General features: G+C 42.7%; 3 protein-coding genes and 1 pseudogene across 4 annotated transcripts; all 4 read left to right on the forward strand.

Annotated features, from left to right (window-relative positions):
* Positions 1–5,852: 5,852 nt before the first annotated feature.
* On the forward strand, positions 5,853–22,281 carry LOC308300294 (uncharacterized protein; the record flags this gene model as incomplete). Its single annotated transcript, XM_080744113.1, has 2 exons — positions 5,853–7,250; positions 20,860–22,281. The coding sequence occupies 2 exons, from the start codon at positions 5,853–5,855 to the stop codon at positions 22,279–22,281; spliced, it is 2,820 nt and encodes a 939-aa protein (XP_080600239.1).
* Positions 22,282–26,160: 3,879 nt separating this feature from the next.
* On the forward strand, positions 26,161–28,556 carry LOC308300295 (nuclear factor 7, ovary-like; annotated as a pseudogene). The gene is made up of 2 exons: positions 26,161–26,179; positions 27,156–28,556. The product of its transcript is annotated as a nuclear factor 7, ovary-like (transcript).
* A 6,697-nt stretch (positions 28,557–35,253) lies between these two features.
* Positions 35,254–36,663, forward strand: LOC308300296 (nuclear factor 7, ovary-like; the record flags this gene model as incomplete). Its single annotated transcript, XM_080744114.1, has 1 exon — positions 35,254–36,663. The coding sequence occupies one exon, from the start codon at positions 35,254–35,256 to the stop codon at positions 36,661–36,663; it is 1,410 nt and encodes a 469-aa protein (XP_080600240.1).
* A 3,030-nt stretch (positions 36,664–39,693) lies between these two features.
* faxca (failed axon connections homolog, metaxin like GST domain containing a) lies at positions 39,694–56,724 on the forward strand (the record flags this gene model as incomplete). The annotated part of the gene is made up of 6 exons (XM_080745357.1): positions 39,694–39,998; positions 46,593–46,728; positions 48,942–49,138; positions 50,377–50,594; positions 55,730–55,846; positions 56,375–56,724. 6 exons carry the CDS (start codon positions 39,694–39,696, stop codon positions 56,722–56,724), a joined length of 1,323 nt encoding a protein of 440 aa, XP_080601483.1.
* Between the last annotated feature and the right edge of the window lie 15,365 nt (positions 56,725–72,089).

Consider the following 72,089-nt stretch of genomic DNA (forward strand, 5'->3'; position numbering starts at 1 on the left):
AGAAGGATAGAGTCCGCAACACTGGTAATACTCAGCTCTGTTTTATTGTTTCAGCGTTTTGATCCGTTTGGATCTTCTTCAGGAATAATTCAGGATTATTGCTGAAGAAGTTCCAAACCAGGGACGTGCTGGGCCCCTGATTCAGCCCGGGAAAAAGAGTTGTAGAGGCCCTCAATGCGCACTATAGAGAGAGATCTCTCTCTATAGCGCTGCTGCTGCTACTCAAAGATTTGCCATTTCAGATCATGACAAGTGACAAGCCAGTGGGCCAATTACATGAGTTATATTTGGTCGTTGTCGGCCGTTTGTTTTGTATTTGTATCATTTTAAAAATGATTTAAACTAGTGAAAACAGCCGATCTACAAGCACACAACGCCTCGCACCGCGAGGCGTTGTGTGCTTGTAGATCTGCAGTTTTCACTACTTTTGTGTGACGGCCTTGTATGATGAAGCAGGGCTTTGCTTTGCAAAAAAATGTACAAATTTGAAACGTGGAGATACGAGGTTTCTGCCCGACAGTGACGATTTACTTTTTTGGACACCCAGCCCCCAAAATGGAACAAAGGCAGACATTTTGTTATATTTTTTTTCCGGGAATGAACCGGCCGTTCGGGAGTTGGCCCGCTTTTTCCAAAGGCCAGCACGTCCCTGATCCAAACGGATCGAAACGTTGAAGCAATAAAACAGAGCTGAGTATTACCAGTGTTGCGGACTCTATCCTTCTCTCTCAACAATAAGAAGGGTGACATGACGTCCAACAAACACATCTGTCTGAATAAAGAAACGTTTTCATTCACACCAATACACGTTACATGTTGTTAAAATAAATGGTTTCGTTTTTATCTACATGTTGCTTGAACTTAGACTGACGGAACTATTGCTGTATTGACTTTGACCCCTAAGGACCTTCCAGGGAGAGTGCTCATGTGCGTCTTGCGGTGACACGCTCCCTAGTTTCTTCTTCTCTGAGCTGCTCTTTTGTTTTTTTTCGCACTGATTTTTGACTTTGCACTATTAGGTTGTGTTGGTAGTTTCTGAGTATTCTGCTTTGTTTAACAATGTCAGTGAGATACTTGTTGCACTAACTAGCATTGACTGTTCGGTCTCTTTTTGTATGACACTTTATGTATATATACTTATATATTATTCGCCCCCTCTATTGATGCACCTTCTCTTTATTGGTACTGTACTGCTCTTTTTTCCCCCTCTCATCTATCTTTTTTCTTACTTCTCTGTAACTTTGTAAATAGCTGTATACTGCTATGCTACAACTGGACAACTGAATTTCCCCCTTGGGATAATAAAGGTATCTATCTATCTATCTATCTATGAATACAACTTTAGTTTTTATTCACATACCAATACACGTTTCAAGTTCATAAATTAAACAATTTAGTTTCTATTCAAATCACTACATGTTGCATGTTGTTTCAATAACAACTTTCGTTTTTATTCACATGTTGTGTAGCCTCGGAAACCCAGACTTTTATTTTGGCGATACATGTTGTGTGATGATGGCCCGTCAATCAAGCTGTTTTTCGCTGGGTCTTCTCCTGGCCTTTCACATTGAAATGGACCAATGAGTGTTTTCTAAACTGGAGGAGAGGTGTGGGGAGGTGGGAGGAGGTGTTTCACCTCTCCAAGGACAAATAGAGCTGCTGCTCAGAGTCAGAGCACCACAGACAGGAGTCAGGACACAACACACACCATGGAGTGACCACCACCAAGCAACTACCATTTCACTTCAACTATCAGAGCGCTTTTTCACAGTGACCTTCTGTTAAGTTGTGAGGAAACATTCAAGACAAAGTTACAGGTAAGGATGTATGCCTTCTGCTTTCTTACACAATCCTAATTTCTGATAGTTGTTCATTCTACCTGTACTTTAACGTGACTTTCATTGATTGAATACTTTATTAGTCAGAAATTGTAAAACAGAATGTGATTCAGTAAGACCTTAAAGCTTAAAGGACAACTTAGTTTTTTTACAACAAGGGTTCGTATTTTATTGTAATTAGAGAAAAGAAAAGATGAGTGTTTAAATGTTTTCATTTACTTCTTTCTATAGTTTTAGCCTTTATTTCAGTGGTTGGGGGCATGTGGCTAAATATGTCTTTTTAGACACAATAAGCCGTCGATTTCTTTACAGTAACACTTCTAGCCCCCATAAGTTACATCTGACCATAAAAGATTGTGGTGCATCTTGGGAATGGGTTATTGTGTCTTAGAATACATATTTAGCCACTTGCACGCATGACCCAACCATTAAAATAAAATAAATTAAAATCGCTAAAACGATAGAAAGCAGTAAATGAAAACATTTTAACACTCATCTTGAAACCTTGTTGTCAAAAAAACAAAGTTGTCCTTTAAGGATATCACAATAAAAGTTCTGGGAACTTTTCCATTGTGGATTTGTATCTCATCTATCCACCAGTTTCAAGTGTTCCACAAGGCCTTGGGTGAATTCTGCAAGGATGTAATCTGTACTTGATTACATCTACAAATTACATCTTATATGCATTGATGTGTTTAACAGTCTGTGGAACAATGTACAACACAGTTAGTTGAACAAAACGCAAATTTCATTAGATTTCTTTTGAGTTAGAATTCATAGTGGGGTCTCAAGAAGACCAAATGTTTGGTTGCATCAATTATTTCATCCATCCTGAGTGCTATTATGTGTTTTACATGCAGGTACTCAGAAGATGACTCACTACAAGTTGTGTTCAAATAACTTTTAGACAATGTAGAACACAATAACCCAGACTCTAATCTTACTTTTTAAACTTCTGGTAAATTTGAATCATGAAAAAGACCAGAATTGGGTCTGTGGAAACAGATTTGAAGAAGAGAAGCATCATCAGGAAGTTTTAAACATTGTAACATTTTGTCACATTTTCCCAGTGACCCATTCAAATTGAACTTTATATTCTTTAAATGTAGATCGATGACCAGTGGTGCAGTGGTGATTCAATGTTTGGGGGGTCGCGGACGTCGCTCGACACCTAATACAGGTCTATTGATATGCAAATAGGCTAGTTTCTTGGTTAAACAGTTGTCGCGGTGTGAACTTCGGGGGGTGTGAGACCCTGGCTCAGAAAAGGTTTGGGTCGTCGGGGGCACGTGACCCAAGACCACTGCAACACTGTCGATGACTCATACGGCCTTTAGATGATTTAGAGGCCAGTGTCGACTTTCACCTCAATAATATTCTTCTTTTCATATATATATGTAAATGCAGTATCTTAATCCTCTGTATGTCTGTGTGCTTTGCAACAGGTCTGTGGTGGTGTGTCATAGCTATAGACTCATCTGAGATGGTAAGATTGACCTTCTGATCAAACACAACTTCCAGTGAGGAGTGAGGACAGACTCTCTTTCCACAGCTACAGGAGGGAATACTGACCCAGACCACTGGAACCTGCTGCTGAATGGACTGTAACAACAACCACCATTCACACTGAGAGTTAACTTCAGGGAACATTCTAGAGGAGGAAGTGTTACCACCACTGATAGGGTGGGGGGATAATCATCAAGTTCAAAATTTGAACTCACCCATTTGGGACATGATTAACACTATCAATACAAGACTTTTGACACCAAAAGTAACTCTGTATCTTGAAAATAACCCCCCACCCCTTGAAAATCAAAGAATTACCCAAAAAGGGGCATTTTGTGCCAATTCCGCCTGGTATGCATAAGCTATTCTTAATGTTTGCCTATATACTGTTGAATAAATACTTTAAAACTCATTTGGGAATTAATAAACACAATAAATAGAAGAACTGTTACACCTCAAAGTAACACTGTACCTTGAAAATAATCCCTCATCCTGCTTTAAAATGAAAGATAACACAAAATAATTTAGTTTTCTGGCTTTTCCACGCATACGCAGTCCACGTATGCCGAACACGTCAACACGTACATCGCACTGGGCACGCCCACCTTCCCCACTGGGTCTGAGTCTCGCCGTTTTACCCGTGCTCTGTTGGACTTCCTCACATGGACGTCCCTGCAGTAGCTTCCTTGGCCTCCTGTGAGGACAGCCAAGCCTGCAAGAACCCCCAATTACTGGGGCACCCGGCGATTCTCAAGAGACCGCAGCCGACATCTTGAGTCCTTGAGGGCTACTGAGAGTACTGGGTTAGACTCTGGTGTCTATGGATGCCCCACCATACCACACAACGGCGGGCATCCTCAGATGGTCGGCCATGGCGCGCTGGACAGGGTTCTCCTCCCGCCCTTGGTGCGACTGTCGAACTCCTCCTACCCCCATGCAGTGCGTCCTGACCACGTTGCGCTGCCCGGGCAGGGACTGGCCCTCGTACAGCGGGCGTGAGGGGTTGGCGAAATTTTTGGCTACCCACCAGACCACCAGACCACGGACCAAGGAGTCTAACTCGTGTGTGAGTCGTAGTGCTCACTCGAAAGTCGAAAGCCCGTGGCGCAATTAAAGTGAAGGATGGCCCAGGCTGCCCCAGGTGGGATTGTGCGTGCTCCACACGATGGGACCTGAAAGATGGTGAACTATGGCTGGCTGGGCAAAGCCAGAGGAAACTTTGGTGGAGTCCTGACGTGCAACTCGGTCGTCCGACCTGAGTATAGGGGCAAAATATGAATCAAACTCTTTACTAATCGCTCATCAGACCCCATTAAAGGTGTTGGTTGATATAAACAGCAGGACCGTGCAGGACCGTGGCCATGGAAGTTGGAATCCGCTAAGGAGTGTGTGCCGAATCAACTAGCCCTGAAAATGGATGGCGCTGGAGCGATGGACCCATACCCAGCCGCCGTTGGCCACGAAATGACACTATGATGAGTACGCGATGAGTAGGAGGGCAGCCCTGGTGACAGAGAAGCCGCGGGTGCAGATCTTGGTAGTAGCAAATGTTCACAGGGTTCCATGTGAACCTGAGGCTCCCACTCGCCATACCGATGCACAACCTGTTGTGCCAATAGGGCTGAGTCAGATTGGCAGTGCTGGGTCTTGGCTGTACTAACTATGGGGGTTACAATCACCCCTCCCGGCCCCCCCCAAATTGTGAAGCGCATCCTCACGCTGCAGACCGCTGCATACAATGTCCCTCCATGTCCCTCGTGTCCCTCATGCAAGGATATCACTGACATGCAACCTGTCGTGCCAACAGGCACATGCAGATTGTGTGGGGGGGTTGCTTGGGCACTTTTGCCTCAAAGTGCACTTTAGGATGGTAAAAACTTTGTACTTTGAACTTCTAAGTTCTATAGGCCTATATGTGCTGGCTACTGTACATTTCTGGTGTGAAATGGCACGGGGGACCCCACAAAAAGACCACCCCCAAAATCGACACGTGCTGCGCACCCACAGAAGGACCCATCTGTGTGGTTCGAACACCTGAACACTCAGTGCCCACTGCACAGCCCTGCATGCCACTGCCTATATGGCTGAGCCAATTGGCAGGGCTGTTTGTGCGCTGGATCTCGACTTTACTATGGGGGCTACACTTGCAGTCAACCAGGAGCCATAATGCATTATGTAAATGTATTTTATTACATTATAACTTTGCAACATCTACCAGGTGAACCAAAGTCCTCTCTTAAGATTTATTTTATTTTTTTAATGAAAATTGGGGTGAAAAGTGGGAAAAAAACATGTCCGATTTAGTTTTTTGGGTGGGGTGGGGGGTTTATTTCATCCTAGGTACCAACTCCCAATACAAAATATCTCCCAAATGACCCAATGCACCATCACTGAAATGGGCGAAATCATTTTCCAAAGTTTTTCATTTTAGGCCATTTATCCCCCCACCCTACCACTGACTGACTTCCTGTATTGAGCAGAGTGTTTGTAGCTTCACTCAGAGTCCAAATGGCTTCCACGTCGTCTCTTCCAGAAGAGGATTATTCCTGTCCTGTGTGTCATGACATCTTTAAAGATCCTGTTCTCCTGTCATGCAGCCACAGCTTCTGTAATGCTTGTCTGCAGCAATGGTGGAGACAGAAGGGAATCAAGCAATGTCCAGTTTGTAAAGAAATACATTCAACAGATAATCTACCCTGTAACCTGGCTCTGAAGAACGTGTGTGAGGCCTTCATACAGGAGAGACAGAGAGCTGCAAAACGTAAGAGAACTTCATCAGGGTCTGAGGATCTCTGCAGTCTGCATGCTGAGAAACTCAAACTGTTCTGTCTGGAATGTCAACAGCCAGTGTGTGTTGTGTGTCGAGATTCTAAAAAACACACCAACCACAGTTTCAGACCCATCGATGAAGCTGCTCTGGAGTACAAGGAGGAAGTCCAGAAATTACTGAAGCCTTTACAGGAGAAACTGAAGGTATTTAATGAAGTTAAAAAGAACAGTGGCCGCACAGTGAACCACGTTAATGACCAGATCCGGCACACAGTGACACAGATTAAGGAGCAGTTTAAGAAGATGCGTCAGTTTCTACGAGAGGAAGAGGAGGCCAGCATCACTGCACTGAGGGAGGAAAGGAGGCAGAAGAGTCAGATGATAAAGGAGAAGTTTGAGAGTCTGAACAGAGACATATTAACCCTTTCAAACAACATCAGAGCCATAGAGGAGGAGCTGAGAGCTGAACACATCTCATTCCTGCAGAACTACAAGACCACAATGGAAAGAGTCCAGTTCACACTGCAGGACCCACAGCCGGTCTCAGGACCACTGATAGACGTGGCCAAACACCTGGGAAACCTGACCTTCAGAGTCTGGAACAAGATGAAGGACATTGACTCCTACATTCCTGTCATTCTGGACCCCAACACTGCCCATCCAGAATACACCCTGTCTGATGATCTGACCACTGTGAGACGTGGAGAATGGCAGAAGCTTCCTGACAACCCAGAGAGGTTTGACCATTATGGCTTTGTCCTGGGTTCTGAGGGCTTTAACTCAGGGACTCACAGCTGGGATGTTGAGGTTGGAGACAGTGTATACTGGGGAGTGGGTGTTTTAGCAGAGTCTCACCAGAGGAAGGGAAACAGAGAGGGTCAATTCTGGAAAATGTTGTTATCTAAAGGTAAATACAGAGCAGGCTCCAGACCAGGGTCAGTCACTGAGCTCTCACTGAAGCAGAAACCTCAGAGGATCAGAGTCCAGCTGGACTGGGATGAAGGAAGGCTGTCATTCTCTGATCCTGATACTAACACACACATACACACCTTCACACACACTTTCACTGAAACACTCTTTCCATACAGTCACACTGGTCATGGTTACACTCTGAAGATATTACCAGGAAAGATCAGTGTAACTATGGAATGATGAGATCTTGTTGTCTAAGACAATCAAATATACATAATACATTGCTATAATTGTATCTAATGTCTATCATCAATCATTTCTGATTATTATATAATGTTAGTGATGGTTTAGTGATGATTACATTTGGTAAAAAGGTGAAGTTTTTTCACTGGTTCAACGTTCAACAGTTAATAACACTACTTTGAATTGACTATAAAAGATTTAAAACAAATTGATATTTGAAAATAGCAGATCTACAAGCCCACCATGGTTTTTATTGTGTCCGTGATCTTGTCGATCGTCTTTTTCACATTTTTTTTGAGTTACGCTATCGTGTGACAAAGTATAAAATAGGGCCAAACAATTTAGCCAATAGAAAAGGAAAAAAGCTACATATTTTCACTGTGATTTATGGGAGTGAAAAGATTGATCCAAATGTGCTTCTCGTCGACTATGTGATAAATCAGAAACATAATGGATAGAAGGATCACTAAGAAGATGGGCCGTAGTTTCAGTCCTAATCCTCAGTGTTAGTTTAACTCAGAGTTACAGACCCACAAGGGTCCATTTGGACCCTGGTGGTCCCCAGACCTGAGGTTGAGAAACGGTGGTCTCCATTGAACACTTAGTGATGTTGGTCATTCATGTTGAAATCTAAGTTGTATTCTTTCCTCTGTTACCAGTTCAAGTATGAGGTCACATTTACATTTTGTTAGACCAGTGTATTGACTCCACAGGCATTTCACATACTTCATGCCACATGTTTGACCCTTCTCACTTTTTTTTGTGTTTGCAGCACCTGTTTGTGTACTCCATTGAGTCAAATTGTTACTACTTATCTTTTTCTACACATCTTTCTCATAAAATATAGAATTACTTCATAGTTTTGGACTAATCTCAAAGTCACTAAACCATCTGATTCTTCATGATGCCTTGTTTGAACTTGCATATCAGCTATAATAAAATGGAACTGGGTGAAAACATTTTTGAATACTTTTTGAAACACAAATCTTGTATGGGGGACCTTGTCACACGTTCAGACACTAAGAGTTATGGACAGGACAGGAGGATAATAATAAAAAATTGGGCTCCCTCTTATTAGTGAGCCTGCCTTGGAAGCCAGAGGCCCTGATTGTCCCAGGTTGGAGTCCAGGCCAGGCCAGCAATGTGTCGATGTGTCCCTGAGCAAGACTCTTCACCCCTAACTGCTCCCTGAGAGCTGTAGAATGGTTTCACTGCTCCTAGTTGTTATAGGATGGGTAAATGATATCACTGCTCCTAGTTGTTATAGGATGGGTAAATTACATCACTGCTCCTAGTTGTTATAGGATGGTTAAATTACATCACTGCTCCTAGTTGTTATAAGATGGGCAAATTACAGCACAGCTCCTAGTTGTTAAAGGATGTGTTAATGCAGAGGATACATTTCACATATGTGCAAATATATAGTGGCAAAAAAAAAACATGAACACGCTTTTTCCTATTCTAGTACAGTACCAGCACCCATCCTTGTTTCTTATACCAACCAACTTGGACCATTTCAAACCAGCTCATTAGCCTTGTAGTGGCACAAATGGAGTGTTGAATAATCATGAATAAATCTTGTTTTAAGGGTCCTATGCTCTGTTTCACATACTGTACATTCTTAAGGTACAAAACGGTCACTTATTTGAAACCACAAATAAATAAGATTGAACAGTGTTTATGTGTTATTCACTCATACATGTACAAGTAGCTAAATGTTGGTGTGGCATGATGTTCCCCTTTATATATAATTAACTACGGTTCCACAAGGCTGAGAACATCAAATACAAAATATTAATTACTCTACTCTGCTTGTAATAAATAATCATTGCTTTATAGAATATGTGTTCAATGTGACGGTCTCTACAGCTCTTTCAGGTTGGATGCCAATTCCATTCAAAGGAGATTCCCCATTTATCTCCTTCTATGTCATATAGTTTTACAGCTCCACATTTGCGAGCTCATTTCTTTGTGTTAACATTTGATTTTACCGATGTTAATCAAGGAAACAGAAATAGGAACTCTTCAGAAATGTTGCAAAGCTTTACTGAGTCAACAATTTAAAACCAAGCTTACATGTTTCTGCAAATTCATAGAACTTATTCAGGGCAAACAGGAAAAAAAAAAAAGAAACCTGGATCAATACACATTAACTTTGCTTGTAGGATTTGTATACACATCACACTGTGCAATAACATTGTATGATTAGAACTAGTGTTTCCAATATTAAATAGTAACATCAAACATAACAACAACAATGGAAATGTTACAAGCTAATTATTCAGGTAATCTGTGAAAGAAGCTCAAATAGGCCTACTTTGAAGTCAATAGGCTTAACATGATTTAGGCCGGGGGCCAATTCTGAAATTGGCACAAATTGGTACCACCCAAGGTGACCGTACGTTTTTTACATTTTCGTCTTCGTACATGTCTCTAGTTTACATTTTGGTATGATAACTTTTCCAATCGCCCAGCTTATTGACAGTTATCACTCCCTAAACAAACCAATATCCATATGAAACAGTGATGAGTATATACTGTATAGTGTGGTACGATGTGTACTTCCGTAGGATTTTTGTCCTAATATTTTTTTTTTTTTGCAGATCCTGGTTCTAGAGAGTCCAAACTATGAGAAAATGATGGGTGCCAACTTTTCCGGACCCCCACCCCCTATCTGGGGGTCATCTAGTTTGGGGCCTCCCAGAACAGTACGCCAGCCAGTTAATATCCAATTTTCTTAATATTAGGGTTGTTTTCTAGGTTTTAAAACATTCTGAGTTCATTTATTACAATTTTGAAGCAGCCAGAATAACCTTTCTGACATTTGGTTGGGGTCTTTCCTCACCTGGGACCCCCCAGACACCGGACCCCTGTGCCTATCTCAGTACTCGCTCTGCTCCTGCTCCAGAACAATGTCATATTAGATCATAATTGAATAAATGTTTTTGTTGCTGGACTCTGAAAACGAAAATGAGTAGTAGCAAATACCAGGGGTCTTCCACAGGGGCTTCGGGACCCCTAGGGGGTCCTCAGAGTTACTACATAGTGTACTTCTAATGATTTTTTTGCGTAACTTTATTTTTTTACTGCTTTGGCTTTTATAGGGACCAAAGTGTCAGAAAATGATGGGTGTCAGATTTTCCCAACCCCTGCCCCTTTTCTGGGGGTCATCTATTTTAGGACACTGTAGAACAGTATGCCAGCCAGTTAATGTCCAATTTTCATAATATTAGAGTTGTTTTGAAGGTTTTAAAACATTCATATATTGCACTTTTGAAGCAGCCAGAATAAGCTTTCTGACTTTTGGTGGGGGTCTTTCCTCACCTGGGACCCCCGGAATGACTCCTGAGCCTATCTCAGTACTCATTACAGTCCTTGCTCTGCTCCTGCTCCAGAACAGTGTCAAATTAGATCATAACTGAAGCATAAAAGCTTTTGTAGCTGGGCTCTGACAACAAAAATGAGTAGCTAATACCAGGGGTCTTCCACAGGGGGTCTGGGACCCCCAGGTGTCCTCAGAGTTACTACAGGGGGCCAGCCAAATGGCTATTCCAGTTTTGGCCCTATTCTTGCAACCAGTTCTGCAATTTGCTAACTATTTTTGAATAATATTAGAAACTTTTTTCAGTTTTATGCATCCTGGGTTTATGTAGTGTACTTGATGGTTTATTAGTATTCTCAGTATTATTTACTAGTAAGATGCCTCAGGGTGCCAATTCTTTGCCCTCTGACCAGTGATGTATATCGGTGTACAGATGTACAGATCCATGTACTGTATATTGAGATGTGCTGTGAGAGCCCAAACCTGCTTACTCAGTTATTTGTTATGACAACTGACATCAATGCCCTTCATGGAGATCCCTGTCTATAGAACCAGTCACACAGATATAGGCTGTCTTGGCCATCTGTCTTGGCCATATATGGATTCTGTTAGTGTGGCATGTGGCCGATGTGGCCTCCATATATGGGCATTCCCATATGAAGTCCTGTTAAATATGGGCTTAATATTGAAGACATCAAGGAACTCCATATATGGTTATAAAAGGGATTCTGTTAGTGTGCCATCACAGTGAAGCCAGAGTGTGATGTCAGAGCGGGCATGCAAAACAACGTGTCCATTTACCACACACAGACACAGACACAGACACACACAGACACACACACACACACACACACACACACACACACCTACACACACACACACACACACACACACACACACACACACACACACACACACACACACACACACACACACACACACACACACACACACACACACACAGTCATCTTGTCATACACCTTGAATGTATGACCTCAGCATCAAAGGCTGGATTAGTATGTCCCTGTGACAAACTATTATTATGTCCACTGTCCAGGGGTACTTGTACATCAAGCTACCTCACTGAAACAGGACATAGACTCCTGCCCTATGAGCCTCAGGGCTGGGCAAGGCTTACTTATTTCCATCAACATTTGAGTAATTGGTGCACTTTGGTCCAACAACCCCGCATCTGTGATAATGCAGGGTAATGGGATGGGATTTCAGTCAGGGTAATGGGATGGGATTTCAGTCAAAGAACTTGGAGCTGCACTGCTACCACATATCCTCCATGCCAGCTACATCACAATGCAATATAAATGATACTTGACAAATTGCCCTGAGCTTCCACCAATTGAAGAAAATGGATGGAATTCAGAGAGTGGAGGGTATTTTCCAGTCAGATGTCTTGGCTGACTGGGAGGTTGGGGTGACCAGAGATTTGGCTGGCCCCCTGTAGTAACTCTGAGGACACCTGGGGGTCCCATACCCCCTGTGGAAGACCCCTGGTATTAGCTACTCATTTTTGTTGTCAGAGCCCAGCTACAAAAGGTTTTATGCTTCAGTTATGATCTAATTTGACACTGTTCTGGAGCAGGAGCAGAGCAAGGACTGTAATGAGTACTGAGATAGGCTCAGGAGTCATTCCGGGGGTCCCAGGTGAGGAAAGACCCCCACCAAAAGTCAGAAAGCTTATTCTGGCTGCTTCAAAAGTGCAATATATGAATGTTTTAAAACCTTCAAAACAACTCTAATATTATGAAAATTGGACATTAACCGGATGGCATACTGTTCTGCAATGTCCTAAAATAGATGACCCCCCAGAAAAGGAGCAGGGGTTGGGAAAATCTGCACCCATCATTTTCTGACAGTTTGGTCCCTATAAAAGCCAAAGCAGTAAACAAATAAAGTTACGCAAAAATCATTAGAAGTACACTATGTATGTAGTAACTCTGAGGACCCTCTAGGGGTCCCGAAGCCCCTGTTGAAGACCCCTGGTATTTGCTACTACTCATTTTTGTTTTCAGAGTCCAGCAACAAAAACATTTATTAATTATGATCTAATATGACATTGTTCTGGAGCAGGAGCAGAGCGAGTACTGAGATATAGGCACAGCGGTCCGGCGTCTGGGGGGTCCCAGGTGAGGAAAGACCCCAACCAAATGTCAGAAAGGTTATTCTGGCTGCTTCAAAATTGTAATAAATGAACTCAGAATGTTTTAAAACCTAGAAAACAACCCTAATATTAAGAAAATTGGACATTAACTGGCTGGCGTACTGTTCTGGGAGGCCCCAAACTAGATGACCCCCAGATAGGGGGTGGGGGTCCGGAAAAGTTGGCACCCATCATTTTCTCATAGTTTGGACTCTCTAGAACCAGGATCTGCAAAAAAAATAAAAAATTAGCACAAAAATCCTACGGAAGTACACATCGTACCACACTATACAGTATATACTCATCACTGTTTCATATGGATATTGGTTTGTTTAGGGAGTGATAACTGTCAATAAGCTGGGCGATTGGAAGAGTTATCATACCAAAATGTAAACTAGAGACATGTACGAAGACGAAAATGTAAAAAACGTACGGTCACCTTGGGTGGTACCAATTTGTGCCAATTTCAGAATTGGCCCCCGGCCTAATTGACATTATGCATTATGGTTCTGCCTGACCTTGTGCTACAGTGACACCTTGAGGCGGTGCATACATGTTGCATGTGTTCTAAACTACAAGCTTGTTAACCATTAACAATAATAACAATTGTTTGTTAACATACAATAAAGGATACAGTATACAAACATGCATTACTAATTAACTGATAATTAGCTAAATTTACAACATACCAAGTTTCTTATTCACAAACAAATTTGTTCTAACTTCTAACACTGCCTAGATCTCTAACCAGCATGAAACTTATTGGACAACTCAAAGTAACACTTGATTAACTGCCATCATCATTATTATTATTAAATTAGTTTGAATGGTTAGGCTTCTTGATATGTTTCTTGGAAAGTGTTTTTTGTTTCGTTCCCACTGTGTGGGAGGAGTACGTTGTTAGTAATGTTTCTGAATCATCCCGGAACTAATATAGTGTGGTGTCAGTGCAGCCAGGGGGACACTGTTAGTGGTTGCACCACAACAGAGGAGGCGGCGGGAGTCAGAGGTTTGTTTGTGTGTCTAAAGTTCATATGTTTGAAAGAGAATATGGTGTTATTTGTTAATATGGACATTTGATTCACTAAGTAATTTCTTTACAGTCTGTACGCGGCGGTCTTTGTACATGGACACGGTAGGATAGATGGATTTAATGATTAAATCCATCTATCCTACCGTGTCCATGTCAGACACGATTAAATTTTAATCGTGTCTGACTTACTTTAGTTTCTATGATAGTCTTGGTCAGATAAGTGAGTCCGACTGCAGTACACAGCCTTGGAGCAGTTGGAGGAGGCGGGCATTGGAGGAGGAGAGCCTTGTAGGGAGCCTTGGAGGGGGCGGGCCTTGGAACTGTCCATTTCTTAAAGGTATATGACGCTCTGAATGAAACTGAATGAAACTGAGACAGGTTTGAACAAACTTACTGCACAGTCAAACTAATAAATGACAAGCATTTAACTTACTCCTTTTTCTGAATTATTATATTATTATAAAATAATTGACAAGCATTAATAATCATAATCATTTTATAATATAATCATTGAGAAAAAGGTGTAAGTTATAACTTACTTAGAAAAAGGAGTAAGTTAGTCTAAAACTCCTTTTTCTCAATGATTATATTATAAAATGATTATGATTATTAATGCTTGTCATTCTAATATTTGTTTTAAATAACCATTATTTAAAACAAATATTAGAATGACACGCATTTAACTTACTCCTTTTTCTCATTGATTATAAATTATTATGATTATTAATAATCCCTCGACCACGGAGTGACGGCAGCGGAGGTCCGTGAGAGGTGCCGTGGGACCCCCACATGGTGGCCGTGAGTCGGCCGTCCTGCGGGGGTCCCTCGCCGCCCGCTGCGGTCGCCCCGTTGTCGGCGGCGAGAGACACCCCGGTGGAGGGTTGACGTGAGTCGGCGACCGCGGAGGTCTGTGCGGAGGGGGGATCCCTCGCCGCACAGACCTCCGCGGTCGCCCCGTTGTCGGCGGCGAGAGACACCCCGGTGGAGGGTTGACATGAGTCGGCCACCCTGCGGGAGTGCGGGGGTCTCACGCCGCTGACCACGGGGTGACCGCAGCGGAGGTCCGTGAGTAGTGGTCTCCCGGTGGTAGCCGTGAGTCAGCCGCAGCGGAGCCGCAGCGGAGCCGCAGTGGAGGTCCGTGAGATGTGCGGGGGTCTCGCTGCTGATCCCCGCACGGTAGCCGTGAGTCAGCCGCAGCGGAGCCGCAGCGGAGGTCCGTGAGAGGTGCGGGGGTCTCGCTGCTGACAGCTGACCCCCGCACCTCTCACGGACCTCCGCTGCGGCTGACTCACGGCTACCGTGCGGGGATCTGTCGACCCTCCACCGGGAGACTACTACTCACGGATCTCCCGGCCACGATCTTCCGACCACAGTCACCCCGTGGTCGGTGGCGAGAGAACCCCGCAGGGCGGCTGACGCACGGCTACCGTGCGGGGATCCGTCGACCCTCCACCGGGAGACCCGATGGTCACCTCGCCTCGCCGATGACCGTCGCCTCGCCGGTGACGGTCAACGGCTCAACGGCTCTGCCGGGGCTATAGCGGCGGGGGCCTCGCTGCTGACCACCGGGGTGTCTCTCACCGCTGATTTATTATTAAAAGAAACTTACTATATTATTAATATAGAAACTATTTACTGTATTATTATTATTACTATATTAAAATAAACTATTTACTATATTATTAATATAGTAAATAGTTTCTTTTAATAATATTCTTAAAGAAACGTGTTATTTTCCTGTGTTCAATAAGAATTAATAATCCATGTCGTTGTAGTATTCTAAAAACGACTGGGCACCGGTGGCTGTGTTGGGTGGCGAAAACAGCCGATCTACAAGCCCACAAAGCGTTGCGCTTGCTTGCGTTGTGAGCTTGTAGGTCTGCTGTTTTCAGCACCTCCACGGCCCGCCTCCTCCATGATTCTATTGGATACTATGAACCTTTCTAATCCGCCTCCAGCTCCTCCAATGCCCGCCTCCTTCAATGGCCGCCTCCTACTGAGTACTGCAATCGGATCCAATTGAGATAAGTCGCCCTGTTTCAAAGTCGCCCCTACTCGTGGCCCAACGGGTCTGTGGCCTTAAGCTAGATGCATAATTCACCGTATTCCTGGCCATTCTATGGAGGCTGCCATTTTCCTTTTACAGAGGGCGCTGGAGCATTTTTCTTTGTGTGCTGCTTCATAAACATCTTTTCACTTCCTCCCAAGTAAGGAAGTGACATAGAATTGTCTGTTGCCAGATTTTGCCAAAGAAATAAGCCCAACAGAAGCAACTACAGTAGGCTATACTACTTTACATTCACATTTGAAAATAGCAGATCAGCAAGCTCACAATGTGTCACATTGCGACACATTGTGAGCTTGTATATTTGCTATTTAAAAAATATTTAATATTGAAAACATTTTTCTTTTGTGAATATTTTTGAAACATTTTAACAACATAAATCTGTGTGGAGGTCCCTGGCACCACATATTTTCAGATGGAGGTCTGCGACTGTGGACAAATATGTAATCTGGGGTCCTTGATATGAAAAGATTTGGGAACCACTGGTTTAAAAAATATTAGACAGTAAGCCCAATAAGCAACATTTTTTTTAGAGACACAAATTGCTTATTATAAGTAGACATGGCAACCCGGGTACATTCAGAGCCCAGAGCGCCTCTACTGACACTTTAATGCAAGGACAACAGGAAACCAAATGATGTTTTTCAGGACAGCTTTTTCAGCCTCCGCCTCTTTCAGGATATGAACAGGAAGCCGGGGGCGGGGCCAGGAATAACGTGAATAGACTAAAATCAAATACCTCGATAGTCACTGGACATACTTGCGGGAAAGCCCTTACTTCTCCGTTCTCCGTACATGTACAAATAAACCATATAAAGTGCTGAGCCTGTAGCTGTGGATGTTAACTCTACATTAGGAACATGTGCGCACTGTATTAGCCCGTGTTTTTCAATAGATGTGTTTTAATCCCGTTCTGTGTGGGATTCTGTAGGAAGTTTCCTGTATTCCTCAATGGGCGGTAGTGTTGGGGCGCATCAGGTGAAAGCCGGTATTGAACTCACTGTAAACAGGGGAAACAATGGCGTTCAGGAACAAACGGGATTAAAACAAAAACATACGGACTAATAAACTGAACAAAGATCGCGAATGCAGAGTTAACATCCTGTGCTACCGAGTAAGCACCTTTATATTTAGCAGTTCTATATATTCGGCGGATTTCCAGTGGCAGTCCGGTGAAACCCAAGACTACTGCTGTTTTGAGAGTGAACAAATTCCTATCAACGATGTTGAAATGGCATAAAGTTATTGCATTTTGAACCCTGATCATTCTATGATACTGCTATGCAAAAGTTTCCATTTACCAACTCTCCATCATTTAGCAGGGGACCCCCTGGAACATCCTCAAGGACCACTGGTTGAAAACCACTTCTCTAACTGTTTAGTTTCAAGGCCCACTATGACTCTTGAGAGTGTAAAAGGGTCCATTTGGTTCCATTTGTACTCTCTCAGAGTTGCAGACCTTAAAGGGTCCATTTGGAACTCCCTCGAGTAACCCAGAGGTGTGCAATACTGTATGTGTAACGGAGGTGATCCGAACCTCACCACCCGGCTTCGAACCCTGGGGCTGCAACTCTCTCCGCCACATATGATTGTATTTGTTTATGCATTTCTTTAATGAAGGCTGTTTTATTGTTTTATTCAAATATAGGAGGCGTTAAGGAATCAGAGCGTTGAGAGGAAACAGTTAAAATCCTCCAGGATCACAACCCTACCTGAGACAACACAGTAAACACACAGGTTGGTATTTACACTTGACAAATACACCAGGGCGGGGTTGCACCACCTCACACTAAGTTCAAACGTAGCCTAGTTGTAACGTAAATGGCTTCTAAAGGCATGTTTTCACTACAGTTCCGGAATTTTTCCTGCAAAATAATTAGCATAATAATTTTCAACTTGCCGGGAGTTTTGTTTTTTGGGTGTTTTCACATGAGCAAAAATGCAGGCATAGCCATAAAATACATCGTTTTCACTAAAACCATTGTCACGGTATAAGTCTGTGTTGCCAGACTTTGCGAGAGAAATAAGCAACCAGGTGTACGAAAATAAGCCCAAAAAGTGATATTATCTAGGCCACAAGAGCACTTTAAAACTAAACGCATCGCCGCATCAGCTACTTGAAAAGTGATCTAGAAGCTTACAACAAATAAAACGCAACCAGAAACTATCAAATTATATATAAGCAACTTTACGGAAATCAAGCCCATAGTCGCTTATAAGTAGCAGGCATGGCAACACGCCATACAGTCTCACTGCTTGTTGAGCAGCCGTAACGGGTGCTTCGAGTCTTCGCTTCTGTCTTTCTTTTTCTCTCTCACCCGGCCTGAACGGTTCCTGAACCCTTCAAATGGATTTAACAAGTTACAAGACATATTCTTCATGCAAAAACACATAAGGTTCAGAAAGGATCGCTGCATGATGCAACGTGTTGCACTTGTGGGCTTGTAGATTATTAGCTGTGTTTTTTTTTTCTTCACGCGGCACCATAAACGATGGATGACCAGAGAAAGAAAGAGACTTCTGCTGTGTTTGTCAATGCGATTCTAGCCTAAATAATTAATCCCCTATACAAGGTGAAGCTGTAGACCTACTTTATTTCTATATATTCCTTTACATTCAGGTCGTTTTCAATCCCAGATACAATGTTTTAAACTGTTAACTGGCTCCTTTCATGCACCTGGTTGTAAAAAAAACGGCAAATTCGCGGCATGCGTTTTCACTGGAGGGAAATGTGTATTGTCACGGTACTTTCAACGAAAATTACTAGGTATTTTCCCGTCACGTTTGGGACACCAAAACTTCCGGCACACAAAATAGGTGGCCGTTTTCACATGGCGTGAATTTCAAAATTGCCGTAATTTTTGAAAAAACCTCCAGAAGTTTTGCTCTATGAAAACGGGGCTTGCGTCAAGACTTACGCATTACTAAAATTTCAGCTGTTGCACCACTCTTAACGTATCTGTAAGTAACTACTAAATATTTACACCAGCCTTTGGGCAGCACTAAGTCCTTACTAAGTAACCTATCTCTATGGGAGTAGAGCAACTTCACTACTAACGTGGCAGACCGCATTATATCGTCTATTTAATTAATTCAACAATGAAACGACCCAAACATACATTAAGCCCTATATACATTTCGGCCATTTGAAAATAGCCGATCTACAAGCTCACGATGTGTCTGCTATTAATAGAGTATTTCTATATTGCAGGATTGATACTTTTTTAATTAATTTGAGTACTTTTCAACCACTGCATATACAGCACAACAGCGAATTGAATGGTGCGCTCTCTTCCCCTGTGTCTCCAAATATGCGTTGCCCTGCGTTACTTCACAACGGGGGAAAATGTATGAGGCCAATATAATTTGTGATACAATCCGTTTGCAGGGCAGTGCGCTGCGCAGGGATGCGCTCGCCCTGTGCACGCATATCAGTGACTTGTGTACATGCCAGTGGAGAGACGGAGGTCTCTGTTGACCTCTGCTTTATTTCCTTACTAGAAACAGTTCGTTTTCATTGGATTCGGGAGCTATGACGTCATTTTATGCGACTATACTTTACTTTAGGAACAGTCTACGCATTACTAGTTACGTTATGTCTTAAGAAGTCGTGGTGCAACACCTGTTAGTAACTCACTTAGTTACAAACTAACTAGTAGTTACTAAGCCTCTAGTAAGGACTTTACTCCCTAACTTAGGGCAGAACTTATGTTCTGGTGGTGCAACCTGCCCCAGATGTACAAGCTGACAACATCTTACCATGAAAATTAAATGTTGTCCACTTAGAGTGACACCATCTGTTGCCATTCCTGATGCAGGACAGTAAATAGTTAGCGTGGTTAATGCAAGGGACATTTTCCCCTTGTTGATCAATAAAACTAATGCATATATCAGATGGTGGCTTTCTACTGTCCTCATTCACTTCATATCAAACCAAACTCCTTTTTCCCTCAGAAATGGTGTTCTGTAGAACAATACAGTATAATAACCAGTAAGACGCCTAAGGGCGACAAGCGACCTTACCCTTCGCCCTAAAGGGTGAGGTGCCATGTCTTGGCCATCTGGCCAGTCATGTATATCGGACCAGTTACCCATATATGGAGGCCCTAGGTACCCATATATGGAGATCCATGTACTGTATATGGAGATATGCTGTGAGACTCCAAACAAGCTTACTCAGTTATTTGTTATGTGAAAGTCCTATGACATCTGACATCATACATGCAGTCCCTTTTATGCCCATATATGGAGATCCCTGTCTGTAGAACCAGCCACACAGATATGGGCTGCCTTGGCCATCTATCTGTCTTGGTCATATGGATTCTGTTAGTGTGGTTTGTTGCCTATGTGGCATCCATATATGGGCATTCCCATATTAAGTCCTGTTAGATATGGGCGTAATATTGATGACACCAGGGATCTCCATATATGGGCATAAAAGGGATTCTGTTAGTGTGGTTCGACTGACATCACAGTGATGTCAGAGTGTCAAACCCATAGACCGTAAAAAAAAACTGACAAGTCCGGAGACAAGATGTGCCGTTTCTCATGCTAAACTGCGACCTACGGTCGCAATTATGTCTACAGGCAAAACACATGGAGTGAAGCTTTTCACTTATTACACTGACAAAATGTTCAGGTTTCAATACTCTGGGTTTATGCATGGGTTAAGTAGCCTCTGCCTCCATGCTCTATTGTTTCCTGTCTATACTAATTATATAGGAAATAAAAGACTGCCCTGACTTAAATACTTTTCATTAAACTAATTCAATATATTTGGGGCAGACTTGTGTATTAGATTAATGACATAGATCTTGTGTGTGTACTTTGCAACAGCCTCATCTGAGACGATAAGATTGACCTTCAGATCAAACACAACTTCCAGTGAGGAGGACAGACTGTCTTTCCACAGCTACAGGAGGGAATACTGACCCAGACCACTGGAACCTGCTGCTGAATGGACTGTAACAACTTCCTGTATTGAGCAGAGTGTTTGTAGCTTCACTCAGAGTCTAAATGGCTTCCACGTCGTCTCTTCCAGTAGAGGATTATTCCTGTCCTGTGTGTCGTGACATCTTCAAAGATCCTGTTTTCCTGTCATGTAGCCACAGCTTCTGTAATGCTTGTCTGCAGCAATGGTGGAAACGGAAGGGAATAAAGCAATGTCCAGTTTGTAAAGAAATACATTCAACAGATCATCTACCCCGTAACCTGGCTCTGAAGAACGTGTGTGAGGCCTTCATACAGGAGAGACGGAGAGCTTCAAAACGTAAGAGAACTTCATCAGGGTCTGAGGATCTCTGCAGTCTGCATGCTGAGAAACTCAAACTGTTCTGTCTGGAATGTCAACAGCCAGTGTGTCTTGTGTGTCGAGATTCTAAAAAACACACCAACCACAGTTTCAGACCCATCGATGAAGCTGCTCTGGATCACAAGGAGGAGGTCGAGAAATTACTGAAGCCTTTACTGAAGAAACTGATGGTCTTTAATAAAGCTAAAAAGACAAGTGACCGCACAGTGAAACACGTTGAGGTCCAGGCCCAGCACACAGAGACACAGATTAAGGAGCAGTTTGAGAAGCTTCATCAGTTTCTACAAGAGGAAGAGGAGGCCAGCATCACTGCACTGAGGGAGGAAGAGCAGCAGAAGAGTCAGATGATGAAGGAGAAGATAGAGGCTCTGAACAGAAACATATTAACCCTTTCAAACAACATCAGAGCCATAGAGGAGGAGCTGAGAGCTGAACACATCTCATTCCTGCAGAACTACAAGACCACAATGGAAAGAGTCCAGTTCACACTGCAGGACCCACAGCCGGTCTCGGGACCACTGATAGACGTGACCAAACATCTTGGAAACCTGACCTTCAGAGTCTGGAGCAAGATGAAGGACATTGTCTCCTACACTCCTGTCATTCTGGACCCCAACACTGCCCATCCAGCATTCACCCTGTCTGATGATCTGACCAGTGTGAGACTTGGAGAAAGGCAGCTGCTTCCTGACAACCCAGAGAGGTTTGACTACTATGGCCTTGTCCTGGGTTCAGAGGGCTTTAACTCAGGGAGTCACAGCTGGGATGTTGAGGTTGGAGACAATGCAGACTGGATGCTGGGTGTGTTAGCAGAGTCTTACCAGAGGAAGGGAGACGGAGGGGGTCAAAATCTGAGCATGATGTTAGATGAAGGTGAATACTCAGTAGCTGACTCCTCATCAGAATCTGATCTCTCACTGAAGCAGAAACCTCAGAGGATCAGAGTCCAGCTAGACTGGGATGAAGGAAAGCTGTCGTTCTCTGATCCTGATACTAACACACACATACACACCTTCACACACACTTTCACTGAAACACACTTTCCATACCTTTCCACTTGTGATGATACTGTCCCTCTGAAGCTCTTACCTGGGAAGATCAGTTTAACTGTGGAACAATGCAGTTAGACATGCTGATGAGACATTGAGTCTTTTATTACTATATTACTTAGAATCTCTATCTATGATTGTTTTGGTCAATGACTGTTGCCTAAAGTAGTGGTCGTCAAACCTTCTCATGTCAAGGACCCCCAAATTGATAAGTATATTAGGTGCCAGGGACCCCGGCCTTCCTCTAGAAGAGATTTATGTTTCAAAAAAAAAAAAAAAAAGAAAGAGAAAAAAACAATGGTGAGCTTTTTCAATATCCAACATATAAGTTGATAATTTGGTATATATTATTGTGGACCCCTGGGAGTCCCCTGACCTCACCTCGAGAACCACTCTCCCAAAGCAGTGATTTTCATCCTTTTTATTGTTTTGTTTTTTCAACCTTGACATTTTAGTTTTCTTTGTTATCTCCATTAACGTTGCCATTTATCCTAGCAGGAACACAATGGATTGTTTGAACATTCAAATAAACAGCCCACCCATATGAGCATTTGGTGTTAAAGGGTCAGATGGGTGGGCGGTGAAACAAAGAAGGTTGAGAACCACTGATCTGTGATGTCATCAAAATGTCCATATTGTGACGATGTCATGTTGTTATAGATCACATCTATTGGTTCTAGTGACTGTTATTTGGGGTTCAGGCTACGAATAAACCATTTCACAACAGACTAATACTATTGCTGTACTTTTTATACTTTAATTTAATCTATTATAGTAAAATGATGACACCAACATTTTGTTTAAATCTCTGACCTTACTTATCCAAATGATTGATTTACATACAGACTTATTTGAAGGTAAAGAATAAATAAGAGTATAAAGAATGCATACACTCAAAGGTATTGATAAGAAGGAAGGAAGTGGATGGAAAAAAATATAATCATCTTAAAGTGTTCATAAATGACAGTGAGTCAAGTCATTTTTCTTTTGTTTATTCTTTTGAGCTGTGCTGAGCGCTCCAATATGTGCTTTGTTTTTCACCATGTGTTTTTTTTCCAAGAGTTTTCCCATTGGATGGTGTATGTAAGTTGGACCTAAGTTTCCATGGGGTTACACAACATTGTTTTTTGTCCATCTTCAGCACTGCTAACTTAAGGGTGTGATTTATTTCTATTATTACTGTACTATGTTCTTCATACTCTCTGAATTGTCCTGTTAGCTGTTTTTCTTTTAATTGAGATGGGACACCAGCTGTTACTGATGTGTAAAGAGACTGCATTCCTGATTAAAGTCTGACTACAGAAAAATGATCTGAAGTCATGGTTGTTTTTATAGTAAGTTAGTGGATTGCATGTGTGATTCTAGTCTAGTCTTCTCTTACTGCAGGGTCTGTTGGCATGACATCTTTGACTGAAACTAGTGTGTAGTTATTTTGTATTTGAAGATATCATTTCATACATCTTTTGTTTAATTGCAATCATTTCCAAGTGCATAATGATGAAAGCATAAAGGAATATAAATATATGAACTTAGAGGCAGGAGGCCCTAAACTAGAACCTTTCTGTGATTTTCTGTGAATAATAGAAACTATTGGATGACAGTTTATCAACTATTTGCATACTGTTTTATGGTTTACTTCAGACTACAGCAGATGTTTATTTGAGATAAATATGCAGACCTCCCTGATACACTACTAAACCCACTTTATTGAAGGACAACACTGACATCTAGAGGCCAGATTCAGCAACTCCTTGGTATTAAATAAATGCCATGGTTGGAACCTTATTATTTAGCCTGATACTTTTATCAGGCTTACTTTAGCGTGGGTACAATTTCAGCCTTAAAATCCCAAATGTAGGTGTACAGATTTGATGACTGAAGAAAATGACATCTTTAATAATGACTTATTTAAGTCTTTACTTAAAGGGGTTATGCCACCTTAACTGTTACTGTCACCTTAATAAATTATATTAAAACAAGTTAATATTTTTATGATGTCATTGTGGGAATGCGCAATAAACCAATCAAATTAATGTACTGTACATACTGTACTGGTCAGCTGTTGCTCGGGTTGAGGGGCAGACTCTCCCCCTCACCCCCAGCAGTCACTAAAAAACAAGGAAGTAACTCTACACAAAAATATATTTTATATCTAAATCTGTGGGTATTCAAATTATATTTCCAGACAAATATGGTTGTTACATCAACATTGTTCATGTGCATATGTTTGTTTATGCTCATGTGTTGAAAAAAAAAAAACGCTAAATCACCGAGAGTTGTTATAGTCGCCTCCCCGGCGATCAGCGCTCTCTCCACGGGGAGGACAGGCAGAGAGACAGCCTGTTGAGACTCCTGACCGAACGAGCATTACTACAGCGTTTCTGAAACTGTTCATTTCAGCAATGTATATATCCTCCCTCAAATCACTTATTTATACCAACATCGTCCATAAGAAGTTGTTTTTTTATCCTTATTTATTGGAATTATAACGCTGGGTCTGGGTTTCACTATCTCTCCTCCGTCTCCCACTGATCTCAATGCGTCCGCCTGACTGACTGACTGACTGACTGTCTCTCTCTGTTACGTGATCTGCGTGTGTGTGTGTGTGTGTGTGTGTGTGTGTGTGTGTGTGTGTGTGTGTGTGTGTGTGTGTGTGTGTGTGTGTGTCAAAGTTGGGTTCATGAGGATGTTCCAGGGGTTCCCCAGCTAAATGATAGTTTGGAACCAAATGGACCCTAATAATGGGTAGGCCTATGCATTGCAACCCATAATGTATACAAATAGAACCAAATGGACTCTATGGACCCTAATGGGTCCATTTATACACTCTGAGCTGATTCTTTTTACTATTTCCCAGAGATAGACATACAAGAAAATAAATAGAGATATAAATAAATAAAATGGGAGTCTGTAGCATAATGCATGTAAAACTGGGGGTCCTCGAATTTAAAATGGCTGGGAATAGAGCTACAGAGCTGTAATGCTATTCTTATGGGGGTCCCCAGGCTAATATGTGTCAATTTGGGGGGGGGGTCCTTGACACATTTTACACATATTTATTCCATCCAAGCGAACAACACTATAAACAAACCCCTACCACTGATCTGCGGGCATCCCTTCACGTGGGTGTATCTCTGGCTCTGGAACATCTACGGCTGCTGCTGCTGCTGCTACGGCTCCGATGAGGGGCTCGAACATGTATGGTTGTATACCAAATGCTTGATGTTCATATCGGTCTCGGTCGTCGACGTCGTTATCGTCATCACTTTCACTGCTACAGGTACAACAACTTTCAACATCCGTCAGATCTGCTGGAGGAGGCGATGGTGGAGGAGAAAAATCCTCAACAGAAGTTACAGAACCCACCGGGCTGCTACTGTCATGTGAATCATCCATGTTGAATTTCGCGGATTGCCTGCCTGGCCTGCCTGCTTGTAACTTGTGATCCCCCTCCCCACCCACGCGCACGCCCACACAGAGAGATCACGTTACAGAGAGCGAGAGAGACAGTCAGCCGTCAGTCAGTCACAGACTCAGACACATTGAGGAGATCAGTGGGAGGAGAGAGTGAAAACCAGCGTTATAATTCCAATAAATAAGGATAAAAAAACAACTTCTTATGGACGATGTTGGTATAAATAAGTGATTTGAGGGAGGATTTATACATTGCTGAAATGAACAGTTTCAGAAACGCTGTAGTAATGCTCGTTCGGTCAGGAGTCTCAACAGGCTGTCTCTCTGCCTGTCCTCCCCGTGGAGAGAGCGCTGATCGCCGGGGAGGCGACTATAACAACTCTCGGTGATTTAGCGTTTTTTTTTTCCAACACATAAGCATAAACAAACATATGCACATGAACAATGTTGATGTAACAACCACATTTGTGTGGAAATATAATTTACATGTACACAGATTTAGATATAAAATACATTTTAGTGGGGATGGTGGAAAGACTGGTGATGCGACTGGTGATGCGAGGTTAGTCAGACACACGTCGCGTGCAGTTTCGAAGTGTATTCAGAGAGACCACGTGACCCACAGTCACCCACCGTTTACTACTATGATTTAAGGTGACAGTAACAGTTATGCTGGCATAACCCCTTTAAGTGAATATCTGTATGATCTTTCTTGCATGCATAAAAGCGGGGGGTCTGGGGGTCCTCTCCCAGCAAAATTTCAACATAGTAGATGTAATTTCCTGTGTTCTGGTGAATTTGGGGAGTTTGATACCAAATCCAGGAGAAATCCAGGAGATTTGCCGATCCAGGAGATTCACAGGAGATGGGGTCAACATCCAGGTCCAGGAGACTCCTAGGAAATCCAGGAGCATTGACAAGCCTTCAGTATATCCTGGGTATTCTCAGCTCTTTTGTAAACAAAATGTCAGGGATCAGAATGCCAATGTTATCCAATCAGGAGAGAGAATTCAAACATGATGAAGTGTAAATGGAAGAGATGAAACAAATCAATGAGGAGACGAATTGGAACTGGAACAAAATGATCTCCTGATTGAAATAAGTTAGTGTCCAACCTTAATGTCTATGTAGTCTATTGTTTATCAGAACCCCAGAGCTGATGGATGGATGGATGGATGGATGGAGAGATAGAGAGATAGATAGATAGGTAGATAGAGATATGGATATAGATAGATATGGATGGATGGATGGATGGATGGATGGATAGATAGATAGATGAAGCAGCTATGGGGGCTGGCAGCTATGTTTGTTTGAAGTGTATTTTACACCAATCATTCCTATAGTTTTGTTTGTACTCTTTATAGTTTGCCAGCTATGTTTGTTTGAAGTGTATTTTACACCAATCATTCCTATAGTTTTGTTTGTACTCTTTATAGTTTACGTTATGTTTCTGTTAGGTTTGTGTTCCATGCGAGTACCCCAGAAAGCCTGGTAGGCGAGGTTACATGTGAGTGTTAGTTTTTTTTATACTCTTCCAGAAGTTCCAGTAGAGGATTATTCCTGTCCTGTGTGTTGTGACATCTTCAAAGATCCTGTTCTCCTGTTATGTAGCCACATCTTTTGTAATGCTTGTCTGCAGCAATGGTGGAGACAGAAGGGAATAAAGCAATGTCCTGTTTGTAAGGAAATACATTCAATAGATCATCTGCCCCGTAACCTGGCTCTGAAGAATGTGTGTGGGCCCTCATACAGGAGAGACAGAGAGCTTCAAAACGGAAGAGAACCTCACCAAGATCTAATGTCAGCTGCAGTCTGCATGCTGAGAAACTCAAACTGTTCTGTCTGGAATGTCAACAGCCAGTGTGTCTTGTGTGTTGAGATTCTAAAAAACACACCAACCACAGTTTCAGACCCATCGATGAAGCTGCTCTGGATCACAAGGAGGAAGTCCAGAAATTACTGAAGCCTTTACAGGAGAAACTGAAGGTCTTTAATGAAGTTAAAAAGAAAAGTGGCCGCACAGTGAACCACGTTAAAGTCCAGGCTCGGCGCACAGAGACACAGATTAAGGAGCAGTTTAAGAAGATGCATCAGTTTCTAGAAGTGGAAGAGGAGGCCAGCATCACTGCACTGAGGGAGGAAGAGCAGCAGAAGAGTCAGATGATGAAGGAGACGATTGAGGGTCTGAACAGAGACATATTAACCCTTTCAAACAACATCAGAGCCATAGAGGAGGAGCTGAGAGCTGAACACATCTCATTCCTGCAGAACTACAAGACCACAATGGAAAGAGTCCAGTTCACACTGCAGGACCCACAGCCGGTCTCAGGACCACTGATAGACGTGACCAAACACCTGGGAAACCTGACCTTCAGAGTCTGGAACAAGATGAAGGACATTGTCTCCTACACTCCTGTCATTCTGGACCCCAACACTGCCCATCCAGAATACACCATGTCTGATGATCTGACCAGTGTGAGACGTGGAAAAAGGCAGCAGCTTCCTGACAACCCAGAGAGGTTTGACGGTTTGACCAGGATAACTATGTTCTGGCTTCAGAGGGCTTTAACTCAGGGACTCACATCTGGGATGTTGAGGTTGGAGACAATGCATGCTGGGAAGTGGGTTTGTTAGAAGAGTCTTACCAGAGAAAGGGAGACGGAGAGGGTCAATACTGGGGAATATATTTATGTGATGGTGAATATACAGCATCAGGGTCAGACACAGACACTGATCTCTCACTGAAGCAGAAACCTCAGAGGATCAGAGTCCAGCTGGACTGGGATGAAGGAAAGCTGTCATTCTCTGATCCTGATACTAACACACACATACACACCTTCACACACACTTTCACTGACACACTCTTTCCATACAGTCACACTGGTCATGGTAGCACTCTGAAGATGTTACCTGGGAAGATCAGTGTAACTGTGGAATAATGCTGTTAGACATGATGATGATGAGAGACATTGAGTCTTTAAGGGGAATTACACAGTTTTGTAGAATATATAATGATTGTGTTGTGGTCAATGATCGTCACGTAACGTTAAAGTACAACTTTGTTTTTTTTACAAGAAGGATTCATATTTTAGATTGTAATTAGAGAAAAGAAAAGATGAGTGTTAAAATGTTTTCATTTACTGCTTTCTATTGTTTTAGCGATTTTAGTATTTTGATTTCAGTGGGTGGGAGCATGCGTACAAGTGGCTAAATATGTCTTTTTGGACTAATAAGCTATATATTTCTATATTAGTCTACTATTTACACCAGCCCCCATAAGTCATCTGCCCATGAAAGATTGTATTGCATCTTGGGAATGGGCCTACTGTGGCTAAGAGATATTTAGCCTCTTGCATGGCATGCATGCAAATCAAAATAGTTAAAGTCACTAAAACGATAGAAGTAAGGTCAGGGAAGGTCTTTGCACACTGCTGCAGTGAATTTCAGAGCGTGTGAATAAAAAAAATAAACCTCGAGTCACGTTATGTCAATCACGTTTGCACACTCCGCCCGTTTGTATTTATTTTCGGAGCAGGGTTGATTTTTTCAGATTTCAGAGTCCCTTGCTCTCTCTCTCTTTCCTCTCTCTCTCCCTGGCTTTTGGATTTTGGATTTCCAAAACGCAACGAAAACACGCAGTGCAGTGTGCAACCACCTTAAAATGTCTCTTTTCTCTAATGACTAAAATATGAACCCTTGTTGTAAAAAAACAAAGTTGTCCTTTAACAAGTGTTTCCTAAAGCAGTGGCTTTCAAACCTTTTCATGTCAAGGACCCCCAAATTGATATGTATTTGGCCAGGGACCCCCATCTTAAAAAAGAATGTTGCTCCATGGAGCTCCCTTAGAAGAGTGACTTTGAAGATGTCAGAGAAACAAACCATCATGATTCTCCAACCAAATTTAAATCTGACCTAACAATCTCTCAGCGAACTCCACAGAAAGAACCCAGTGTGAGTAAATATATGTAGTTACTGTCCACCACTGTTCATGGGTTTAAGAGTTAATTTACTTAGTTAATGTTCAGCTCTGGTGATGGGTTTAAGTACTTTGGTATCTGATAGGATCCAACTGCAATAATAATAGAAAGGCTATTTGGTTTATTATGCAGAATGAATGCCTGATTAATGTGCAAGAATTCATGTTTGACATACAAAAGGTATTTCGGTCATATCTTCCTCCTTTCTCAGAAACAGTTATGATTTATAATTTAGGACTTTAGCAGACTGTTTGATCTGTTCTGATCCTGACTGTAATCTGGATTAAATCTTGATTCTGAATTCATAACTGATCGTTTCTGTGTTGAACTGTCTGAGTCACTGAACGTTACATAAATTGTTAATATTTACAACACATATGTTGACTATCCAGTTAAAGATGTTTCATTGTAGATTACATCACCAGACCCCTTATGTTGTGATTATGCATTACAGCCTACATATTTGTGCTAATCATAATTCCATTATAATTGTCATTTTTAACACCTCTCCTCCTCCACCCTTTAGCAGGAATTGGCTGATCAATGCCTTTTGTTACACACACACACACACACACACACACACACACACACACACACACACACACACACACACACACACACACACACACACACACACACACACACACAGGGGGACAATCACACACCTACATTTAGAATGCAAATAAGACAACAATCTCCATACATGAAAATGAATGGAAATTGCGTGTCCGTGTGTGTGAAGGTGTATATGTAGGCTATGTGTGTGTTAGTATCAGGAATCAGGATCAGAGAATGACAGAGAAAACATCTTGAAAATAAAAGTGGGTTCCAATATGACTTTCATTTTTCACATTCTGATCTTCCTATAGTGACAGACAAGATGTCAATTTGGCCGGAGGCATAATTTCATAATTTCACCAGCCAAATGTATTTATTAGCTGTTGAAAGAGAAAAAATGTGACTAAACATACTGACTTACCTTGTATCTGGATATGTCCTTTTGCTACTGTTAAAGTTCACTTTAAAAGAGTTGACAGCTATATCTATATTGTACAGATCAGTTTCAATTGTCTTAAGATGGAAGGCAGAGTGCTGTTGTGATGATGTCACCAAGAGACATGCTGGAGCTGCTCATAGATGGTGAACACTAGAATAGATTCTGATCTATATTAGATCAGGGGTGCCCAAAAGGTAGATCGTGATCTACCAGTAGATCACCAAGGGTGTGCAAAAATATATATATATGTCAATATGACATCAAGAATGGTCTGTCAGCTCCCTTCATGGCTTCTAAAGTAGGCAAACCTCCAATCCAACACTTTGTTCAAGAGTCAGTAGCATTACAAAGAACCCCAAAACCTACCACTTCCATACAGAATGGGACAAAGACATTTCCCAGTATTTCCCATTTATTTCCCCCTTACAGTAAGTGTGTTTGTCTAAATGTAACACCAGTGCTGTTATTCCAAAGCCTCCCTCAGGCCCTCAGGTAAAACATTTTGGATGGGAAGATCATGTTGAGCTAGTCAAGTAGATCTAACATCAAAAAAGTGTGGGCACTCCTGATATAGATAGATCTATGATAGATTACAGCTGGTGAAGACTGATATAATATTAGAACATTACTACTACAATAGTGTGTGTGTGTGTGTGTGTGTGTGTGTGTGTGTGTGTGTGTGTGTGTGTGTGTGTGTGTGTGTGCGTGCGTGCGTGCGTGCGTGCGTGCGTGCGTGCGTGCGTGCGTGCGTGTGTGTGTGTATATGTTAATGTTACAGGACGTTTGGGTAACTCAGCACGTTCATGGTAAGAGCGCTTGTTTTGTCGCGCTGACGTCACTCGTTTGCGACTCTCTTTCTTTATTTACTAGCCTAGCTCGGCAGTGTTTAGCCATTAGCTTACTATGCCTTACTCTAACCCTAACCCTAACCTCAGTAAAAACTATGCCTAACCCTAACCCTAACCCTAACCTCCGTGGGGTGAGGCGCTATCATTCCTGCCGACGCTATGTTGTTGTGGCTCAAAGCGACCGCTTGTTCCGGCCCGTGCAGCACGACGAGTGCTCCGTTTCTCGAACGTTCTGTTTCTCTATCAAACCGTGACATATATATATATTAGGGCTGGGATGCGATTACAATTTTTAATCTAATTCATTACAGGCTCTGTGATTAATTAATCGCATTTTTATCGCATATCGATATTTGACCTGAGAAGCATTTTAAAACACATTTTGTTGTACGAGTGAATCAACAAATTCGTTTTTTAAATCAAAATTTCGCATCCACTGGGCCAAGTAAAGCTCTCTGATCGGCTACTTCTCCCTTCGCGTTTGTTGTCTCTTCTTGGTTGGTGCATCGCTATGATCGGTATGCCCGAAACTGAAGGTTCTGTGGTGCAAAAACTAAGTGCGATTAAAATGCGTACATTTTTTTAATCGCGTTAATTTTCTGTGATTAATTAATCACAATTAATCAGTTAAAGTCCCAGCCTTTATATATATACATATATATATATATATCACACACACACACACACACACACACACACACACACACACACACACACACACACACACACAAAGTGAAATAGCTCTGTTTACACAGTGCTGTAACCCCTCCAACTGTATGTATTGTGTTATTGGGTGGGATTCATTTCCCCATCACTGCTATCTGCTGAGTGACCAAGTTACTTCTTCATTTGTTGTTTGTCATTTCAAATGACCCTTCACCCAATTAATGCATCTCTATCCCTGAGCCAAAAAACAAAAAAAAATACCAAATAATACATATCCCATTTAATCACAGATATATTGTACATATGATTTAGTCCATTTCATACTTCAGCATGATCAATATTGTTTATTAACTTACATTATTCATATCATTATACATTTTCATCATGACCAGCATTAGACCTGCAACTCTGTGCATCACTGAGGCCAGGTTCCTCTTTCTTGAACACCCTGTGATTGTGTAATGGCTCAGCAGTACCTTTCCCCATGTGTGTCTTTACATCACAGCATGCAGTCTGTCTGCCTGTGTGTGTGCTAATCTAATTGAATTGAATTGAATTGAATTGAATTCTCTCTGTGTGTGTGTGTGTGTGTGTGTGTGTGTGTGTGTGTGTGTGTGTGTGTGTGTGTGTGTGCGTGCGTGCGTGCGTGCGTGCGTGCGTGCGTGCGTGCGTGCGTGCGTGCGTGCGTGCGTGCGGGTGGGTGGGGGGGGGGGATTATAATAATGTATATCTGTATGTCCATACCATTATAATAATGTAAAGTAATGTTTAATAGTTGAGTAATCCTAAATTGTGTGAATTCACTGTTGTGAATCTGGGATGTAAGAAAACCATTTTCCATGACGCTTCTGTTCCAGACATTTGAATAATAAAAAGGATGGCATGGGAGGTCGGTGTATTGTCATAACATCAAACAAACACATCTGATTGATTAAAGTAACGTTTTTTTATTCACACCAATACATGAAACATGTTGTTTAAATAAATGGTTTAGTTTGTATTCGCAAACATCTACATGCTGTTTAAATAAAACTTTAGTTTTTATTCTCATACCAATAAATGTTTCAAGTTGTGAAAATAAACAATTTAGTTTCTATTTCATCCCTCATCCCTATATGTTTCATGTTGTTTCAATAAAAGCTTTAGTTTTTATTCACATCTTGTGTGATGATGGCCCGTCAATCAGGCTGGTTTTTGTTCTGGGCCTTTCACATTGAAATGGACCAATGAGTGTTTTCTAAACTGGAGGAGAGGTGTGGGGAGGTGGGAGGAGGTGTTTCTCCTCTCCAAGGACAAATAGAGCTGCTGCTCAGAGTCAGAGCACCACAGACAGGAGTCAGGACACAACACACACACCATGGAGTGACCACCACCAAGCAACTAGCATTTCACTTCAACTATCAGAGTGCTTTTTCACAGTGACCTTCTATTCTGTTGTGAGGAAACATTCAAGACAACGGTACAGGTAAGGATGTATGCCTTCTGCTTTCTTACACAAACCTATTTATTTTTTAAACCATTTAGTTGTTCATTCTACCTGTACTTTAACTTGACTTTGATTGATTGAATACTTTATCAGTCAGAAATGAAAACAGTATGTGATTCAGTAAGACATTAAAGGACAACTTTAGTTTTTTACAACAAGGGTTCATATTTTAGGTTGTAATTAAAGAATATAAAAGATGAGTGTTAAAATGATTTCATTTACTTCTTTCTATTGTTTTAGATATTCTTATTTCAGTGGTTGGGGCTATGCGTACAAGTGGCTAAACATGTCATTTTACACAGAATAAGCCCATTCCCAAGATACAACGCAACCTTTCATGGTTGGATGTGACTTATGGGGGCTAGAAGTGTTACTGTAAACAGTCAATAAAGAAACTGCTGGCTTATTGTGTCTAAAAAGACATATTTAGCCACTTGTATGCACACCCCCATGCGTACGCATGCCCCACATTTTAGCACGGTAAACGCGATAAAACAATAGAACGAAGAAAATGAAAACATTTTAACACTCACTTTTTCTTTTCTCTAATTACAATCTAAAATATGAACCCTTGTAAAAAAACAAAGTTGTCCTTAGGATATCACAAACAAAGTCCTGGTGACTTCCATTGTGGACTTGTATCTCATCTATCCACCAGTTTCAAGTGTTCCACAAGGCCTTGGGTGAATTCTGCAAGGATGTAATCTGTACTTGATTACATCCAGTACAGATTACATTTTATGCATTGATTCCACAGTCTCAGTCTGTGGAACAATGTACAACACAGTTAGTTGAATAAAACACGGATTGTTTTGTTTAGTGTAAGCATTCAGAGTGGGGTCTCAAGAAGACCAAATGTTTGGTTGCATCATGGGATCCTCCTGAGTGCTATAGTGTGCTTTGTGTGCAGGTACTCAGAAGATGACTCATTACAAGTTGTGTGCAAAGCACATTTAGACGATGTACAACATAATAACACAGACTCTGATCTTACTTTTTAAACTTCTGGTAAATTTGAATCATGAAAGAGATCAGAATTGGGTCTGTGGAAATAGTAGAATCATCAGGAAGTTTTACACGTTGTAACATTTCGTCACATTCAAATTGAACTTTATTTTCTTTAAATGTAGATCGATAACTCGTAAGGCCTTTAGATGATTTAGATGCCATTGCTGAGTTTCACCTCAATAATATTCTTCTTCTCACACACATATACACATATATATATGTATATATATGTATATGTGTGTGTGTGTGTGTGTGTGTGTGTGTGTGTGTGTGTGTGTGTGTGTGTGTGTGTGTGTGTGTGTGTGTGTGTGTGTGTGTGTGTGTGTTAAATGTGTAAATGCAGTATCTTAATCCTCTGTCTGTGTGCTTTGCAACAGGTCTGTGGTGGTGTGTCATAGCTAGACTCATCTGAGACGATAAGATTGACCTTCAGATCAAACAAAACTTCCAGTGAGGAGGACAGACTGTCTTTCCACAGCTACAGGAGGGAATACTGACCCAGACCACTGGAACCTGCTGCTGAATGGACTGTAACAACAACCACCATTCACACTGAGAGTAAACTTCAGGGAACATTCTAGAGGAGGAAGTGTTACCACCACTGACTGACTTCCTGTATTGAGCAGAGTGTTTGCAGCTTCACTCAGAGTCTAAATGGCTTCCACGTCTTCTCTTCCAGTAGAGGATTATTCCTGTCCTGTGTGTCATGACATCTTTAAAGATCCTGTTCTCCTGTCATGTAGCCACAGCTTCTGTAATGCTTGTCTGCAGCAATGGTGGAGACAGAAGGGAATAAAGCAATGTCCAATTTGTGAAGAAATACATTCAACCGATCATCTACCCCGTAACCTGGCTCTGAAGAACGTGTGTGAGGCCTTCATACAGGAGAGACAGAGAGCTGCAAAACGTAAGAGAACTTCATCAGGGTCTGAGGATCTCTGCAGTCTGCATGCTGAGAAACTCACACTGTTCTGTCTGGAATGTCAACAGCCAGTGTGTGTTGTGTGTCGAGATTCTAAAAAACACACCAACCACAGTTTCAGACCCATCGATGAAGCTGCTCTGGATCACAAGGAGGAAGTCCAGAAATTACTGAAGCCTTTACAGGAGAAACTGAAGGTCTTTAATGAAGTTAAAAAGAAAAGTGGCCGCATAGTGAACCACGCTAACGTCCAGGTCCGGCACACAGTGACACAGATTAAGGAGCAGTTTAAGAAGATGCATCAGTTTCTACGAGAGGAAGAGGAGGCCAGCATCACTGCACTGAGGGAGGAAACGAGGCAGAAGAGTCAGATGATGAAGGAGAAGTTTGAGAGTCTGAACAGAGACATATTAACCCTTTCAAACAACATCAGAGCCATAGAGGAGGAGCTGAGAGCTGAACACATCTCATTCCTGCAGAACTACAAGACCACAATGGAAAGAATCCAGTTCACACTGCAGGACCCACAGCCGGTCTCAGGACCACTGATAGACGTGACCAAACACCTGGGAAACCTGACCTTCAGAGTCTGGAACAAGATGAAGGACATTGTCTCCTACACTCCTGTCATTCTGGACCCCAACACTGCCCATCCAACATTCACCCTGTCTGATGATCTGACCAGTGTGAGACGTGGAGAAAGGCAGCAGCTTCCTGACAACCCAGAGAGGTTTGACCACCATAGCCTTGTCCTGGGTTCTGAGGGCTTTAACTCAGGGACTCACAGCTGGGATGTTGAGGTTGGACACAATGTATACTGGGGAGTGGGTGTTTTAGCAGAGTCTTACCAGAGGAAGGGAAAGCTGAGGGGTCAACACTGGAGAATGGAGTTTAATATTGGTAAATACGCAGCCTCTGCACCAGGGTCAGTCACTGATCTCTCACTGGAGCAGAAACCTCAGAGGATCAGAGTCCAGCTGGACTGGGATGAAGGAAAGCTGTCATTCTCTGATCCTGATACTAACACACACATACACACCTTCACACACACTTTCACTGACACACTCTTTCCATGCATTTACTCTGGTCATGGTTACACTCTGAAGATGTTACCTGGGAAGATCAGTGTAACTGTGGAATAATGCAGTTAGACATGATGATGATGAAGATGATGATGATGATGATACATTGAGAGTCTTTAAGGGGGAATATTACTTTTGTAGAATATAATTGTGTTGTGGTCAATGACTGTCACGTTAAAGGAGCTATAGTCAAATTGTTCTTGAAAAACGGACGCTAAAATAAAAATGTTTAGAAAATATTTTATAAAAAAGATTAAGCTTCATATATGTGTTCTATTCAAAAATGACCATAAAAAGCGTAAAATAATAATTTTGGCCATTGTCAAACCGACTTTGTTTATATCCCTTATCAATCCATATAAAAGAATAGAAGAGGGATATAAACAGTCAGTCTGACAATAGCCAAAATTATTATTTCATCATTATTTTACGCCTTTTGTGGTCATTTTTGAATAGAAACACATATGAAGCTTAATATTTTTTATAAAATATTTTCTAATTTATTTTATTTTAGCGTCCATTTTTCAAGAAAAAGTTGACTATAGCTCCTTTAACAAGTGTTTCATAAAGCAGTGCTTCTCAAGTGTTTTCATGTCAAGGACCTCTATAAGTTATCTTATATGCATTTGGTTGCAGACCCCATCTGATAATATTTTGTGCCAGGGACCCCCGTCCCCTAGAAGAGAACATGTATGTAAAAAAAAAAAGAAAAAAAAAAAGGTATGTAGTCAAAACGTTTTCTATATTTTTTTGATGTGAACTATATGTGAACTTATTTTCTGGTTGTTTGTGTTGTACCGTCTTAGTCACTGAACGTTACATAAAGAGTTGAATACAGGTAAATATGTTTTATTGTAAGGTATTACTGTATATCAGTCAAACTAATTCACTTGATGTTATCCCTCTTTAGACCTCTATTATATTTTCATTATTTACCCAGGGTAGTAGGCCTAGACCATTGAACACGCACGCACGCACACACACACACACACACACACACACACACACACACACACACACACACACACACACACACACACACACACACACACACATGCACACACACACACACACACACACACACACACACACACACACACACACACACACACACACACACACACACACACACACACACTGGTGTCAGTAACGTCACATAGTATTATCATCGAACTGAGACATTTAAGTTCTCAACGACCTACGTTTTGTTACAAATACAGTAATAATCCATGCTCTGAAGGCTCATAGCTGAAATGTAAGCATTCTTTTTTTGATGAGTGCCAATAAAAAAGTGTTACTGTGAGTACTTTGTCCTCCATTTATTTGAAGTGTTGGGTGTGCTACCTTTATTGGATAAATACCTACTTTTTATAGTAATTCATAATTCCAATTCCATTAGGATTATATTCTCTATTCTCTATAATCCATACTATAGGCCTAGTTACTAGTTTCCCCAACTCGACTGGATTAATCTGATTTCATTGCAATTGATGCATGCCCATGTGACATTTTGTATCATTTAGACAAGCTTTAGACAACACTTTCAAGGTGGCATCCCTAGTTTGTGAATATCATTATAGGCAAACATTTTCTCTTTTCGCCCCCATGAAATAAGTGAAAATGAGTTGCTTGGCGTCGCGTTGGGAGCTGTTTTAGAAATGGGACTACTGTAACTCCGTCATTAGTAATTTGCCACCACCTATGTCTTTCTTAAAGTGTGCCTCTGCTATGAAGGGTAATGCAGAACCCCCCATAAACCTCAAAACCTCCCAGAGCCGGTGGAGTTCTGTGATGGGTCCGTTTAGTTTACGTATTAGCTCTAGTTAACAAAATAGTTAATGCTGCACTATAGGCTAGGTAACTTTCCTCTTCTAGCTAGGCTAGCCCAGATTTGTGAAGGGAGCGGTGCTATATAATTTCATTAAGCGCCCGACTCCGGCAAAGCTTGGCCAATGTGACCCCGGGCGTACAACAAACTTTGAGCGCTTTGTGCCAAGATGTAGGACAGATGTAGGACAGATGTAGGCTACATTTCAGAGCCCGGTCAAAGCCAGATGTTGGAGCTAGAAAAACAAAAGAAATATGTTTTCAGGTGGGTCATCAATTTCATCCTGCCGTGTACAATGCAACCATATTCACATATTGTGAATGTGTACTGTACTGTATCTGTGAAACAGGAGGCTGATATTTGCATAGGTTCAACTCAATCTTGCTGCAACAAAAGGGGCTTATTTTCATTCATGTGTTGTGTTCTAGTTCCATTTTGCGCACTTTTCTTTTTTCCATCACTTTCACTTGTTTAGCCTAACCTGCATCCTGTATAGTGACTGCAAGAGAGAAATTAGTTTACCCGAGACCAAAATAGCAAGCTTTCAGATCTGCTATTTTGACTATATAATTCTTAAACTTAAATAGTTTTCCGATTTAGGTAATTTCTTTGATTATTTTCACTTCATGAACATTTTTTTTGATTTTTTGTGGAAATATTTCAAAATAAACAAACAAAATTCCATGAATTCAAGTCCCCATGTGTAATCGATAGGAGGGGGGAAAGGGTAATTTTGTGGGTGAACTATCCCTTTAATACTAAGGATTTCACAGTGCATGCACGGCAAGTCAGAGGCTGTTTTTCCTCTCGTCTGCCTCTAGGAGTGTCGTCCACGTGACGTCAGCACGCACGCACGCACGCACGCACGCACACACACACACACACACACACACACACACACACACACACACACACACACACACACACTCAGTGACACCCACCCACCCATCAACAGCATATCAGCACGGTGCACCCAGCGGGGCTGCGCCGCCGCTGCCTTTGCTGCGCTGCCTTGCCTGCGGACGATGATGCCTGGTTCCCCGCCGTGGGGACGCCGAGTCCACGAGCCTCATCCCGGCGACCACCAGACCTCCGCAGCGGCGGCAGCAGCAGCATTATCCACCTCCTCTCCGTCTCCGACCTCCAGCAGCACCGACAGAATAAGCCCGGCCCGGCCCTCATGAAGCCCCCGTTGATGAAGCCCCAAGCCCCGGCCAGCAGAGTGCGGAGGAAAGCACCGCAGGAGGAGGAGGAGGAGGAGAATGTACTGGCGCGTCGGGCTCGCTTGGACGCGGTCGTGTGCGGTTGATCAGGGCCGGAGCGGCGGCGGCGGCGGCGGGTACAACCAGAGCCTGTCCCCCGCCGCCTCCTCCTCCTGTTGCAGCTCCGCGCTGGAGCCGCAGCTCTTGTCCCTGTATGGGTACATCATCAGCGCCTACCCGCTGCACAGGGACGTCATGTCGGCCCTGGTGGGCTCCGACTCCTGGTGGAGGAAGACCCTCTATCTGACCGGAGGGGCGCTGCTGGCCGCGGCCGCGTACCTCATCCACGAGCTGCTCGTCATCAGGTAGAGAGAGAGCAGTGCATGGTTTTCATGTCAAAGGAAGGTGGTCCGTTATTTATTCGGCATTTGTTTGAGCCACGGACCACCGTTTGATGACATTATAGCCTCTCAGAGCCAAGGATATGTTGTTGTTGTCGTTGTTGGATAAGATTGTGTCCACAAAATTCCATGCTGTAGAGAGATAACAGGCGAACGTTTATCAGAATAAAAACATTTCTACATTCGCTAATTGTGTAGACTTGTAAATTAAGTAGCCTAATGCAGATCTCTAACAATCATTTAACTCTTGAGAGCTGAAATAGAAACCAAAATTTGGTTTCATTTTCACTCTCTCAAGAGTTAAAGATTCGTCCATTTGGTTAACTCTCCCATCATTTAGACTGGGGACCACCTGGAACCCCCCCTCTCAAGGACCACTGGTGGTCCCCGGACCACTGGTTGAAAACCACTGAGGTAGAGACGAGAGAGGAACCCTTTCTATAATCAGAAGGCTAATCAATAAACAGATAAAAATGAAAACGCACCACGGCGCGCACTGGCTAGTACCCAATCAGCTGATTTGGTGTTGATATTTAGATGCAAGGCTGATGCCGGTTCTAGGCAGGGCTTTTTGTTGTATTCTTTCATCATTACTTAATATTGTCTAGTGGGGAGGGGCCAGACTGTTATGTACAGCTCGTTATGCATAGCCTAGGTATACACCGTAGTACGACAAAGTATACATCATGCTGTATGGAGAATAAGGAATCGTGAGTGGGTGTTTGGGGGGGTTGGGGGGGTGATGTCAGAGGCGTCAATTGGGTATGGCAAGGTATGGCAGCTGCCGAACCTTGGCTACAGGGGGAAACATCAAATGTATTCCTTATAATAAATTAATCGTGGCTGTTGCTAAGGTATGGCAACATGACTGCTGTCTTGCAAGACACCAGTCATGTTGCCATACCTTAGCTTTTGCTGAAGTGACGCCACTGGGTGATGTAACGCGGCTGCTTGTGCAACTGTCATAGAGGGAGATTCCATGTTTATGTCATGCAGAGAGGAAACAATGATCATTACATATAGCCTATCGCGCCTTCTTTCTTTTCTATTGACAATCATACAGAATTAGCAGGGTAGTATTATAGGCCTAGGCCTATATATGGCTCAAATGGACCGTGGGCTAATTGTCGTCAATCTGCTGTAGGTCATTCTATTGAACAGTGTAAGCCTATTAATAACAGCAGCTCATGTGTTATGCATGATGGGTGCCTTTTCGTTTTTGGCCGATATCTCAAGGGCTTATCGGGTATTCATCATATCCGTCATCATGTGTGCTGTTTTGGTGTCTTCCTATAGGCTACTAGCCCACATAAACACTGCAGTTATACGATGATCAGAATGACCTTTCTTAACATCTGACGAAAAGCTTCAGCCCCTTATCGCTATAACTGCCACCCTCTCCATCGGCAGATGATTATATTGTATATAGCCTATTATTTTCATTATCATTGCAGGCCTATTTTCCATGACGTGCTTTGTCTATAGGGTGCTGTTGTCCTTGCGTAAACATCTCTGTTTACCTGCAGTGTATAATGCTGACATTCTGTCTGCAAGCAAGGCCCCCATAGCCTATACACATTTAGGCTGCTTTGGAATCGATGGAGAATTTGATGCAGAACCTTTGATTTGGTGCTATTGAATTATGTTTCACTACAGATTAAGAGCCTATGTTTAGATAGTTTTCATCGTGGCTTGCTTGCTTAATATATCACGTTTCTTTTCCTCCATTCTCCCTTCTTCATTGTTGTTGTTGTTGTTGTTGTTCTGTTGCAGCATCTTCAAATCTATATAGGCTATAAACAATCAATGTGTGATTTGCCACGCTTATATATATCAAAGAATAATGCTTTTAATTAAAACAATTATTTGCCGTCATTGCGTCATTATATCGAGGGGGGGAAAACTGCTCTCGATGATTTCAGCACCACGGGGCAGTGGACAGCGGCAGCAGACTGAACGCGCTGCATGTTTTCAAGCTTTCAGCACTTTGCAAAGTGAACAGCTCCCCTTCAAATCTGCACCATACAGCACCAGCAGGCCTGCACGTGAGCACGTGCGACTCACTGACTGTACAAATCCTCGGTGCTCCATTCAAGCCACGAGCAGTGTTCACAATGGTACCAAGGGACCCCTTACGGGTCCCCTTGGCAGGGGCGTCACACCAAACTCTGGGCCCTGGGTACAAGGATTCACTGTGGGCCCCCCATGAATGTTAACTATTGAAAAATAGCAGATATACAAGCTCACGAGCGAGCTTGTAGATCTGCTATTTTTGAGAAATCGTGAAAATGTGTGCTAAGACACCTATGTTTCCATGTCAGTGATGCTCAAACCTTTTCATGTGAAGGACCCCCCCCATCTAAAAATTTGAGTTGCAAATGTTCACTTAAAAAATACATATATTCAAAGATTTGCGCACATTTTCTAGACTTTTCAAAAATAGCAGATCTACAAGCTCGCAGCGCGGCACTCGGTGCCGCGCTGTGAGCTTGTATATCTGCTATTTTTCAATAGCTAAAGTTACTAGGGCCCCTCCACCTTGGGCCCTGGTAACTCAGTCCCACTTTCCTACCCCTTGTGACGCCCCTGCCCCTTGGTTCCATTTGAACACGCTCTGGGTTAAAGTAACGCCGAGGATTTTTTTCCCTTTCTCTCTCTCTCTCTTCCTTTCTTCTGTGTATAGCCAGTGGTGCATGCATGCGCTGTGATTGTGCAGTATAGGCTATAGTGGCCTAGTATCTGGGATATAGTGTTTCCTTACCAATGCGTGATAGCGTTTCACAAGGGTATATGCGTCCAGTGTTTTGACATTGTAGAGGTTCACTTCATGGCTTTGTGTTGTCCTTGCCAGAGGCAGGCAGGCAGTCTGGGTCTTGCTCAAAAGAAGCCCTCAGTACCAGTTAACTGCCTCTCCAGTGAATTCCTTGATATAAACGTTTTGAGACCTTTAAATGGACATCAAGGTTGTATACACACACACACACACAGCCTCTGGGGTATATGCTGTGAAGCCCACTATATTCACTGTGAATGTGAATAAGAGCAGTCAAATTGCTACAAGGCAATTTGTAATGAATTGAATGTCTTTATCACTTAAAGGATGCCTATTTTATATTGATCACATGATCTGTCAAAACAAACTATATTTGCAGTGTTGTGTATATCAGGTATTCAGGGCTGGGTCAGATTACTTTGAAATGTAGTGAATACAAATGACATGGCGTTGTTTGTAGCATAATTAGTATAGCATAATCCCTATCCCTTCATTCCTCGGATTAAAAAATAATCTGAATTGGATTACTGCAGCTGATTACTGCAATCAGTTGCTGCTTCCCTGACAATGTAACTATAATCTAATTACACATTCTTCTGAATGTTATCTGGGCTATACATATAGTTATAGTTTATCTGTTTTCATAATGTATTATAATGCATTAGTACCCACAACCATGTGTATTCAGTCGTTCATTGATGAATCAAAGATTGATCCTTTTCAGTATGCAAACACTCTCTCTTAAACGCATGCTTAAAAAGAGACGAAAACACATTATGAAAAGTTATTTAACAAGGAATAAACTGTGCACGCACGCACGCACACACGCACACCTCCTGTTATTTTAACCACTTGAACCTCAGCATGCCTATTCTGGGGGAACGTTTGCAACAAAGAAAAAACAGCAGATCTACAAGGTGTGAGCTTTATAGATCGTCTATTTTTGCTGAAGGGATTTGGTGTGGACAGAAATAAGTTGTACGTCAGGTGTGTTTCACTAAGAATAGAGAGTTTAAGACAGTGCTCAGGGACCTCCTCCTCCCAAAGAAATGATATGGGGTATGTTTAGTAACAAGAAGACTTAATGTAACCAAGTTGACAAATAACTGGTTACTAAATAACACTATACTGACTACACCAGTTGTATTTTCACCAAGGCCATTTAAGGCTTTAACTATAAAGGAGGTTATTTTACAGAGCTTTAAAACTGGGAGGAGCTCAGTGAAGAAGACACCATGAATTGTCAAAATATAGCATTTATTTCACATTAAATAAATACAACTTAGGCCACTGCCAACACGACACTGGTCCTTTAACACAATCACATCTATGCCTTAATACTGTGAATCGTTAAGAGCAGGTAGAACACTCAACACACCACACCAACTCATCTGGTTAATAGTTTCACTGCAAAACAAACACACACTTAGTAGGCTATACAAACACTGCTCTCAACAATGCTCCGACATGACCAATGCATTAATTAAAACAGTGGGTAAACACATCAAACTACAATACTTAACATTACACAGGAACAATGACATTATGCGCACATACTGTAGTAGAATACCTTACCAGGGTGAGTAGAGTGAAAGCGCACCTAAATAGGCCTACAGAAATCTGCCTCGTGCATATACTGTACATGTGCAACATCATTATTACTGACACGCAAATCAGGTATCCATATTTAATTTAAAATGACAAAAAGCATTAAAACCATCTATGGCGCTGGAGCACACTCTACTCACCCATTACAAAAAACCTGTTTCCTGGTTGTCAACTTCCTGCTTTTAAGAAAAGGCTGATGCACACCTCAAAGGCTGGGTGCCAGTTGCGTAGGATCAAAAAGGGATCTCTGATAATGGAATCAAAGAAGGGGACCCGCACAGTGGCGTCAGTTCAGAAAAAGCTAAGGTATGGCAACATGACTGGTGTCCTGCACGCGCGCCTTCGCACGCGTGCAAGACACCAGTCATGTTGCCATACCTTAGCAACAGGCATGATACATTTATTTTAAGAAGTACATTTAATTCTTTCCTCCGTTTCTACGGTTTCTTGGGTAGCCTGGAACAGTTGTTCAGGTGCAGCTAAACTTGGCATGTTAGTGAACGTGCCACAATTAACAATAATGCATTGCACCTGTGCAGCTGACCTGCGGAACCTGGGAATATACCATTCTGTCAAGATGGGGAGAATAAAAGTGTGGAGAATACAATTATAATACCTTGTTAAAGTGATAATTTTGTAAAATTTTGCATTTATGGTTATTTTACTGTAATTTAACAACATAATTGAGAAGCGAAGCCATGTCGTCATTTGTGCGTAATGTCGCCCTCTAGGGGGTTCATGCTGGTATTGTTTTGTATTGAAATCGCCATTGGGGAATCTGCGATCGCCGCATATAAGGACTGTGTTCAAAAAATAAACACACCATGTGCGCGTTTCTGTCAGCGGGGGGGGGGGGGGGGGGTTCTGCATAGTTTATGATATTCATTCATATCTGATATAGCCTGTTGTAACTTGTTTCTAGCGTTTATTGTGTTACTCTTTGGGTAAATCTGTACATTTCCACCTTAGTCGATGCTTCATATCCATTTGGGTCAATCCGAGAGCATGGTGTGTTTATATCTTTAACACAGTTCTTATATGCGGTGATCGCAAATTCCCCAATGGCGATTTCAATACAAAACAATACCAGCATGAACCCCCTAGAGGGCGACATTTCACGCCATTTCACGGAAGTGACATCACACTTCGCTAGTCAATAACCAGCACAGATAGACAAAGAGACATTCATGGATTTATATTTAAAAGTTTATTTTTTCCCCTGGACCCAGGGTATGGCAGCTGCATACCCCTGCCATACCCAATTGACACCCCTGGACCCGCACACTGTAGAGAACTTGCAAAAAAGTAAAAGTAGCTTTATATCGACGTTTCTGTCATTTCAACCTTCATCAGGACGGACAAAGCAGGCCCAGATCATGATTGCTTGATCTCCACACATGTACACCTGCAGTCAATGACACCAAACCACAATCAATTGGTGTCCATGACGTTCACTGAAAACTCCACCTGGTTACATTAACACAGTATTTTTATTCATATTTACACGCTGGTGCACCGGAAATAGCAGATCTACAATCTCCTGTAGATTATGAATCTGCTATATATTTGGTGCATGACACTGGCCGTAACAATGTAAGATACACTGGATGCAATGATGTGCACAAAAAACATTCCTTGGGCTAAAAAACGGCCCCACAAGACTATGGTTTAGTGATGAAAAGTGATGAGTCATCACTTTTCGCACTTTTGTGGGGGCCGTTTTAGCCCAATGAATGTTTTTTCTGCAAAACAGATGTTTGCAATGGATTTAGAATCATGAAAAACCCCTAGTTTGACCCCTCATATGTTACTTAAAGCAGATTATTTTTTAGCTTGTTTCCCTGTAATGTAAAGTTAATGGGACACCAACTCTAGCGGCTGATAACACCAATTTAGCTGTGTCTCAGAAAGGGTTATCATACCAAAATATAATCTACAGATATAGAGCTTTTCAAAAATGCATGATAACCATTGCCACCTTTCCGATACCGACATCTCGTATGGCCCATGGACTACATAGGCTAGTGAACAGCTGCATCCAGCGTAAAAACGCGTCAAACTCATCACATGGAAGTGAATGAGTGAATGAGAACTCTTTGGATTAATTTGCTGTTCTTTTTGCACTCTCTTCAGAGCTAAATGAACAGTGAGGGTTGCTTGTTGTGGTTTCATTGCAGGAAGGAGGAGGAGCTGAACTCTAAAGATGCCATCATCCTCCACCAGTTCTCCAGACCCCAGAGCGGAGTCCCCTCCCTGTCCCCCTTCTGCCTCAAGATGGAGACCTACCTGCGCATGGTCGACCTGCCCTACCAGGTATGCACTATTAGTAAGGGGATTTTATAAGATATTTGACCAATCTGCGAAGTAAATCGCTACCAAGAAATTTCTTCATCAATGTGTTTCTAAAGGTGTGTAATAATATGTACTAAAAGGTTGAAATTCAACTCCCGGGGGAAACCTCATAAAAAAACTAATTTGTGTTCCCATTAATTTAAAAAAAAAGAAAAAAAAATGCTTTAAGTAGCATGTGAGGGGTCAAACTAGGGTTTTTTCATGAAGCTGAATCCATTGGAAGCATTTGTTTTGCATGAAAAACATTCCTTGGGCTAAAAATGGACCCACAAAACAATGGTTTAGTGATGAATCATCACTTTTCACTTTTACAAGGTTTCCCCCGGGAGTTGAATTTCAACCTTTTAGGTAACGATTTACTTTGCAGATTTTCTTATGTTCCCCTTTCTATATGTGGTTCTCTACCTTTTCAGGCTGCGACCCCAAAAATAATCAGATTTGAACTGGGGACCCCCCCACCCTGACGAGCACTAAGAGTTGAAGCATTACAATTTGTATACCAGTAAGACTCCCTAATCGGGAGATAAGCGACCGTAGGTCACATGTACACACAAAGAGGGCTGTAACTGCCATTGGTTCCTAGTTGTGTGGGCAATGTGTAGACATACTGTGTACCGATGTGCGTGATTTTAGGGCAAAATCTGTAGGAGCAGTGTCCAAAAATGTGTTTTGCAAGAATCGGCCTCATGGTGGCGCTAGAAGAGGGCCATGTGAGAAATGAGGGGTGGGGTCTCCGCGTTGCCTTGGCGGACGAATAGGTACCGGCCCCGGCTCTCCCGGACGCTCCTAGCCCGAGTTACGGCATTTTATGTGAGCTGCAGTGGAGGGGGTCCTCCACTGGGGGCGCCACCACTTTGGCATCCGTTCTGGAGCACCAGGAGTCGGTGGTCCCCGGGAATTCCCCGTGAGCAGCCATGTTGGAGTGGTCATTTGGTCATTTTTGCACATTTGGTCTTTTTTTACATCTGGGGGTCCACCAGGGACCTGGGGGTCCCTGGAGCTCCGGGGGTCCTTGGAGGTTGTAGTTTGGCAGCCAAGGAGCGTGTGTGCAAAATTTGGCATGGATCGGGGCAACGGTTGCGGAGATATGAGCAGGGCAATAGTGTGACGTGTGAGGTGTGACAGACAGACGGACAGACTGACTGACTGACGGACTGACTGACTGACGGACTGACTCACAGTTTGTGCAGGTTTTGATAGTAAGTGCGACCTACGGTCGCAAACACGGTTCTATAGTGAAAATAGCAGCGTAACGAGGCGCTGTGAGCATGTAGATCGTCTATTTTCACAATTTCCGCCTCTAATATTTGACATTTTGGCCAATGTTTAATTTGTCATTTTAGAGGTATTAAAAAGTCCTTAAATTGTCACTTAGAAATGTGCATACCGGTATATATATATGCCTCTATACACTTGATCTTTATGTTGGTTTGTTTACTGTTGAGTGAGAAACCAATGTTGCACATTAAGGTAATCATCTGGGGACCCCCCAAAATAACCCACAGGTTGAGAACCACTGCACTAACACAAAAAAAAATCCCCAAAAAAGGTTTCTCAAAGTGGGTGCGGTGGAACCCTAGGGTGCCGCAGTGGGTGCCTCAGTATAATCTGATAACATTTGGAATTCATCAATATCACTATAGTGGGGGAAAAAAACAGGCGGCTGCGATCCTCCATTACAAAGATAGAGCCAGTGGAAAGTGCCTGCTTTGCACCCAAATTCAATTGATTTTTTACCCGATTCTATAAGTGTATTTTGGAATCCTTCTAATCCTTCTATGTGTCTGTGTCAGCAATCTGGCTAGCCATCGTCAAAGAAAAGGTCCTTTTTACTCAACTGGAGCTCAGTTAGTCTGTTCTTGAGCGACTACTATGTCAGTGGTTCTCATGTGAAGGACCCCCAAGATGATATGTATTTGGCCACGGACCCCCATCTCAAAATATTTAGTTCCAGGGGAACACCCAGAAACAAACTTTGAGTTACAAACATTTGCTTTAAAAATACATATATTCAAAGATTTGCACACATTTTCACGACTTTTTTCAAAAATAGCAGATCTACAAGCTCGTAGCGCGGCACTCGGTGCCGCGCTATGAGCTTGTATATCTGCATATTCCAGAGCCCATGGGCCTGTGGAAAGATAACCGTGTCTGTCCTCTCTGGGCTCCTCCAGAACTACTTCGACGGGAAGCTGTCCCCTCAGGGGAAGATGCCGTGGATCGAGTACAACCAGGAGCAGGTGTGCGGCACCGAGTTCATCATGGACTTCCTGGAGGAGCGTCTGGGCGTCAGCCTCAACCAGAACCTGACGCCACAGGAGAAGGCCGTGTCCCGGGCCATCACCAAGATGGTGGAGGAGCACTTCTACTGGTGAGTTCTTTTATTTTATATTTGTATTTCTATTTTCATTCCACGATTTTGTAACCCATTGGGCGTTGTAGTAGTTCCAGACTCTATATAGCATTCAGGAGGTGTAGTTCCAGACTCTATATAGCATTCAGGAAGTGTAGTTCCAGACTCTATATAGCATTCAGGAGGTGTAGTTCCAGACTCTATATAGCATTCAGGAGGTGTAGTTCAGACTCTATATAGCATTCAGGAAGTGTAGTTCCAGACTCTATATAACATTCAGGAAGAGTAGTTCCAGTCAGACTAGCATTCAGAGATTGTAGAATAGTTGTCTGGCTACATGAGACCATAGGGGAAGACCTCCTCCGTCACCAAGATGGTGGAGCAGCACTTGTACTGGTGAGAGACAGCGTGGCAGAATGGCCTGCCTGGCAACAAGAGAATTCACCCTTCAGGGATGAAAGCAGAAGGCTCGGCTCATGGAAAATGGTGAGGGGGCATGTACATAAAACCTAATTAACCCTGGGAGGGGGCAGAATTCGCAACTGAGGGTGCCAGGCCCCCTCTGGCACCCCCGTAGCTGAGACTCATGAAAAGCAGTCTGAGTTCCTCAAAGCTTTTGTGTTGGTCTCATGCACAGTAAAATACTGAGTGTTAAAAGAGGCAGTGAAATGAAAAATATGTTTTTCACACTTTTAGAGCATATCTGGATGCCAAAAAAAGTGAAAGATTCCTGTGTTTCGTGCGTGATGACGAACGTTTACTCCACTAATAATTCACAAGGTCAGAATGATTGACAGGTGACTGTGTCAATCAACTTCAACTACTTTAACTACTCCCGCGAGCCACTGCTGGTTTTGTGTCTTTGAATGACTGCAGAGTAGGTACTGTATATGAAACCTATGTTTTCCCAATTAACCTAAGATTAGCCTCTCTGTGTAGAAATACATGCTGTACTTCACATCTCCAGTATTACTTGATTATGCTTGGAGCTTGCATAATCTTGGAGGTCTGCTATTTTCAATATTTTCACCATAAGGCCCTTTTAGAAATGTCAGCCCCTGCCTCTCTAACATTCTCTGTACCTCCCTTTGTGTGTGTGTCTGTCTGTGTGTGTGTGTGTGTGTGTGTGTGTGTGTGTGTGTGTGTGTGTGTGTGTGTGTGTGTGTGTGTGTGTGTGTGTGTGTGTGCGTGTGTGCGTGTGTGCGTGCGTGTACGTGTGTGTGCCTGTGTGCGTGCGTGCCTGTGTGTCCCACCAGGACCATAGCGTACTGCCAGTGGGTGGACAACCTGGAGCAGACCCAGAAGATGCTGTCGGTGAGCGGTCCGCTCAGCGACCTCCTTAAGTGGATCCTCAGCCACCTGACGGGAGGCATCCTGAAGAGGGAGATGTACGGCCACGGCATCGGACGCTTCTCCAAGGACGAGGTGTACGCTCTGATGGAGAAGGACATGAGGACGCTGGCCACACTGCTGGGTAGGAATACACATACAGTAGCAGGGACGTGCTGGGCCCCTGATTCAGCCCGGGAAAAAGAGTTGGAGAGGCCCTCATTGCGTGCCATTGAGAGAGATCTCTCTCTCTATAGCGCTGCGGCTACTCAAAGATTTGTGACAAAGTGACAAGCCAGTGGGCCAGTTACGTGAGTTATATTTCGTCGTTGTCGGGTGGAAACCTTATACGTCCAAAACCGTTTGTTTTGTATTTATCATTTTAAAAATGATTTAATCTAGTGAAAACAGCCGATCTACAAGCAAACAACGCCTCGCGGTGCGAGGCGTTGTGTGCGTGTAGATCTGCTGTTTTCACTACTTTTGTGCAAACAGTTTAATTTGTACTTTTGTGCAAACAGTTTAATTTTTTCCTAATGGCCGGCCTGGAATGAACCGGCCGTTCGGGAGTTGTCCCGCTTTTCCCAATGGCCAGCACGTCCCTGTACAGTAGTATACAGTATATAGTATAGTATAGTATAGTATAGTATAGTATCTTCCCCAAGGACGAGGTGTACGCTCTGATGGAGAAGGACATGAGGACGCTGGCCACACTGCTGGGTAGGAATAGAAGGCAGGACTGCCTTGTTGTCACCGCCAGGTCTCAGTTAGCCTGGTATCAGTACCATTTTCTGGGTTTTTGATCCGGTCGGCAGCGGAAACAGCCTACGTCATGTTGTACTTCCTCAAAGGACTACACTTTGGCCGGAAAGATCAAACCAGAAACAGTTTTAACCCCCTGGCAAGACGAGCATTTAAATGGGGATTTGGGAAACAAACCGGGGGGACCAAAACAAAGCGACGCCGCTTGTTCTGCTTGTTTCCAGTTTAGGCCACGTCTTGACCGGATCAAACGGCCCGTTGTAAACTAATACCAGGCTTTCCTCCGAGGCGGAAAGACTGGTGACACGAGGTTAGGTTGCAATGAAAACCTCAAACTCTGTCCGTCCGTCCATCCGTCCGTGAGTGCATGAGTGAGTCACGCTACAACCGCGTGGCCAAGAAGGTGGTGCCCACAGGCATGATAACAACATCTTCTCGCAACCGCTGTCGACCTCACGGTCGCTACTCGCCCTTTCGGCCTGTTACTTGTTGTAGTGACCTGTTAGCTGCAAAACACACCATGACGGCTGGCTTGCACCCACGAGGGTGATCTTCACAGAACACTCCTTTCTGTCTGTCTTCAGGGATAGGCAGTGTTGGGTCAATTACTTTGAAAGCGTAATTTGTAAGTCCCTTATATAGTAGGCCTATATACAAATTACATCCTGCACATAATTCTACATTCATTCAATTTTCTAACTCTGACTATAGGGCTCTATTATGATCCAGGTCTTATGCCTTATGCCTTAACTACTTTGCCTTTTTTTTTTACTATTTTGAAAAACATTTTTAAATACTTCAAATGCTGATCTACATCTGCACGTTGTGAGCTTGCAGATCAGCTATTTGAAATATTTAAAAAAAACATGTCTATATAGTATAAAAAGGCAAATAAGTTAAGGCATAAGGCATAAGACCTGGATCATAATAGAGCCCTAGTAGGAGTCTAAGAGATACTGTAGGGGTTGCCTAATGATAATTACATCCTGATGTTAAAGAAAATATTTCTAAAGAAGAACAAATAAAGGTTGTCATTTATAGCTAATGGTAATTCAAAATCGGTTGGTAATGTTGCATTTTGATGTGGTGTCATAATCAAACGTCATGTTCATATGGCACACTGACTATCAAGAAAATGAAAACTTGGCACTTAATGTCAAAAAGGTTGTCGACCGCTGAACTACATGCTCTGCATTTGGGAGGTGGGCTGAGGACAGTTCAGATTTTAGTTTTCTATTGATTCAAAAATAACACTGGCTTCTATTTAAGCGTGTCAACTTTCCAGGAAGAGAAAGACTACAGTTTCTATTAGCCACTGATCTTTTATTTATTTTTATTCAACCTTTATTTAACCAAAACCTTTATTTAACCAAAAACACATTGAGACACAGGGCCCTATTTTTGTCCATGTCTTACCCCTTATCCCTTATGCCTTTTTTTTTATTTACTATTTTGAAAAACATTTTTAAATACAAATAGCTGATCTACAAGCTCACAACTTGTCGATCGGCTATTTGAAGTATTTTAAAATATCTTTCAAAATAGTAAAAAGAATAGGGAACTGGCCAAGAGGCAGAAATAAAATTACGCAATCTTTGCTACACGTACAATACAACAAACAAACAACAAAATAGGACATCCATGATACACCACCCAATACCTAAGATTACTCCAAAGTGACTGATGATGTGATAAACCATCCACAGCTCATTTCTGAGCTAGAGAGAAATAGAGAATGATGTGTTTATGCATCCATTTTTATTGTGCACCCACCATGATGAATTGGCTAATGTAAATTTAAAAAAAGGAGCATTCTTGTGAACCTATAAGCTTTAACATTACTTTTTGTATTCCCTTTGAGAGAATATAAGTAACTCATGAAGCCCAAAGAATACATGATTGAAACAGTCTACGTTTAAGCCTTTGTTCTAGGATGCAGTCACTGGCCAAAAAGAAGAGCTATTCAGGCTTCCTGCATGGGGCTAGATCAGTGGTTCTCAATCTTTTTTTGGCTAAAGTACGCCTTAAACTGAATTCCGAAGCCAAGTGCACCCTTCCCCTGACTGCAGCTAAATGTACATCAAAAGTCCAGTTCCAATGCCAATATGTTCATATGTTCATAATGGCAAATAAACATGACTTTCTATTCAATTAAAGTTACTACTAGTCAGTAGTCAGGTAATTGATGTAATTTGGTTTAGAAATGTACAGATGAGCAGGTTCACACAAACTCTATCAATGTTTTATCATTAACCATAGCAGTAAAATAGGCCTACACATTTTCTCACGTACCCCCTGCAGTACCCCTGTGTACCCCTAGGGATAAACATACCCCCATTTGAGAAACACTGGGCTAGAATGACCTTGACTTATTGACTTGACCTTGACTTCAGTTGAGACGTTGGCTGTGGTTGTTATTTGTGTGTTTTTACCTGGATCCCTTTTTCGATCATCAGCCGAGTGTAAATATAGAAACCATCTCACTCTCTGTAATCACTCACTTTAATATGAAGTGACACTGGGGAGGACACATTATTATTTATTAGGCCTAGAATTATTGAATGCTTTAACCAGTGAAAAATAGCAGATATACAAGCTCGCAGCGCGGCACCGAGTGCCGCGCTGCGAGCTTGTAGATCTGCTATTTTTGAAAAAGTCGTGAAAATGTGTGCAAATCTTTGAATATATGTATTTTCAAAGCGAACGTTTGTAACTCAAATTTTGCTTCTGGGTGGTCCCTGGAACTAGATATTTTGAGATGGAGGTCCGTGGCCAAATAAATATCATTTTGGGGGTCCTTCACATGAAAAGGTTTGAGCACCACTGACATAGTAGTCTCTCAAGAACAGACTAATTGAGCTCCAGTTAAGTGAAAAGGACCTTTTCTTTGACGATGGCTGGCCAGATTGCTGACATAGAAACATAGGTTTTTCAAAAAAACTTTAGAAGGATTCAAAAGACACTTATAGAATCGGGTCAAAATTCAAATTTTCACGATTTTTCAAAAATAGCAGATCTACAAGCTCGCAGCGCGGCACTCGGTGCCGCGCTGTGAGCTTGTATATCTGCTATTTTTTAATATTTAAAGCATAAAATATTGCGTCATATTGTGTTCAGGCCTAAATGGGTTAAATGTGACCAGTGTGTCAGTGTGTGTCATATAACCTCATAACCAGCCATTTCAAATGGCTGTGATAGTTTTAAATCATAGCACAATGCTGACCTCTCGTGGTGAAAACCGCAAGTTCACTATAGTTTTGTTTGTGACATTAGCTGCAAAGGGAGTCAGATCTCAGGTTTCGACAGTGTGCACTCCAGTTATTAAATTCACCCTCACACTCACTTAAAACAGATTGTTGTCAACAAATATTATCATGTGTGACTAATGAGAGGTTAAAGTCAAACCATTTCTGCAGTTGTATGTTTAGGCCTACACATATCACCCTGTAGACAATATGCCTTCCGGTGTGTTCCAAGATTTCTAGCGGAAGTCTGCGTTTAACGGACGTTACGTCATGCGGTGCGGGTCTGTTTACATTCCCCAGCGAAAAAACTAAAATAGATTGTAACTCTTAACTCGCTCTTAATAGGTGTAACATTGCTTGAATCAATGTTTTTGTTTGTATATTGTTTATTGCGAGCGCAACCGACGGAGCAGGAGACATAGACCAGTTAATTTCGTGCAGGGAATACGTTTGCAGGAACACCGCACCGTGGAAAAATACAGCTTCCGGTGAAATTCCTACGGCGGAAGTTGAACGCTTTCTGCCTTCTATTGTCACCAGGCTTTTCTCTTCGGAGATGAGTAAGCCTGGCTACGCGAGGCTATACACATCTTGGATCCCTTTCATAAGCACATGCCTCTTTCAAACAATGTTGACATTATACAAACAGTGTGGACATTACAATCCGACACGACATCACTAAATTAGAACTGAATTTGGAATTCAGTTTCTGAATTTTATGACTAAAGCACGACATTTTCTACAGTTTCTGTATACCTTAACAAACATCAAAAGTTTAGTGTGGTTGCTATAGTATAGACAACATACTATTATTCTCGGTCAGAGAATCTTTTGCCAGCAAACTGAACCTGCTTTTTGTAAACTTTCTCACAAATGTATGAGTGAAGCTTTTGGTCATGCTTCACACACACTGTTGTCACTGTTTCACATGACATCACGATATATAATAGTATAAATAGTAAGACGCAATTCATTTCCCAGTGGATTCCTCACGGCTTGCGTCAGTGCAACCACACATGCAATTTCCCAGGATTGCACCTTTTCTAGTTGTTATTATTAACACTTCAGCCGACATTGACTCGATAACGTGTCAATTGTTTTATCGCACTTGGCCGCCATTGACTTGAAAAATGAGTCCAATCTGCCTTTTCGTTTTTTAATATCAGAAGGCCGTGTGATGCACCCCGCAGTAAAGCAGGGACTCAATTTCACAAGATCCTTCTTGTCTCTTCGTATAAGAAATGCCTCATTGTGTCTCCTCTTCTCTGTACAGGCGATAAGAAGTACCTGATGGGTTCCAAGCTGTCTGCTGTGGACGCTGCAGTGTTCAGTCACCTGGCCCCCGCCATGTGGACGCTGCCGGGAACACGGCCCGAGCAGCTCATCAAAGGTCAGAGGTCAATACATGCGCGTGTGTGTGTGTGTGTGTGTGTGCGTGTGTGTGTGTGTGTGTGTGTGTGTGTGTGTGTGTGTGTGTGTGTGTGTACAATGCATGACATCAGTACATGTGTGATATGTACACTGCATTTATTATACCTGCTGCTATTTTCATAATTATGCTGGATATGTTTTACCAGGGCCAGACTGGGACAGTAGTCTGTGATTGGGCTACTAGGCCAGCATTCAGATGATAGACATCATGTGATGTCTCTCTGCTCTGTGGGCCAGTGCCACTGAAGGATTGTCCCCCTCCACTTAGTGGCCGCCCACTGGAAACATGCCAATAAAGCTCTGTTGAATTGAATTTATAAGTCCCGGAAAAGACACGCTGTGATTGGCCAGTAGTCACTTTGACTGGCAGCGTGGTCTCCGGACGTCTGGCCTCCAGTTGTCGCTCCAGTGAACTGCAGCGGCAGATGAGGTGTCTAGCTTTTTATATCTCTGATACCCACACTGTGCTCTCTGTCCCCCCCTGCAGGCGAGCTCATCAACCTGGCCATGTACTGCGAGAGGATCCGCCGGCGCTTCTGGCCCGAGTGGTTCGTCGACCTGGACGACTTCTACTACAGCAGCGACACCACGGAGGACAGCGACTCCCCCTCCAAGCAGCTCCCCGACCTGGGCCTGTACTCGTGCACGGACACCTCCTCCTTCCAGGACGACACGCACACCCACACGCACACCCGCACGCACACGCCGTGCAAGGCGCCGTGCACGCCGCCGGCGGAGCCCCAGTCGCCCGTGGACAGCGACCGCACCGGACACTCGCTCTACGACTCGGACATGGACACGGAGTGCTCCGAGATAGAGTCCCCGCTCAAGTGTTGACGGAACATTTGCTCGCGCATGCACACACACACACACTTATACACACACACGCACGCGGGGCGTCAGTGGCCCAGGAGGTAGAGCGGCCGCCCGGGAGCCGTATATGCGGTGTCCCGGGTTCGATTCCCCGGCTCCTTCTGGCTGCGCGACGAAGTGTCCTTGAGCAAGACGCTGAACCCCCTTTTATTTAACACACGCTCCCGACAGGCAGGGTGGTTGGTGCCTCCGTCCGCTGTCGCTGAATGAATGAATGTGAGCTGTACGAGCGCGTAACGCGTACCGCGGACCGGTGTGTGCGAACGGGTGGATTTGAAAGTACTCTGTACAGAGCATTAGAGCGGTCAGAAAGACTAGAAAAAGTGCTACGTACACACTCTCATGCACACACACACATTAGTTATGCACACGTGAACACAACACACAAAGAGAGGGGTGTTCCAACTGAACCAGCGCCCCCTGCGTTGTGGATGTATTTTTGGAGGTGCCTCGGCCATCTCCGTTTAGAACAAAGGGACTCGAACGGAAGAAGATACAGGATTCCAACACGAAGAGGAGAGACTGCCAGCCTCAGAGAGAGAGAGAGAGAGAGAGAGAGAGAGAGAGAGAGAGGTGTAGAAGCAGAGATGGAGACAAGGAGTAAATGACGCCATCGCTGACAAACTCCACCCGGCCCCGACATCGTCCACAATCGCCGCTGCTACTTGTTTGTCGTGTTGGCACCACCATGACAACCATGTGTGTGTGCGTGCGTATGTATGTGGCCATGTGTGTGTGTGTTGTCTGACTGGCACCTGTCTTACAGTGGTTCAACTGGCTGTCAGGTGGAAACCTTGTATGTCCAAAAGCATAATTGTTAGGAAAGGGAAGGAAATTAACCTGCTCTCCAAATGGATGCAGTTGCTCCTTAGCTCTTTAGTTTAGTATTATAACGTCGTTGTTGGGCGGAAACCTCGTATCTCCAAGTTTCAAATTTGTACTTTTTTCACCAAGCAAAGCCCTGCTTCATCATACAAGGCTGTCGTGCTTGTAGATCTGCTGTTTTCACTAGTTTAGTTAATTTTTAAAATGACAAATACAAAAGGAATGGTCTTGGACATACAAGGTTTCCACCCGACAACAACGATAAGCTCTTTTAATATTGTTCAGTGGTTCGATATTCATAAAACCCCACTGACACACTTAACCACCATAAACCTGGCCTCCCCGTTTTAGGCATATATGTCATGTAATCGTAGGCGAAAATCTTCAAAGGGCGAAACATTTTTTAGCGATCAAATCTGAAAAGGGTTTGAGATCGGCAATCGTTCGCTGCTTTCGCGTGGCACTGTCGTACGACACATTATAATAGAGCTTGTTAATTCATAAAAATTATGAACAACATAATAAGACTAAATATGGAGAATACAAGGTTTCTGCCCGACAGTAACGAGATCAGGTGGTGAACTGTACAGGTGTTGACTGAAATCACAAATAGGTGTACATTTGATATCCGATCTGATTCCTAGATCCAATAGTATTTCAATATAAATGGGTTTAAATAGTATAGATAGCCTGCAAATAATATAATAGTTCCCTCTGTCATATAGTGTAAATACTACATTATAGAATAGATGATTCTCATAAGTCTCTCCGGTATGAACTTGGACATCAGTAGCTAGTTTAATGAAAACCCCCTGTGAACTCCAACCCCCCCGGAATCTATATGCGCAGAGCCTTATGGCATGTTTCTGACCAGATGACTGCGATTTTATGTTTTCATATCTGTCCAACCATTCTCCTAATATTTGCCGCAACACATACATACAGTACCAACAACCATGAAATGCCATTGGATGATAATGCAGTGTCCTCTGTTCTGGTCCAATGGTAAGGGCCGATTGTTGCTATTTTCCCCGGCTGGACGGCTGTGGTGATTGGTGGAGACGGGAGGACAGGAGGGGCACCAAGCCCCCAGAACCGCGGTGGAACGTTGAAGCATCCTTCGCCTTGGTGGTCAAACCTGGGAGTGCAGTTAAACGCTACTGCGCATGCATATGCTAATGCTACTGCGTAGCCTAATGCGCCTGCTGCTCCGTGCTCAACGCTTCCACAAAATTGGCTTCATTTTCGGTGCCAATCGAGGTACTTCCAGCAGTCTTCCGGGTGCTTCAATATGTTTTACTTCAGGTGATACACAATTCTGTCCACCACGGATTAACGACTCACGCACACGGCCATTAGCTGCTCGCCGTGGGCACTAACTAGTCCACATAGCTGCTCACTAGCCCGCAAAGTGGCTCACTAGCCCGCCTAGTGGCTCACTCGGTCGTGGCTCACAAGCCTCAAGGCCGTGCTGTCTTTTTATCAGGAGATTAGAGGAGTTTGAAGTGACAAAAACAAGCGCTCCTCTTCCCCAAACCTCCAGGGGACAATAACGTTGCATATTTGGCGAGCCAGCCAGGGGTCAAACCTGTTAATGTTCTATTCCCAGGCGGGCCGTTCTCTACCAAGCCCCTGAGGATTGACTTAAGTGATTTCTATACGTTTGCCTTTTTAAAGGCATAACACAACCCACCGAAATTTTGAGGAAAGTGTAATACATCACAACACACAAAAATGTAAAGGAAAACACAACCCACAGAAGCTCAACGTACCGTTTTAGCTCTCCAGCTCTACATCAGCAGGACACTGCATTGTCATCCATGTCCTTTCATTGTGTTTTCTGTCATCATCTTGGAACGTCATTTATTACGTCATCGAGGGTATGAGCTTCCGGGTCGAGTTCAATCTGCAATTCAATAGATTTTAAGCGTTCAATAGGATGTGATGTGGATTCAGACGCGGAGAGAGCGGATGAAACAATCATGTAGAAACAAATTAAAATAGATCTAGATAGATAAATAGATATATTCAGACAGTGCATGGCTGGTACGTGCCGACAGAACACAGTGAGATGTTAGTTTAACTGGGAAGAGGCCTATGGAACCATTTAGGAAAACTCTTCCGTGTTAAAATAACAATAACAAGGACTTTACTGTGAATTCAACCCTTTACGCCATTATGTAGATATAAGGTGTTAAATGTGTTTCTTGTGCTGGCCTGCTTTTTTACGTTTGTTATTGTGATGCTGTGATCGTTGGTTTGAGTCACACGCAGCTAACTGCAGCGTTGCTAATCTGTGTTGATGCGGATGTTATGTCATTTCTCAGCCCAGCAGTAGGCTGTACTTTTACCTACAGTGATGCTAGGGAATCAACGTCATGATGGGACTGTGTTGGGAGTTTGCGAACAACCGTCTTGTGTGAATTCCTTGTTGACAAACAAATGTTGGCGTAATTCCCCACAAGATGACCGTTGTTGCAAGTTCGTGCACTACAATACTTAACGGAGGACAGAAAAAAAAGATGTCACAGAATATGTTCCGTATCACAAACGCAAACACTGATGATGCCTGTGTTTTTGTCTGCATCTCCAATACAATGGCCCCCAAATACTGTATGTATGTATGTATGTATGTATGTATGTATGTTTGTTTGTCTGAAAGAATGACTTTTATCTACGTCAGTGGTTCTCAACCTTTTCAGGCCGTGACCCCCAAAATAATCATATTTTAACTGGGGACCCCCCCACCCTCACTAAGAGTTGAGGCATTACATTTTGTGTAGCATGATTCTATTGTGAAAATAGTAGATCTACATGCTCACAACGCCTCGTGTTGTGAGCATGTAGATCTACTATTTTCACAATTTCTGCCTCTAATATTTGACAATTTGGCCAACGTTTAATTTGTCATTTTAGAGTCCTTAGATTTTTACTTTAGAAATGTGCAGATACCCTCTATACACTTAAACTTTATGTTGGTTTGTTTACGGTTGAGTGAGAAAACAATGTTGCACATTAAGTTAATCATCTGGGGGTCCCGGCCCACAGGTTGAGAACCAGTGATCTAGGGTGTCCCACCCCCTCTCCTCTGCCCCCTAGCTGTGGGACAGGGGAGGACCCCAGCCGTAGAGTGAACAGACTATAAGGTCACGTCAAGCAGCAATAACAGGTCAATCCTGACTTCAACAAAAAGGGAAAAAAATGTGTCTATTCTGTTCCTTCTCATTTTACGCTTGGCTGAGTTGAATGTGCGTCTGGCTTTTTACGTGTTTGTCGTTCAGCAAACGCATCGGCCGGCCAAAGCGCGTGAGTGTGTGTGTGTGCGTGCGTGCGTGCGTGCGTGCGTGCGTGCGTGCGTGCGTGCGTGCGTGTGCGTGTGTGTGTATGAAGGGAGAAGCAAGGGTTGTATTTTTCTCCTCTTTTGAAGCATGGATGAGTCATCTTCAGTGTTGATTTAATGTATGATAGCAGTACACACAAGCAAGCATTCACAGCTGGGCCTTTTGCTTACACACAGACATCACGTACACAGCGCACGCACACACCCACGCACGCACGCACGCACGCACGCACGCACACACACACACACACACACACACACACACACACACACACACACATATCCACAACACACATATACAAACGTGACAATAACGCTCCAATATGGTTTGCAATGCTCTAATGCAAACAGCACAGTAGAATAGTTATTATAAAGTGTGATGTCATCCATTGTGACAGTGGATTACATCACACACTATAGAGCCTGAGGCCTGATATGTCATCCTTGATGATGATGATGATGGTGGTTTGGTGGCTTGGATGGAAAGAACTAACCCAAATGCTTATGGACACCCTATCTATGTGCTTATTCTCCTGTAAAGCATTCTAGACTGTAGATGCCCTGCTGCTCAGCCAGAGTCCAACAACAGTATACATTAGGTTAGTTTACCTAAGTTATAAAACAAACCCCAAACGATTTACAAGCCAGTTGCCAGTAGGATGAAACCAGGATAGTGTATCTACACACATTTAACATACAGAGTGATTAAAATAACATTTTGATCACCACAAAAAGTTATGGATCACAGCTTTGAGTGATTAAGCCTTTGTGCGTGCGTGCATGCTTGTGCGTGCGTGCGTGCGTGCGTGCGTGCGTGCGTGCGTGCGTGCGTGCGTGCGTGCGTGCGTGCGTGTGTGTGTGTGTGTGTGTGTGTGTGTGTGTGAGCAAGTGTGTGCGTCCATATCAGGAATCCATGGTCCGAAACCGTTGTCTTGTTGTGTCTTGAAGCCCTCTTCTCTTCCTTGCATGTTCTCTGGCCATTGAGCAGATGCAGCCTTTTATGGCAATGGATTCCTACCGATGTTTACTTTATATATGACAGTGCCGGCAACAATATGATTTATGTTTTCATGTGCAATACTCATATATTTATTTGATTGTCTTATTTATTTCCAACTGATTGTTGTTCATTGATTCTTTGTGCCCGTGAAAGACGCCGTTGAGTCTTTAATTTTATTGTTTTGCACTTCAGTTGTTGCTGCTGACTATCGTTTGAAATTGGTTGGTTAATTGCCTTTTTTATGTGTTATTATGAACAATAACCAATTCTCCCCACGTGCAATACTGTGTGTGTGTCACTACGGGTCTCTGGTTTCAGTTGACATGGGGTGGTGACACACTGGAGAAAAAGTCATCTTAGTACTTAAAGGAGTAGTTCACCACTTTTCAACCTGTCTTCATAATAACCAATTATATGAACATAGGTTGAAAAGTGGTGGAGTGCCCCTTTAATCGTTGTGCGCTGTCATCATGTCATCGTCACGAGGAGCGCACGTTTGGACTCTACGTTTTTAACATCACCATTGTGTTAAACTGTTGTCAAACTCTACTGAAATTACGTGGGTTTGTATGTACCACAAGGGTGTGTTTTGTGTAGTGTCCCTTGTCTACTTCCATCACATAACATAACACCACAGAAGGATTCTATGGAAGAATGCATTTTATACAACATAGAAGAAGCAAGGTTTGACTTTTCTTAACCACTTGTATGCTTATATACATTTGTTGTATGAAAGGATCTGTCAACATTTTGCCCAAAAACAGGGACACCACCAGGGTTAATGTGGTTCGGATTTCAGTTGAATTGTATTATCCAGGCATAAATATCAGACAGTCTATATGTTTTACGAAAAGGAAATGTGTGTATTTAATTCAGTCTGGTTAGAAATCTGGGATAAAACATATCCCCAACCGTCTTTAATGAACCACCAGATGGGGGACGTGAACTCCATTGAGGCATGGGTCATCTTTGTCCTATGAATTTCTAACAGATCTACAAGCTCACAGTGCGGTACCGAGTGCTGCGCTGCCAGCTTGTAGATCTGCTATTTTTGAAAAATCATGAAAATTTGAATATTTTTGACCCGCTTAAGTGTCATCTTAAATTCTTCTAAGGTTTTTGAAAAACACGTTTCTATATGATCAGTGGTTCTCAAAATTGTTCATGTCAAGGACCCCTAGTATGTAACTGACCGCCGACCCTCATCTCGAAATATTATTAGCCCCCAGAAGCAATTATTTGAGTTACAAAATGTCTTTTAAAAAGATAAATTCAAAGAATAGCAGATCTACAAGCTTGCTGCACAGCACCGTGAGCTTGTCTAGCTGCAATTTTTTTTAATAGTTAGAGCATAAAATGGTTATGTGGTTAAAACCTTCCAGGTCTAGTATCCTTATTTTGGAGCAAACATTCTCAGATCATATAAGGTTTAGAGGGACAAATGGAGAGAGCCCTGGTATGGACCTCTGGGGGACTCCATTCAACAAAGTGTAGCTACAGTATATTGACCCAACGAGAGTGGTTATCTGTTGGGGCTCATCCTTCCACAACCTCACTCCCTCCTCGTCGAGGTGTTTGTGCTTGCAGAGTCTTTCCGACCATACTATTATTATTCATATTTGTCATGTTATTGCATCGTGAGCCCGTGTTGTGTGTGCTAAAAACATTTGTGGACTGTACATCAGACTGTAAATAATACAACGTGTACAATGAACTAAAAGAACTACACAAACCTGTAAGATAAATGGACCTTCCTATGAATGTACCATAATGTAGAAACCAGGAGAGGCAGTATTATTACAATGACTTACTCATGATATTTCATTAAATATAGCTGTGGTAATTTTAATCCCATGTTTGTTTGAGTTATTGTTCGGGGAGGGAGGGGCTATTCTATTTCACCTACCAGGCACGTGCACACACCGACAACAAAGGGGGCTTGAGCCTCTGCCCCTTTATCTGTCTGTAAAAAAAATGCCCTGAATGCAGTTTTAGGGCACTTTTTACTATGGTGAAAAAAAATGCAAACTTGAAGGCAGCATTCAAGAGAATTGCCTTTGACCACCTTGTCCAAACTCTCCTGAACTTGAACGCAGCATCTTATGTTGAAAGAATTGCCCTCTCTGTGTAGAAATCCATGCCGTTACGCCACATCACCAATATTAACTTGATTATGCTTAGTTCAGTGTGGTATCAAGCACCGAAAATAGCCGACCTCCAAGCTCACAACGCGTCGCAGTGCGACACGTTGTGAGCTTGGAGGTCTGCTATTTTCAATATTTTCACCAAAAGGCCCTTTTAGAAATGTCAGCCCCTGCCTCTCAGCCTCTGCCATTCTCTGCACGTCCCTGTGACCTGTGTCAAACAAAATGTTTGGGCTTTTTGTTGTCAGCTTTACGAATAAAGTTGTGTTCAACGCAGGTTCAGCAGTATAGAGACCACACTCTGCTAATGACGGCCACTCCCCGTTCACTGATCACATTATCACTAGTCTCGCGTAGCTAGATAACTATTCCACAATCTCCAAACGCTGTATAGAGTCTGGAACTACACCTCCTGAAATCCGAGTAACGGAAGCTGGAATTTACATTCCCGAATTTTTAAATATTTAAAAATATATTTACATTTTATCTTTTCATTTCCATTTCCGCTATGCAACAAGCTATATGCTTAGATGATTTTGATTTATAACAGGATACATTTGCGCTACTGTAAGACCAAAACGGAAGTGGGGAGAAGGCTTCACATCCGCTTTATATTCCACTCATGATCAGAGCTTCTGTTGCTCCATTTGAACATTGTGCCAGGCGACAGTGTGGCCACGCGAGACTATCTTATCAACAACACCCGCCTTCACTTTTCCACAGCCAAACCCTGTTGCAATAAATCACCACGGAATAAATACACCTGGGCGCAGAGACGGCCGCTGCGAGCTGAGACGACGGCTCCCGGACCAGAGCATCGATGGCCGTCAGCTCCAGAGACTATTAAACACCCAGTCTCGCCCTGCCTTGGGTTCCACATCCACCCCATTTTGTTCAATAATATTTGTACAACTTAAGCAGAGGTGTGGTCTCTTACCAGCAAAGTGTAACTATAGGAGGATTGATTGTGGGGTTTGGCTTGCAAAAAATGACACAGTTCAATGTTGAAAATGGGTGGTTCTCCCCTTAAACTAAAAAGAAATATGGAGATGAATGAAACGGTCTTCTTCTTGGCTGGCTGACTAGTGCTCTGTCTCACAGGGGGTTACCAATGTGGGCAAGCCAGCATTCACTCTCTTCCAAGGTGAATGTGGCTGCATGGGTCAACGTGTAGGCAGGGCGACAGACTCAAAGACAGAATTTCTGGGCCGATCAGCTTGTTCACTATAGACCTCCACACCACTACATCTTCTCAATCAACAAGTCCCTTAGTGTTTTTGAAGTGTCCTATTGTACGTTATCCTAAAAGGTTACATTTTGTCTTCAGAGACAAAGCATTGATTCGACCACTGCGCTATATAACTTCACTTCCTTCTACAGCTGTGTCTCCTAGTGTTTTTGGAGTATGCTAGTATCTATCTACAAGTATCTATGTATTTAAAGCCTCAAACTTTAACTACATAGGCCCCTATCAGTTTCACTGTGTGTGTGTGTGTGTGTGTGTGTGTGTGTGTGTGTGTGTGTGTGTGTGTGTGTGTGTGTGTGTGTGTGTGTGTGTGTGTGTGTGTGTGTGCGTGCGTGTGCGTGTGCGTGTGCGTATGCGTGTGGGTGTGCGTGTGTGTGTGTGTGTGTGTGTGTGACTGACTGTGTGTTTCTTTTTACGCTCAACCCAAATGCAGGAAAAGTCCAAATCGATATACTTCAGTCAATACAAAACTCAAGGGGGCAAAACTGACAGCAAACAGAGGCGCTAACAAACACTGCCAGAAACAAACAGTCATTCATAGACAGGGAACTAACTAGACACAGGAGAAAGTCAAAAAACAATTCAACATATGGATTCATGCCGAGATACAAAAATAGCAAGACTCACCATCTCCTGTTTACTTCCTGTATCTGTGTTAAGTAGATTGACGCCTTCTTAGGAGGCAGGAAGCAGGTTGGAGTCTATTCATTACTAGGGATTGGACGATAAGTGATAGTATCGTGTATCGCGATAAAAAACACTCGCGATAATCGTATCGTGGAGATTTAATTTATCGCGATATCATCCTCCGTCATGCACTGGGTTCAATTCACCTTTTATTTGCTGAGCTGCATATCCGGTACCAATTAAACCCTCTATAATTTGTAAAAGGTACTTATATATGTGTACTTGATACAGTCTTTTTTTCACTCTTTATCAAATGTCTTTGCCAAAAAATAGCCGATCTACAAGCTCACAACGCGTCGCGTTATTTTGTCTACTTTCAGTGCATACATGTCATTTGTTCAATTTCTCTCCAAAACCACTAGGATTTCTTTCTTTTCTTGTTTTCATACAAGACTTTTTTTTAAATATATTCTTATCCCAAATGAAGAAACTTCATCATTAATCGTTCCATGACAATCTTTTTGTTCAATGAGGTTTGGCCTTATATGGAAATGTGTCTGTCTTCTGTGTGTTTCCTTCATTTTTAGACTACTCATGCATTGTGTTACAAAATCATTGTCTAAACGTGCAAAATGGACATTTCATATTTTGCTGAGTGGCCCCTGAGTCATCTTGAGTTGAGTAGCCCTGCCACGGCCACTGAACGAAATATTGGACCTGTCACGACTCACAAGCTTTTTTCAGAGAGACGAATCAGGATAGAATGTATACTTTATTATGGACATTTCTCTGTCCCATTTTACTACATTTGCACCCAGTATTTTGCCGTGTACTTTGACCATGTCACTCTCCGTCTCCATCAGAACTGATGTGTGACAAGTATAAAAGCTTGGAGGTGGTCCAACACATGGTTTTCATAATCCTTTATTCCGTACAACAATGCTTAAATCCCACCCAACAATAACGGGAGGATTAGCTTCCTGACAGTTACTCTGTGAGCTCTGGGGAGAGAGAGAGAGAGAGAGAGAGAGAGAGAGAGAGAGAGAGAGAGAGAGAGAGTACTCTTGTTATCTTTTCGACAATCAAACCTAACCCAAACCCTAACCCTAACCTCCGTGGGGTGTAGCGAGATTTCCCCTAATACTTTATCGCCACCAAAAAAAGGTTTTCCGCGGTGTCTGAAAAAAGGTGGCAAAAGCAGGATGCAAACCCTGGATGCATGGGTTGCGAGCACCATGACTAGTCCACTAAACCACCAGGGCCAGTGGTAGATTGGTGCGTTCGGTCTTTATTAGTAGGGGAGGAAAAGCCTCGCGTAGGGGGGGAGCCTTGTGCCGTTGTCATTCAAAGCGAGTCTTTGAATGACAAAGTATTTTCCGGGACTAGGGAGAATGGGGTTGCCTATCGCTATTAGGCAAGAGACCCAATCTCTTTCCAATATGGCAGCTGCATTGAGTCTATCCACAAGTTTCCGCGGGAGTTTACTGGAGACCATCGGGACCAAACTTCCGGGTTTAACAGCAGACATACAAGCTCACGTCACGTCGCAGATGCAACCCGTTGTGAGCTTGTAAATCGGCGCCGGAAGCTCGGTACAGACGCCCGCGCAATGCACTATGGGGCGTTGGAAACTTGTGGATAGAGTAGTGAAGGCGTGATTCCTAAACCCACCAGGCTTGAGATAAGGCCCGCCTCGTGGAAACGCGAGGACTTCCAGGAGTGGCTGAAATCCCTGCCTGACACATGGAGGGTGGATAAAGTCAGAGGCATGAAGACTTGTACTTGAGAAAAGCCTGCATTTGCACAATGCACAACTATTAATTTCTCACTACAGTGCTCAAAATAAACTGTGCTAAAAAAAATCTTGAAACTGACTTAATTGTACTGTGCTTAATAAAGGGAAAACTTTGTAACTTTGCTAAAGAGAAAAACGTACTGAGAAAGCTATTCATTTGTCACTACTGTGCTCAAAATAAAAACTCTTACCGATTATCAGTTAAATTGTTATGGTTTGGATATGGCTTTGGGCCTATTATGCTGCGTGTATTATTGTAATGGATCAGTAGGTAGTAGGTACTGTACTTTGCACTTGAGCGAGCAGCACTAACGTTCATGGGCACTTTCATACTTAAGATTATCGAGAGGAGGCGGGTCTTAACTCAATCCTGGTGGGTTTAGGAATCACGCGTAGTGAAGTGTGACGTAATTTACACATCCTACCTGGTTTGCGGTTTTCTTCCCCCATTCTGAATTTCCATAGACCTTTTTCATATTGCGTCATATAAGAACTGTGTTCCAATTATGAACAAATTATCTCAGCGGTTTGACTCATATGGATATGAAGAATCAACTGATGGTGAGAAAACGCTAATGTTACTGTCGCCAAATTAGTTACATTTTCGCTAGAAACAGACTTTATCAAAATGAGTGACTGACTATCATAAACCACACAGAGCCACCTCGCCGACAATATCGCAAAGACCTTAGTTTATTTTTAGACCGCAATGCTTATATGAGACGATTTTAAGATGACTCAATGTTATTCTCCATAGAGAATTACTTCATTGGAACCGGGGGATGAGTGAGTCACGTTATGACTTTGTTACATTCAGTAAGATTGGGCTGGACCATATCAAGATAGCAGAGGGGGGTGTTATGATGTGCTGTTGAGATTGCTACATTATGTTGTAGTCTGAGCAAGGAATTATTATTATTATATAACTTATTATAGTTACAGAGACTTGTATTACTTGTATGGGTTAAGGTTATTTAAGTATATGTATTTATTTAATGTAAATTTACTCATGTGTTTTATTGTGTGCTCAAACACCCCTTAGCATGGTACACACAGTCCAGACTCAATTAGTAGTACAGCTGAGCATAAAAGGCTGCCAGACAGTGGACCATGAGTCTGGGCAGGGAGTGGAGTGTGTTGTGGTCAGTTTATCTGTGGGTGGAGCTTCATGTGTTGTTCTGGTCAGTTTAGTCCTGTTTATTGAAGCAATAAGCCACAAGAGGCGAGTGGTTACCTGGTATTTTACACCGGCTGAGAGGCGTAGGGAGACACGAGGCGCGGCCGAGAGTCTCCAACCCTCTCAGCCGGTAACCACAAGCCTTGCGTGGCTTATTGCTTTTCTAAAACGGTTTACAATATGGCAACATGAAAAATCATAGACATGTACCAATTAAAACTGTTCTATGTCACTAATAATACACATTAAGGTCTGCTCTGCAAGGAAGTAGTCCCCAGTTTACAAGAAAGTAGTTCCCGGCCAGGCTGCAGGAACAACACAGGTGCAGATAATTGGTGCACTGTGGAACACTGTGGAAAGAAATAATGCACCTGGGTTTGATATAAACTGATTCAAGGTGTGGGTAATAGTCTTGTATACCACAGCAACCACAACCAGCCAATCAGAATCAAGGAATGGAACTAGCCGTTTTAGAATAGTGAATAAACACACCATTATGGTTACACCAGACCAAGGCCTCTGTACTCATTCCAACCGCTAAGACTGTCAACAAGCCATTTAGTGCTTTCTTATCTTTAAATCCACTTAGCAGACCTTGTATTGAACTGTACTTTCATGCGCTTTGACCTGCAAACTGCTAAGAAAGTATTCAATCAATCAATCAATCAATCAATCAATCAATCAATCAGGGCGGCTGTAGTTTCTTTGGCGGGTTCTCAAAGGGTTCCAAGTTCGATCCCGGGCTCCCCCAGAGTTGGTGTCTAAGGGCCCTATTATGATCCAGGTCTTATGCCTTTTTTCACTATTTTGTTTTTGTTTTTTAAATATTTCAAATAGCTGATCTGCAAGTTCACAACGTACAGATGTAGATCAGCATTTGAAGTATTTAAAAATGTTTTTCAAAATAGTGAAAAAAAGGTAAAGAAGTTAAGGCATAAGGCATAAGACCTGGATCATAATAGGGCCCTAAGTGTCCTTGAGCAAGACTCGATGAGCAGGTCGGTGCCTTGCATGCGGTTTCCTCTGCCATCGGTGTGTGAATGCGTGTGAATGCGTGAATGTAATGCACAATCTCTGTAAAGTGCCTTTGGATAAAGGCACCATTTACCATTTAATCAATCAATCAATCAATCAATCAATCAATCAATCAATCAATCAATTCTAACATACCTCCTCCTTAGGAAGTGTTGTGCCACAGGAGGGGGCGAGTGTTCTGTTGTAAAGAAATGGGGGCGAGTGTGTTTTGGGGTGAGCGTTTCGGTTAGCACCCACAAGCCACAACCAGGGACGTGCTGGCCATTGGGAAAAGCGGGACAACTCCTCCCGAACAGCCGGTTCATTCCCGGACAGTCCAGGCCGACTATTAGGAAAAAAATGAAAATAAAATGAAGGCCTTCGTTCCATTTTGGGGGCTGGGCGGCCAACAAAGTAAATCGTCACTGTCGGGCAGAAACCTCGTATCTCCAAGTTTCAAATGTGTACCTTTTTTCGCAAAGCAAAGCCCTGCTTCATCATACAAGGCTGTCGCACAAAAGTAGTGAAAACAGCAGATCTACAAGCACACAACGCCTCGCGGTGCGAGGCGTTGTGTGCTTGTAGATCGGCTGTTTTCACTAGTTTAAATCATTTTTTAAATGATAAAAACAAAACAAAAGCTTTTGGACATACAAGGTTTCCACTCGACAACGACGAAATATAACTCATGTAATTGGCCCACTGGCTTGTCACTTGTCATGATCTGCAGCGCTATAGAGAGAGATCTCTCTCTATAGTGTGCAATGAGGGCCTCTCCAACTCTTTTTCCCGGGCTGAATCAGGGGCCCAGCACGTCCCTGGCCACAACTGTCCATTTGGTTCCTATAATTATCAATCACTCATTTAGCCCCTGCATGGGGGTCCCCGGACCACCATCTGAGAAGTGGCTTAGACTGTTTTATTTACAGAATGGTGGCGTTGGACTAACCAGGGCTGTATTAACCATTGGGCCGGTTAGGGACCCTAACCGGCCCAGGGCCTGGTTGGATCCATAACTCATAGCTCAGGGGTAGAGAAACCGTTATTAGAGCACGAAGGGTTCCCGAAGGGTTCCCAGTTCGAATCCGGGCTCCCCCTGAGTTAATGTCGAAGGGTCCTTGAGCAAGACTCTGAACCCCTCGTTGCTCCCGGTGAGCAGGTTGGTGCCTTGCATGGTTTCCACTGCCACCGGTGTATGAATGTGTGCGTGAATGGGTGAATGTAATGCACAATCTCTGTAAAGTGCTTTGGATAAAAGCGCTATATAAATGCACCATTTACCATTTACCATAACTCCATACAGTCACACTCCTCAAACACACATGTAGTGTATCCTAGTGGCCAGCAGGTGGCAGCAAAAGACTGGTTGTAATTTGGAGTTGAATAAAGCATAGCCACATGAAGGCCATTATTGGCTGCGAATGAAATTCCACTTTTAAGACAAAACGAGCTGAACAATACAATATAGAATACATACTAAAATTCATCAGAAAATTATAGCTAGAGGGGCATTTATATTTCAAATAAAATAGCCTAGGCCAAGGACAAGACTTTTGGGGGAAGACATTTTTAGTGGCTTGATTGATTGATTGATTACTTTATTAGTAGTGGTGGAAAAAGATTTCAAATGTTTTACTCAAGTAAAAGTATCAATACTGCACTATAAAAATAGTTAAAAGTAAAAGTCTGGAATTCAAAATGTACTTGAGTAAAAGTGCAAAAGTAGGCCTATTGGGCATCAAAATACAAAAGTAAAGGTACAAATTGTTTGAAAATAGCCTAAAATAGGGCAAACATGCATTAATGTTTTATAATATAATCATTCGTATATCTACAAAGTAACTTGTAACTAAAGTGTTCAAATAATTGTAGTGGAGTAAAAGTACAATATTTGGATCCGAGATAACGGAGATGTAGTGGAGTAGAAGTTATTAGAAATTAGAAATACTCAAGTAAAGTAGGCCTACAAATACCTCAAAACTGTACTTAAGTACGGTACTAAAGTAAATCCACTTAGCTACTTTACACCAGCACAGCCGATCTACAGTGCGAGGCGTTGTGTGCTTGTAGATCAGCTGTTTTCACTACTTTTGTGCAACGGCCTTGTGTGATAATCAGGGCTTATTACTTTGCGAAAAATTTGGAGATACGAGGTTTCTGC

The sequence above is a fragment of the Nannobrachium achirus genome (assembly GCF_963921795.1).
Source record: "Nannobrachium achirus genome assembly, chromosome: 16".
NCBI classification, from domain to species: domain Eukaryota; kingdom Metazoa; phylum Chordata; class Actinopteri; order Myctophiformes; family Myctophidae; genus Nannobrachium; species Nannobrachium achirus.